This window comes from Pseudophryne corroboree, chromosome 3 (genome assembly GCF_028390025.1).
Source record: "Pseudophryne corroboree isolate aPseCor3 chromosome 3, aPseCor3.hap2, whole genome shotgun sequence".
NCBI classification, from domain to species: Eukaryota; Metazoa; Chordata; class Amphibia; order Anura; family Myobatrachidae; genus Pseudophryne; species Pseudophryne corroboree.
The window spans coordinates 371,838,389-371,910,325 of NC_086446.1; the positions used below are offsets into that span (position 1 = coordinate 371,838,389).

General features: G+C 46.5%; 1 protein-coding gene across 1 annotated transcript; it reads left to right on the forward strand.

Moving 5' to 3' along the window:
- The first annotated feature begins 36,585 nt into the window (after positions 1–36,585).
- LOC135057801 (peptide YY-like) lies at positions 36,586–59,700 on the forward strand. The gene is made up of 4 exons (XM_063963558.1): positions 36,586–36,739; positions 42,204–42,391; positions 56,488–56,571; positions 59,393–59,700. Exons 2-4 carry the CDS (start codon positions 42,204–42,206, stop codon positions 59,412–59,414), a joined length of 294 nt encoding a protein of 97 aa, XP_063819628.1. The 5' UTR covers positions 36,586–36,739; the 3' UTR covers positions 59,415–59,700.
- The last annotated feature ends 12,237 nt before the right edge of the window (positions 59,701–71,937 follow it).

The following is a 71,937-nucleotide window of genomic DNA, read 5'->3' on the forward strand; positions in this document are numbered from 1 at the left end:
ACCGCGTTTTGGCAAAACCTCACCGAATTTTTTTTGTCGGATTCGGGTGTGTTTTGGATTCGGGTGTTTTTTTCCAAAAAACCTAAAAAACAGCTTAAATCATAGAATTTGGCGGTCATTTTGATCCCAAAGTATTATTAACCTCAAAAACCATAATTTCCACTCATTTTCAGTCTATTCTGAATACCTCACACCTCACAAGGGCCCTCATTCCGAGTTGATCGGTCGGTATTTTTCATCGCATCGCAGTGAAAATCCGCTTAGTACGCATGCGCAATGTTCGCACTGCGACTGCGCCAAGTAACTTTACTATGAAGAAAGTAATTTTACTCACGGCTTTTTCTTCGCTCCGGCGATCGTAATGTGATTGACAGGAAATGGGTGTTACTGGGCGGAAACACGGCGTTTCAGGGGCGTGTGGCTGAAAACGCTACCGTTTCCGGAAAAAACGCAGGAGTGGCCGGGGAAACGGTGGGAGTGCCTGGGCGAACGCTGGGTGTGTTTGTGACGTCAACCAGGAACGACAAGCACTGAACTGATCGCACAGGCAGAGTAAGTCTGGAGCTACTCTGAAACTGCTAAGTAGTTAGTAATCGCAATATTGCGAATACATCGGTCGCAATTTTAAGAAGCTAAGATTCACTCCCAGTAGGCGGCGGCTTAGCGTGTGTAACTCTGCTAAATTCGCCTTGCGACCGATCAACTCGGAATGAGGGCCAATATTATTTTTAGTCCTAAAATTTGCACCGAGGTCGCTGTGTGAGTAAGATAAGCGACCCTAGTGGCCGACACAAACACCGGGCCCATCTAGGAGTGGCACTGCAGTGTCACGCAGGATGGCCCTTCCAAAAAACCCTCCCCAAACAGCACATGACGCAAAGAAAAAAAGAGGCGCAATGAGGTAGCTGTGTGAGTAAGATTAGCGACCCTAGTGGCCGACACAAACACCGGGCCCATCTAGGAGTGGCACTGCAGTGTCACGCAGGATGTCCCTTCCAAAAAACCCTCCCCAAACAGCACATGACGCAAAGAAAAAAAGAGGCGCAATGAGGTAGCTGTGTGAGTAAGATAAGCGACCCTAGTGGCCGACACAAACACCGGGCCCATCTAGGAGTGTCACTGCAGTGTCACGCAGGATGTCCCTTCCAAAAAACCCTCCCCAAACAGCACATGACGCAAAGAAAAAAAGAGGCGCAATGAGGTAGCTGTGTGAGTAAGATAAGCGACCCTAGTGGCCGACACAAACACCGGGCCCATCTAGGAGTGGCACTGCAGTGTCACGCAGGATGTCCCTTCCAAAAAACCCTCCCCAAACAGCACATGACGCAAAGAAAAAGAAAAGAAAAAAGAGGTGCAAGATGGAATTGTCCTTGGGCCCTCCCACCCACCCTTATGTTGTATAAACAAAACAGGACATGCACACTTTAACCAACCCATCATTTCAGTGACAGGGTCTGCCACACGACTGTGACTGATATGACGGGTTGGTTTGGACCCCCCCCAAAAAAGAAGCAATTAATCTCTCCTTGCACAAACTGGCTCTACAGAGGCAAGATGTCCACCTCATCATCACCCTCCGATATATCACCGTGTACATCCCCCTCCTCACAGATTATCAATTCGTCCCCACTGGAATCCACCATCTCAGCTCCCTGTGTACTTTGTGGAGGCAATTGCTGCTGGTCAATGTCTCCGCGGAGGAATTGATTATAATTCATTTTAATGAACATCATCTTCTCCACATTTTCTGGATGTAACCTCGTACGCCGATTGCTGACAAGGTGAGCGGCGGCACTAAACACTCTTTCGGAGTACACACTTGTGGGAGGGCAACTTAGGTAGAATAAAGCCAGTTTGTGCAAGGGCCTCCAAATTGCCTCTTTTTCCTGCCAGTATAAGTACGGACTGTGTGACGTGCCTACTTGGATGCGGTCACTCATATAATCCTCCACCATTCTATCAATGTTGAGAGAATCATATGCAGTGACAGTAGACGACATGTCCGTAATCGTTGTCAGGTCCTTCAGTCCGGACCAGATGTCAGCATCAGCAGTCGCTCCAGACTGCCCTGCATCACCGCCAGCGGGTGGGCTCGGAATTCTGAGCCTTTTCCTCGCACCCCCAGTTGCGGGAGAATGTGAAGGAGGAGATGTTGACAGGTCGCGTTCCGCTTGACTTGACAATTTTGTCACCAGCAGGTCTTTCAACCCCAGCAGACTTGTGTCTGCCGGAAAGAGAGATCCAAGGTAGGCTTTAAATCTAGGATCGAGCACGGTGGCCAAAATGTAGTGCTCTGATTTCAACAGATTGACCACCCGTGAATCCTTGTTAAGCGAATTAAGGGCTCCATCCACAAGTCCCACATGCCTAGGGGAATCGCTCCGTGTTAGCTCCTCCTTCAATGTCTCCAGCTTCTTCTGCAAAAGCCTGATGAGGGGAATGACCTGACTCAGGCTGGCAGTGTCTGAACTGACTTCACGTGTGGCAAGTTCAAAGGGCATCAGAACCTTGCACAACGTTGAAATCATTCTCCACTGCGCTTGAGACAGGTGCATTCCACCTACTATATCGTGCTCAATTGTATAGGCTTGAATGGCCTTTTGCTGCTCCTCCAACCTCTGAAGCATATAGAGGGTTGAATTCCACCTCGTTACCACTTCTTGCTTCAGATGATGGCAGGGCAGGTTCAGTAGTTTTTGGTGGTGCTCCAGTCTTCTGTACGTGGTGCCTGTACGCCGAAAGTGTCCCGCAATTCTTCTGGCCACCGACAGCATCTCTTGCACGCCCCTGTCGTTTTTTTAAAAATTCTGCACCACCAAATTCAAGGTATGTGCAAAACATGGGACGTGCTGGAATTTGCCCATATTTAATGCACACACAATATTGCTGGCGTTGTCCGATGCCACAAATCCACAGGAGAGTCCAATTGGGGTAAGCCATTCCGCGATGATCTTCCTCAGTTGCCGTAAGAGGTTTTCAGCTGTGTGCGTATTCTGGAAAGCGGTGATACAAAGCGTAGCCTGCCTAGGAAAGAGTTGGCGTTTGCGAGATGCTGCTACTGGTGCCGCCGCTGCTGTTCTTGCGGCGGGAGTCCATACATCTACCCAGTGGGCTGTCACAGTCATATAGTCCTGACCCTGCCCTGCTCCACTTGTCCACATGTCCGTGGTTAAGTGGACATTGGGTACAACTGCATTTTTTAGGACACTGGTGAGTCTTTTTCTGACGTCCGTGTACATTCTCGGTATCGCCTGCCTAGAGAAGTGGAACCTAGATGGTATTTGGTAACGGGGGCACACTGCCTCAATAAATTGTCTAGTTCCCTGTGAACTAACGGCGGATACCGGACGCACGTCTAACACCAACATAGTTGTCAAGGCCTCAGTTATCCGCTTTGCAGCAGGATGACTGCTGTGATATTTCATCTTCCTCGCAAAGGACTGTTGAACAGTCAATTGCTTACTGGAAGTAGTACAAGTGGGCTTACGACTTCCCCTCTGGGATGACCATCGACTCCCAGCAGCAACAACAGCAGCGCCAGCAGCAGTAGGCGTTACACGCAAGGATGCATCGGAGGAATCCCAGGCAGGAGAGGACTCGTCAGAATTGCCAGTGACATTGCCTGCAGGACTATTGGCATTCCTGGGGAAGGAGGAAATTGACACTGAGGGAGTTGGTGGGGTGGTTTGCGTGAGCTTGGTTACAAGAGGAAGGGATTTACTGGTCAGTGGACTGCTTCCGCTGTCACCCAAAGTTTTTGAACTTGTCACTGACTTATTATGAATGCGCTGCAGGTGACGTATAAGGGAGGATGTTCCGAGGTGGTTAACGTCCTTACCCCTACTTATTACAGCTTGACAAAGGGAACACACGGCTTGACACCTGTTGTCCGCATTTCTGGTGAAATACTTCCACACCGAAGAGCTGATTTTTTTGGTATTTTCACCAGGCATGTCAACGGCCATATTCCTACCACGGACAACAGGTGTCTCCCCGGGTGCCTGACTTAAACAAACCACCTCACCATCAGAATCCTCCTGGTCAATTTCCTCCCCAGCGCCAGCAACACCCATATCCTCCTCATCCTGGTGTACTTCAACACTGACATCTTCAATCTGACTATCAGGAACTGGACTGCGGGTGCTCCTTCCATCACTTGCAGGGGGCGTGCAAATGGTGGAAGGCGCATGCTCTTCACGTCCAGTGTTGGGAAGGTCAGGCATCGCAACCGACACAATTGGAGTCGGACTCTCCTTGTGGATTTGGGATTTCGAAGAACGCACAGTTCTTTGCGGTGCTACTGCTTTTGCCAGCTTTAGTCTTTTCATTTTTCTAGCGAGAGGCTGAGTGCTTCCATCCTCATGTGAAGCTGAACCACTAGCCATGAACATAGGCCAGGGCCTCAGCCGTTCCTTGCCACTCCGTGTGGTAAATGGCATATTGGCAAGTTTACGCTTCTCCTCCGACAATTTTATTTTAGGTTTTGGAGTCCTTTTTTTACTGATATTTGGTGTTTTGGATTTGACATGCTCTGTACTATGACATTGGGCATCGGCCTTGGCAGACGACGTTGCTGGCATTTCATCGTCTCGGCCATGACTAGTGGCAGCAGCTTCAGCACGAGGTGGAAGTGGATCTTGATCTTTCCCTAATTTTGGAACCTCAACATTTTTGTTCTCCATATTTTAATAGGCACAACTAAAAGGCACCTCAGGTAAACAATGGAGATGGATGGATTGGATACTAGTATACAATTATGGACGGGCTGCCGAGTGCCGACACAGAGGTAGCCACAGCCGTGAACTACCGCACTGTACTGTGTCTGCTGCTAATATATAGACTGGTTGATAAAGAGATAGTATACTCGTAACTAGTATGTATGTATAAAGAAAGAAAAAAAACCACGGTTAGGTGGTATATACAATTATGGACGGGCTGCCGAGTGCCGACACAGAGGTAGCCACAGCCGTGAACTACCGCACTGTACTGTGTCTGCTGCTAATATATAGACTGGTTGATAAAGAGATAGTATACTCGTAACTAGTATGTATGTATAAAGAAAGAAAAAAAAAACACGGTTAGGTGGTATATACAATTATGGACGGGCTGCCGAGTGCCGACACAGAGGTAGCCACAGCCGTGAACTACCGCACTGTACTGTGTCTGCTGCTAATATAAAGACTGGTTGATAAAGAGATAGTATACTCGTAACTAGTATGTATGTATAAAGAAAGAAAAAAAAACCACGGTTAGGTGGTATATACAATTATGGACGGGCTGCCGAGTGCCGACACAGAGGTAGCCACAGCCGTGACCTACCGCACTGTACTGTGTCTGCTGCTAATATAGACTGGTTGATAAAGAGATAGTATACTCGTAACTAGTATGACTATAAAGAAAGAAAAAAAAACCACGGTTAGGTGGTATATACAATTATGGACGGGCTGCCGAGTGCCGACACAGAGGTAGCCACAGCCGTGAACTACCGCACTGTACTGTGTCTGCTGCTAATATATAGACTGGTTGATAAAGAGATAGTATACTCGTAACTAGTATGTATGTATAAAGAAAGAAAAAAAACCACGGTTAGGTGGTATATACAATTATGGACGGGCTGCCGAGTGCCGACACAGAGGTAGCCACAGCCGTGAACTACCGCACTGTACTGTGTCTGCTGCTAATATATAGACTGGTTGATAAAGAGATAGTATACTCGTAACTAGTATGTATGTATAAAGAAAGAAAAAAAACCACGGTTAGGTGGTATATACAATTATGGACGGGCTGCCGAGTGCCGACACAGAGGTAGCCACAGCCGTGAACTACCGCACTGTACTGTGTCTGCTGCTAATATATAGACTGGTTGATAAAGAGATAGTATACTCGTAACTAGTATGTATGTATAAAGAGAGAAAAAAAAACCACGGTTAGGTGGTATATACAATTATGGACGGGCTGCCGAGTGCCGACACAGAGGTAGCCACAGCCGTGAACTACCGCACTGTACTGTGTCTGCTGCTAATATAGACTGGTTGATAAAGAGATAGTATACTCGTAACTAGTATGTATGTATAAAGAAAGAAAAAAAAACCACGGTTAGGTGGTATATACAATTATGGACGGGCTGCCGAGTGCCGACACAGAGGTAGCCACAGCCGTGAACTACCGCACTGTACTGTGTCTGCTGCTAATATAGACTGGTTGATAAAGAGATAGTATACTCGTAACTAGTATGACTATAAAGAAAGAAAAAAAAACCACGGTTAGGTGGTATATACAATTATGGACGGGCTGCCGAGTGCCGACACAGAGGTAGCCACAGCCGTGAACTACCGCACTGTACTGTGTCTGCTGCTAATATATAGACTGGTTGATAAAGAGATAGTATACTCGTAACTAGTATGTATGTATAAAGAAAGAAAAAAAAACCACGGTTAGGTGGTATATACAATTATGGACGGGCTGCCGAGTGCCGACACAGAGGTAGCCACAGCCGTGACCTACCGCACTGTACTGTGTCTGCTGCTAATATAGACTGGTTGATAAAGAGATAGTATACTCGTAACTAGTATGACTATAAAGAAAGAAAAAAAAACCACGGTTAGGTGGTATATACAATTATGGACGGGCTGCCGAGTGCCGACACAGAGGTAGCCACAGCCGTGAACTACCGCACTGTACTGTGTCTGCTGCTAATATATAGACTGGTTGATAAAGAGATAGTATACTCGTAACTAGTATGTATGTATAAAGAAAGAAAAAAAACCACGGTTAGGTGGTATATACAATTATGGACGGGCTGCCGAGTGCCGACACAGAGGTAGCCACAGCCGTGAACTACCGCACTGTACTGTGTCTGCTGCTAATATATAGACTGGTTGATAAAGAGATAGTATACTCGTAACTAGTATGTATGTATAAAGAAAGAAAAAAAACCACGGTTAGGTGGTATATACAATTATGGACGGGCTGCCGAGTGCCGACACAGAGGTAGCCACAGCCGTGAACTACCGCACTGTACTGTGTCTGCTGCTAATATATAGACTGGTTGATAAAGAGATAGTATACTCGTAACTAGTATGTATGTATAAAGAGAGAGAAAAAAACCACGGTTAGGTGGTATATACAATTATGGACGGGCTGCCGAGTGCCGACACAGAGGTAGCCACAGCCGTGAACTACCGCACTGTACTGTGTCTGCTGCTAATATAGACTGGTTGATAAAGAGATAGTATACTCGTAACTAGTATGTATGTATAAAGAAAGAAAAAAAAACCACGGTTAGGTGGTATATACAATTATGGACGGGCTGCCGAGTGCCGACACAGAGGTAGCCACAGCCGTGAACTACCGCACTGTACTGTGTCTGCTGCTAATATAGACTGGTTGATAAAGAGATAGTATACTCGTAACTAGTATGACTATAAAGAAAGAAAAAAAAACCACGGTTAGGTGGTATATACAATTATGGACGGGCTGCCGAGTGCCGACACAGAGGTAGCCACAGCCGTGAACTACCGCACTGTACTGTGTCTGCTGCTAATATATAGACTGGTTGATAAAGAGATAGTATACTCGTAACTAGTATGTATGTATAAAGAAAGAAAAAAAACCACGGTTAGGTGGTATATACAATTATGGACGGGCTGCCGAGTGCCGACACAGAGGTAGCAACAGCCGTGAACTACCGCACTGTACTGTGTCTGCTGCTAATATAGACTGGTTGATAAAGAGATAGTATACTCGTAACTAGTATGACTATAAAGAAAGAAAAAAAAACCACGGTTAGGTGGTATATACAATTATGGACGGGCTGCCGAGTGCCGACACAGAGGTAGCCACAGCCGTGAACTACCGCACTGTACTGTGTCTGCTGCTAATATATAGACTGGTTGATAAAGAGATAGTATACTCGTAACTAGTATGTATGTATAAAGAAAGAAAAAAAAAACACTGTTAGGTGGTATATACAATTATGGACGGGCTGCCGAGTGCCGACACAGAGGTAGCCACAGCCGTGAACTACCGCACTGTACTGTGTCTGCTGCTAATATAGACTGGTTGATAAAGAGATAGTATACTCGTAACTAGTATGTATGTATAAAGAAAGAAAAAAAAAACACGGTTAGGTGGTATATACAATTATGGACGGGCTGCCGAGTGCCGACACAGAGGTAGCCACAGCCGTGAACTACCGCACTGTACTGTGTCTGCTGCTAATATATAGACTGGTTGATAAAGAGATAGTATACTCGTAACTAGTATGTATGTATAAAGAAAGGAAAAAAAACCACGGTTAGGTGGTATATACAATTATGGACGGGCTGCCGAGTGCCGACACAGAGGTAGCCACAGCCGTGAACTACCGCACTGTACTGTGTCTGCTGCTAATATATAGACTGGTTGATAAAGAGATAGTATACTCGTAACTAGTATGTATGTATAAAGAAAGAAAAAAAAACCACGGTTAGGTGGTATATACAATTATGGACGGGCTGCCGAGTGCCGACACAGAGGTAGCCACAGCCGTGAACTACCGCACTGTACTGTGTCTGCTGCTAATATAGACTGGTTGATAAAGAGATAGTATACTCGTAACTAGTATGTATGTATAAAGAAAGAAAAAAAAACCACGGTTAGGTGGTATATACAATTATGGACGGGCTGCCGAGTGCCGACACAGAGGTAGCCACAGCCGTGAACTACCGCACTGTACTGTGTCTGCTGCTAATATAGACTGGTTGATAAAGAGATAGTATACTCGTAACTAGTATGACTATAAAGAAAGAAAAAAAAACCACGGTTAGGTGGTATATACAATTATGGACGGGCTGCCGAGTGCCGACACAGAGGTAGCCACAGCCGTGAACTACCGCACTGTACTGTGTCTGCTGCTAATATAGACTGGTTGATAAAGAGATAGTATACTACTAATATTATATATACTGGTGGTCAGGTCACTGGTCACTAGTCACACTGGCAGTGGCACTCCTGCAGCAAAAGTGTGCACTGTTTAATTTTAATATAATATTATGTACTCCTGGCTCCTGCTATAACCTATAACTGGCACTGCAGTGCTCCCCAGTCTCCCCCACAATTATAAGCTGTGTGAGCTGAGCACAGTCAGATATATATATACATTGATGCAGCACACTGGGCTGAGCAGTGCACACAGATATGGTATGTGACTGAGTCACTGTGTGTATCGTTTTTTTCAGGCAGAGAACGGATATATTAAATAAAACAAACAACTGCACTGTCTGGTGGTCACTGTGGTCGTCAGTCACTAAACTCTGCACTCTCTTCTACAGTATCACAGCCTCAGGTCAATCTCTCTCTCTCAACCCTAATCTAAATGGAGAGGACGCCAGCCACGTCCTCTCCCTATCAATCTCAATGCACGTGTGAAAATGGCGGCGACGCGCGGCTCCTTATATAGAATCCGAGTCTCGCGAGAATCCGACAGCGTCATGATGACGTTCGGGCGCGCTCGGGTTAACCGAGCAAGGCGGGAGGATCCGAGTCTGCTCGGACCCGTGAAAAAAACATGAAGTTCGTGCGGGTTCGGATTCAGAGAAACCGAACCCGCTCATCTCTAGTGCACATAGGCCCTCATTCCGAGTTGTTCGCTCGCTAGCTACTTTTTGCAGAAATGCACACGCTAAGCCGCCGCCTACTGGGAGTGAATCTTAGCTTTGCAGAATTGCGAACGAAAGATTAGCAGAATTGCGAATAGATATTTCTTTGCAGTTTCTGAGTAGCTCAAGACTTACTCTGCCACTGCAATCAGTTCAGTCCTTTTCGTTCCTGGTTTGACGTCACAAACACACCCAGCGTTCGTCCAGACACTCCCCCGTTTCTTCAGACACTCCCGCGTTTATCCCTGCAACGCCTGCGTTTTTTCGCACACTCCCATAAAACGTCCAGTTTCCGCCCAGAAACACCCACTTCCTGTCAATCACACTACGATCAGCAGAACGATGAAAAAACTTTGTTAGGCCGTGAGTAAAATACCAAACTTTTGTGCAAATTTACTTGGCGCAGCCGCACTGCGAACATTGCGCATGCGCAGTTTGCGACTAATCGCTCCGATGCGAAGAAAAATAACGAGCGAACAACTCGGAATGAGGGCCATGGTTTTGCCCAACTGCTAACAAAATTCCTGCTACGATAAACTTGGAATTACCCCCAATATTGGAGGCGTTGTCAGATATCACAAATCCCCAGGAGAGTCTAAGTGGGGTAAGCCATTGTGCAATGATGTCCCTCAGTTTCCGTAAGAGATTGTCAGCGGTATGCCTCTTACAGAAACCGGTGATACACAGCGTAGCCTGCCTAGAAACAAGTTGGCGTTTGCGAGATGCTGCTACTGGTGCCGCCGCTGTTGTTGCTGCAGGAGGCAATACATCTACCTAGTGGGCTGTCACAGTCATGTAGTCCTTAGTTTGCCCTGCTCCACTTGTCCACATGTCCGTGGTTAAGTGGACACTGGGTACAACCGCATTTTTCATGACACTGAGGACACTTCTCTTAATGGGGTAAATTTACTAAGATTCGTAATTTCCGTAAAAAGGTCAAAGTTCAATCACGAATGACATCGACAGTGTAAAACTGCAACTTTTTGAATTGATTACGATGGATTTACTAAGCTGTCGTATTCGGGTTTTTCTTTTCTTCCGATGTCGATGTCATTCGTTTTTTTTTACCTATTTTTACGGCAGTGATTAGCAAAACACTGCCGTTTTTTTTTACAATCAATCTCGGCCGGATCTGTGTGATCCGTGCTGGTGTTCTTTTTTTTTTTTTTTTAATTAAACAATGTAAAATCCCCCAAAAAAATGCGTGGGGTCCCCCCTCCTAAGCATAACCAGCCTCGGGCTCTTTGAGCCGATCCTGGTTGCAGAAATATGGGGAAAAAATTGACAGGGGTTCCCCCATATTTAAGCAACCAGCATCGGGCTCTGCGCCTGGTCCTGGTTCCAAAAATACGGGGGACAAAAAGAGTAGGGGCCCCCCGTATTTTTAAAACCAGCACCGGGCTCCACTAGCTGGACAGATAATGCCACAGCCGGGGGTCACTTTTATACAGTGCCCTGCGGCCGTGGCATCAAAAATCCAACTAGTCACCCCTGGCCGGGGTACCCTGGGGGAGTGGGGACCCCTTCAATCAAGGGGTCCCCCCCCCCCAGCCACCCAAGGGCCAGGGGTGAAGCCCGAGGCTGTCCCCCCCCATCCAATGGGCTGCGGATGGGGAGGCTGATAGCCATTTGTGATAATGAAAAGATATTGTTTTTAGTAGCAGTACTACAAGTCCCAGCAAGCCTCCCCGCATGCTGGTACTTGGAGAACCACAAGTACCAGCATGCGGCGGAAAAACGGGCCCGCTGGTACCTGTAGTACTACCACTAAAAAAATACCCAAAAAAACACAAGACACACACACCGTGAAAGTATAATTTTATTACATACATACACACATACATACATACTTACCTTATGTTCTCACGCAGGTCGGTCCTCTTCTCCAGTAGAATCCAAGGGCTACCTGTTGAAGAAATTCTACTCACCAGATCCAGGGGTCCAGGCTCCTCGGCAAATCCAGGGTTAATCCACGTACTTGAATAAATAAAAAAAAACGGTGTCCCGACCACGAACTGAAAGGGGACCCATGTTTGCACATGGGTCACCTTCCCACGAATGCCAGAAACCCACTTTGACTTCTGTCTAAGTGGGTTTCTTCAGCCAATCAGGGAGCGCCACGTTGTAGCACTCTCCTGATCAGCTGTGTGCTGCTGTCCTCACTGACAGGCAGCACGCGGCAGTGTTACAATGTAGCGCCTATGCGCTACATTGTAACCAATGCTGGGAACTTTCTGCCCTGCGGTTGACCTAAAGTGACGTCACCGCTGAGCTGAAAGTTCCCATCATTGGTTACAATGTAGCGCATAGGCGCTACATTGTAACACTGCCGCGTGCTGCCTGTCAGTGAGGACAGGAGCACACAGCTGATCAGGAGAGTGCTACAACGTGGCACTCCCTGATTGGCTGAAGAAACCCACTTAGACAGAAGTCAAAGTGGGTTTCTGGCATTCGTGGGAAGGTGACCCATGTGCAAACATGGGTCCCCTTTCAGTTCGTGGTCGGGACACCGTTTTTTTGTATTTATTCAAGTACGTGGATTAACCCTGGATTTGCCGAGGAGCCTGGACCCATGGATCTGGTGAGTAGAATTTCTTCAACAGGTAGCCCTTGGATTCTACTGGAGAAGAGGACCGACCTGCGTGAGAACATAAGGTAAGTATGTATGTATGTGTGTATGTATGTAATAAAATTATACTTTCACGGTGTGTGTGTCTTGTGTTTTTTTGGGTATTTTTTTAGTGGTAGTACTACAGGTACCAGCGGGCCCGTTTTTCCGCCGCATGCTGGTACTTGTGGTTCTCCAAGTACCAGCATGCGGGGGAGGCTTGCAGGGACTTGTAGTACTGCTACTAAAAACAATATCTTTTCATTATCACAAATGGCTATCAGCCTCCCCATCCGCAGCCCATTGGATGGGGGGGGGACAGCCTCGGGCTTCACCCCTGGCCCTTGGGTGGCTGGGGGGGGGGACCCCTTGATTGAAGGGGTCCCCACTCCCCCAGGGTACCCCGGCCAGGGGTGACTAGTTGGATTTTTGATGCCACGGCCGCAGGGCACTGTATAAAAGTGACCCCCGGCTGTGGCATTATCTGTCCAGCTAGTGGAGCCCGGTGCTGGTTTTAAAAATACGGGGGACCCCTACTCTTTTTGTCCCCCGTATTTTTGGGACCAGGACCAGGCGCAGAGCCCGATGCTGGTTGCTTAAATATGGGGGAACCCCTGTCATTTTTTTCCCCATATTTCTGCAACCAGGATCGGCTCAAAGAGCCCGAGGCTGGTTATGCTTAGGAGGGGGGACCCCACGCAATTTTTTTGGCAAAAATAAGCACTTTCCCACCCCTTCCCACTGATATACATGCACGGATCTCATGGATCCCTGCATGCATCTCAAATCACGGAAAAAAAAAGCAGGTCTGTTTTTTTTAGGACTTTTTTACGAGTTGTAATTTTTCACGGCAGTGTTTTGTGTTTTTTTGCTTTGCACTTCTTAGTAAATGACCGAGATTCATATCTAAACAGGCGTAATTTGACCGATGGTGTATTCATTCGTAATTTTTTACCTGAACTAGCAAAAAATTACGAATGCCCTCATCACTGCCGTGATTAGTGTTTAGTAAATGACCGAGATTAACCGAGATGACACTTTGAAGAAAAAACGGCATCTCGGTCAAAATCGGGAGCTTAGTTAATATACCCCAATGTGTCCGTACAGTCTGGGAATCGCGTGAAGTGGAATCTAGACGGGATTTGGTACCGGGGACACAGTACGTCCATCAACTGTCTAAATCCCACTGCACTAATGGCGGATACCAGATGCACGTCTAACACCAGCATAGTTGTTATGGCCTCAGTAATCCGCTTTGCAAAAGGGTGACTGCTGTCATATTTCATCTTCTTCGCAAAAGACTGTCGGACAGTCAATTGCTTAGTTGAAGTAGTACAAGTGGTCTTCCGACTTCCTCTCTGGGATGACGATCGACTCCAGTGGTATGCGTACCACTCAAGGATCCACCGGAGGATTCCCGGTTAGGAGAGGACTCGTCAGTCATGCCAGTGACATGGCCTGCAGGATTACTTACGTTCCTGACTGAGGAGGAAAATTACATTGAGGGAGTTGGTGGTGTGGCTTGCATGAATCAGAATCAGAATCAGCTTTATTGGCCAGGTGTACTCACGTACACTAGGAATTCTTTGTGGTACAATCCATTGCCAAACAGCAACATGAAGGGGGAGTACATAGCATAAGAAGGGGGGAAAACGTAACATACATTACAAACATTACACGTAAGAGTTCATACTGCACATTGCAACTGTATGATAGACTCAATATAGACGGGTGTAGTATGGCTGACCGGCGGTCTCCTGACCGCCGGTCAGCATACCGACGCCGGGATCCCGGCAACATACCGACGCCGGGATCCCGGCGGGGAGGGGCGAGTGCAGCAAGCCCCTTGCGGGCTCGCTGCACTCGCCACGCTGCGGGCTCGGTGGCGACCTGCGGTCGACACGGGTTCTATTCCCACTCTATGGGTGTCGTGGACACCCACGAGTGGAAATAGTCCCTGTTGGTTGGCATGCCGACCATCGGGATAGTGAGGGGTCGGGATGCCGGAGGAGGTCATGTGACCGTCGGTCTCCCGACCGCCAGTCACATGAATACCACCCATATAGACATATTATACATGTAAGAGTTATAGGGATATTCAATTTGGCCCGAAGCTGGCGGGTGATAAGTCTCGCCGCTGGGGCTATTTAATTGGCACCGATAAGCCGGCGCGTGCCCCAGCTTATCGGGATTTTGCTTCACCTGCCTCCAGCAGGCGAACCAAATGGCTAACAGCCCCGTTTTCATCCAAAAACGGGGCTATTTCAGCCGAAAACACACAGGTTTCACTGAACCTGTGTGTTTACGGGTGTAAAAGGACTTGTTACCGGCTGAGCTAATTAAATAGCCCGACCGCAGCACCCGAAGAAACATTGGGGTTTTTACTCCCGATGTCTCTTCGGGCCAAATTGAATATCCCTCTAAAAATGAAGGCTGCTTGGCAGAGCAGCACCGAGGCAGCCATCCACGGCGCCAACTAGAACTCAAACAATGCACATAATACAGAACATTTAAGTTTAAGTATTACATCAAAAGATAAACCACACAGACAATTAAAAAAAAAGCGGAAAAAAAATGAGCTTGGGTACAACAGGAAGAAGGGTGTCAGTGGACTGCTTACGCTCTTACCTAAAGTTTCTGAACTTAACAATGATTTCTGATGAATGCGCTGCAGGTGACGTAGGTTAACGATCTTTACCCTACTTATTACGGATTGACAAAGGCAACAGATGACTTGACACCTGCTGTCCGGATTTGTGGAGAAATAATTCCACACCGAAGAGGTGGCTTTTTATGTATTTTGCCCAGGCATGACAATGGGCGTTTTCCTCTCATGGACAAGAACTGTCTCCACTGGTGCCTTATTCAAACAAACCACATCACCATCAGAATCCTCATTGCCAACTTCCTCCTCAGCGCCAGCTACACCAATGTCCTCCTCATCCTGGTGTACGTCTACAGTAACATCCTCAATCTCAATAACAGCAGCTGGACTGATGGTGCTCCTGCCAGCACTTGCAGGGGGCATGCAAATGGTGGTAGGAGCCTCCTATTTCCATACAGTCTTGGGAAGGTCAGGCCCTTGGGGATTTGTGATATCTCTGAATGCACAGTTGTTTTTTCCTGTGCTTTAACAAACTTAATTTCTCTTACGACCTAGAGGATGCTGGGGTCCACATTAGTACCATGGGGTATAGACGGGTCCACCAGGAGCCATTAGCACTTTAAGAGTTTGAGAATGTGGGCTGGCTCCTCCCTCTATGCCCCTCCTACCAGACTCAGTTTAGAAAATGTGCCCCGAGGAGCCGGTCACAGCTAGGGGAGCTCTACAGAGTTTATTATTATACAGGGAGGCTGCTGGCAACAGCCTCCCTGCTTCGGGGGACTAAGTGTGGGGGGGGGGGGTGGAGTAGTGTCCACCCTGCGGGGTCTGAGCCACTATCTCTGCTGACAGGACACTGAGCTCCTGAGGGGATAGATCGTTCCCCGCCACAGGGGATCGCTCACCCCAGCAGCATGCCGCCACCCCCTTACAGAGCTGAAGATCGGTGGCGAGTGAGTCACCGACCCCCCTAGCAAGCGGGGAGCCGGTGTGAAGATGGTGGCAACAGGGTAGGAGTGCAGTATTAACTGCGCTCTGGGAGGCTCAGCGGTACATAGTGCGGCGCTTTGAGAGGCGCCCTGAGCCAGCGCCTGAACCCTGCACTGGTCAGCAAGCCTGTCGGGGTCCGGGGATCTCAGCCAGCATTTTAACCTCAGGCCAGTATAATCCCTGTGACGGTTGGGAAGACAGCACCATTTTGGGGGCGGAGCTTCTCCTCAGAGTGGACCCAGCAGCGTTCAGAGCCATTTTCCTGCCTGCACAGCGCTGTTCAGGAAGAGCAAGTCCTTCCACAGCAACTCCAGCTATCTCTCACGGTACCAGGGGGTTGTAGAAGGGGGACAGGCTGCAAAACGACTGTGTAATTTATTAAGGTGCACAGTCAGCGCTGATAGGGGATCTCCCTTTATATTAAAAGTGCTGTGTGTGGGTTGGCTCCAATCTCTGTGTCTCCCTTGCTGTTCTTGGGGGAGAAACTCTGTCCTCCCGTGTGTGTGTGTGTGTGTGTGTGTGTGTGTGTGTGTGTGTGTGTGTGTGTGTGTGTGTGTGTGTGTGTGTGTGTGTGTGTGTGGAGTGTTTGTGGTCTCCATTAAGCAATGTCCAGGGACTCTGTGTCATATGCTGCAGAGGATATGTCCTCTCAGGATGATCCCATTCCATGTAATCAGGATTGCACTTGTTTAGCACAGATTCCAGCAAGGGAGCCTGAATGGTTATCCTCTATCAAATCTATGATTTCTCAGATTTCAAATAGGGTTGCACAAAATGAATCTGCAACTTAGGCTTTACAGAACTCTATGGCAGTCTGGCCCAGTTCTGGTACCTCAGGGCTCCCCGCTATATATTCAAATAAACGTGCTCTTGCACAGATCATGCAGGATGATACCGATTCTGATAATGCAGACGGTGATGGGGATGTGTTGCGGGAGGCAGCATCTCTTGCAAAAGGGGTGCAGTTGATTATAGAAGCTATTAGAGATGTGTTGAATATTGCTGATAGAACACCCGGGCAGGTTGAGGAGGCTTACTTCACTGAAAATAAGAAAGCCTTGCTAACCTTCCCTGCGTCAAAGGAATTAATTGTTATTTTTGAAAAGGCTTGGGAAAACCTGGATAAAAAATTCCAGATACCTAAAAGGGTTCTGGTGGCATTTCCTTTCCCGGTAAAGGATAGGAAAAAATGGGAAAACCCGCCTATTGTTGATTCGTCAGTATCCAGACTCTCAAAAAAGGTGGTTTTACCTGTTCCAGGATCTACCGCCTTGAAAGAGCCGGCTGATCGTAAAATTGATAATACGCTCAAATCCATGTACACAGCTTCTGGGGCAATACTACGTCCCACTATTGCCAGTGCTTGGATTGCATAAGCTATAGTAAAGTGGTCAGGCACGTTACTTGAAGACTTGGATACTATGGAGAAATGTGATGTTGAATTATTTTTACGTAACATTCAGTATTCTACAGGATTTCTGGTTGAATCCATGAAAGACCTGGGTTCCATGGCTGCGGGATTTTCTTCCATGTCTATATCAGCTCGTCGAGGACTGTGGTTGCATCAGTGGTCTGCCGACGCGAAATCCAGAAGAAGTGTGGAGACCCTACCCTACACAGGTCAGGCTCTCTTTGGGGAAACGTTAGATACGTGGATCTCCACGGCTACGGCTGGTCAGTCACCTTTTCTTCCCTCAGCTACACCTACTCCGAAGAAACCCTTTTCTTCAGCTACAGCAAAGCCCTTTCGGTCTACCAAGCCCAGAAAAGCCAAGCCGTCCAACACCTTCTTTCGGGGAGGTCGGCCCAAGTCCAAGAAACCTGCGGCTGCAGGTTCCCCTCAATAGAAACCTGCTTCAGGTACACCAAAGACCTCCTCATGACGGTGGACTGCAAGCCCCAGAGGTGGGGCCGGTGGGAGTGAGACTCAGGCATTTCAGTCACGTCTGGGTGTCATCCGGCTTGGACCCCTGGGTGCAAGATATTGTGTCTTAGGGGTACAAGCAGGAATTTCAGAGTCTCCCTCCTCATCGATTTTTCGAATCAGGCTTGCCAGCTCTGCTGGCAGACAGGACTGTCCTGCAAGAAGCCGTCCATAAGTTGGTGGAGGCCAGTACCACCTCATATGCAAAACAGAGGTTACTATTCGAACCTTTTCGTGGTACCGAAACCGGATGTTTCGGTCAGGCCCATTCTGAACTTAAAATCACTAAACCACTTTCCATGGGAGTTCAAGTTCAAAATGGAGTCTCTAAGGGCAGTGATATCAGGTCTGGAGGAGGGGGAATTCCTGGTATCCCTAGATATCAAGGATGCATACCTCCACATTCCGATTTGGCTGCCGCATCAAGCTTATCTTTGATTCGTACTGCTGGACTGTCATTTTCAGTTCCAGGCCCTACCATGCGGCCTCTCCACGGCACCGGGGATATTCACCAAAGTGATGGTGAAGATGATGGTTCTCCACACACAGGGGGTGAACATAATTCCATATCTGGACGATCTGCTGATAAAGGCATCGTCCAAGGAGAAGCTGTTACGGTCCATAGCTCTCATGACACAGCTTCTCAGGGAACATGGTTGGATCCGGAATCTTCCAAAATCACATTTGGAACCAACCAGGAGGTTGTCCTTTCTGGGAATGATCCTCGACACGGAAGTGCAGAGGGTGTTTCTTCCAGAGGAAAAAGCATTGGTGAAACAAACAATGGTCCGGGATGTCCTGAAGCCAACACGGGTGTCGATTCATCAGTGCATTCGCCTTCTGGGGAAGATGGTGGCCTCTTACGAGTCTCTATAGTATGGGAGGTTTCACGCTTGGTCATTCCAACTGGATCTCCTGGACAAGTGGTCGGGATCCCATCTACACATGCACCAGAGAATACGTCTGTCGCCAAGGGCCAGGATTTCACTCCTCTGGTGGCTGCAATTGTCTCACCTTCTGGAGGGCCGTAGGTTCGGGATTCAGGACTGGATCCTTCTAAACACGGATGCAAGTCTCCGGGGCTGGGGCGCAGTCACTCAAGGGGAAACGTTCCAAGGAAGGTGGTCAAGTCCAGAAGCCAGCCTGCCGATAAACATTCTGGAACTAAGAGCCATCTACAACGGTCTTCTCCAGGGTGCCCATCTTCTGAGAAATTGGGCCATTCAAGTGCAGTCGGACAATGTGACGACAGTGGCTTACATAAACCAACAGGGCGGAACGAAGAGCAGAGCTGCAATGTCAGAGGTAAGAAGAATCATCCTCTGGACAGAAAAACATGCGTTGGCGCTGTCAGCAATCTTCATTCCGGGAGTAGACAACTGGGAAGCGGACTTCCTCAGCAGACACGATCTCCATCCAGGGGAGTGGGGTCTCTATCCGGAGCTGTTCAAGGAGGTAACAGATCTTTGGGGCGTACCCCAAATCGACATGATGACCTCTCGTCTCAACAAGAAGCTTCATTGGTATTGTTCCAGCTCGAGCGACCCGCAAGCAGTGGCGGCGGACGCCCTAGTGACTCCATGGGTGTTCCAGTCGGTGTATGTGTTTCCTCCACTTCCACTCATTCCAAGAGTTTTCAAACTCATAAGGAGAACAAGAGTTCAGGCGATCCTCATTGCTCCGGACTGGCCAAGAAGGGCTTGGTACGCGGATCTTCTTGATCTACTGCTAAAAGAACCTAGGCCTCTTCCTCTTAGGGAGGACCTGCTGCAGCAGGGGCCATTCGCCTATCAAGACTTACCACGGCTACGTTTGACGGCATGGAGGTTGAACGCCAGATACTAGCTCGGAAGTGTATTCCGAACAAGGTTATTCCTACCCTGATACAGGCTAGGAAAGGAGTAACGTCAAAACATTACCATCGTATTTGGAATTAATATGTATCTTGGTGTGAGTCCAAGAAGTTTCCTGCGGTGGAGTTTCAACTAGGACTTTTTCTCCTCTTCCTGCAAACAGGTGTGGATATGGGCCTGAGGTTAGGTTCCATAAAAGCCCAAATTTCATCCCTATCCGTTTTCTTCCAGAAACAGTTGGCTGCCCTTCCTGAGGTTCAGACTATTTTGAAGGGAGTTCTGCACATCCAGCCCCCCTTTGTACCGCCTACGGCGCCATGGGATCTTTAACGTGGTGTTGCAGTATCTCCAATCCGACTGGTTTGAGCCTCTACAGGAGGTTGAGGTCAAATTTCTTACATGGAAGGCTGTCACTTTGTTGGCTTTAGCTTCTGCTAGCCGTGTGTCGGAGTTGGGTGCTTTGTCCTGTAAAAGCCCATACTTGATCTTCCATGAAGATTGAGCTGAGCTCCGGACACATCAGCAGTTTCTTCCGAAGGTTGTGTCGGCATTTCATATCAACCAACCAATTGTGGTGCCAGTGGCTACTGACTCCTCAATTTCTTCAAAGTCCTTGGATGTTGTCAGGGCTCTGAAAAGCTATGTGAAGAGGACTGCTCGTCACAGAAAATCGGACTCTGTTTGTCCTATATGATCCTAAGAAAATTGGGTGTCCTGCTTCTAGGCAGACTATCTCTCACTGGATCAGGTTCACTATCCATCATGCGTATTCTACGGCAGGATTGCCATGTCCTACGTCTGTTAAGGCCCACTCTACTTGTAAGGTGGGGTCTTCCTGGGTGGCTGCCCGGGGTGTCTCTGCGTTACAACTTTGCTGAGCAGCAACTTGGTCTGCGTCGAACATGTTTGCAAAGTTCTACAAGTTTGATACTTTGGCCTCTGAGGACCTTAAGTTTGGTCAATTGGTTCTGCAGGAGCCTCCGCGCTCTCCCTCCCATTCTGGGAGCTTTGGTACATCCCCATGGTACTAATGTGGACCTCAGCATCCTCTAGGACGTAAGAGAAAATAGGATTTTGGTTACCTACCGGTAAATCCTTTTCTCGTAGTCCGTAGAGGATGCTGGGCGCCCACCCAGCGCCTCTAGTTCAGTACAACTTTGATGGTTACGTACTGCATTGTTACTTGGTAAGTAATGCTTCAGTGGTTGCTGAGTTTTCAAGCTAAGTTAGCTTGATGTGCCTTGTATGTGTGAGCTGGTGTGAATCTCGCCACTATCTGTGTTAAATCCTTCTCTCGAAGATGTCCGACTCCTCGGGCACAGTTTATAGACTGAGTCTGGTAGGAGGGGCATAGAGGGAGGAGCCAGCCCACACTCTCAAACTGCCAATGGCTCCTGGTGGACCCGTCTATACCTCATGGTTCTAATGTGGACCCCAGCATCCTCTACGGACTACAAGAAAAGGATTTACCAGTAGGTAACCAAAAACCTATTTTTTTTGTTAATTTTTCGAGAGGGAGGAGGGCTTCTATCCTCATGAGAAGCTGAGCCACCATTCATGAACATAGGCCAAGTTCGTGTCGTGAATGGCATATTGGCAATTTTACGTTTCTCGTCAGATAATTTCTTTTTTTTCTGATTATTAATTTTTGCTTCTTGAATTTTACATGCCCTCTATGATATTGGGCATCGACCTTAGCAGACGACGTTGATGGAATTGCATCGCCAGTGTCATGACTGGTGGCGTGGCATCAGCAGCTTCAGCACTAGTATTAGGAACTGGAAGTGGTTCCTGATCTTCCACTATTTTTTCCTCCAAACTGTTCTCCATTTCACAGGACAGCACTCCTTTATTATTACTGGACCCAGCAGAGGTGTATCTACCCATTGGCCAGGATGGCACTCGCCATGGGCGCCGGCCGAAGGGGGGCGCCGGCCAGCAGTGTCACCCCGGCAGGGGGTAGATTCACATAGTAGTTCAGAGGGTATTTACCCTGCAAACAGATGCCATGCACACAGACCCCAGCAGCTGCCTCAGCCTGCAGCAGACTCCCAATTCCCCACTCCGGCACTGGGAGCCTCAGAGCATTGGACTGGACAGAGCTGCCAGACTCTGGCTCCCATTGGCCAGGTCGGGGGATTATGCAAATCACGGCAACTGTGGAAACAAGCTCCTCACCTTCCAGCACCTGCAACATTCCTCATTGTTTGCACGGGTCTCAGCGCATGAAATCACCCGCCTGAGACACTTTCAGTCCCCCAAGTACTCTTATGCTTGACAATGGTATGTTACTGTTATCAGTTTTCTCTTGTGTTTGAACTGTGGGGGTCATTCCGACCCGTTCGCCCGCTGCAGTTTGTTGCAGCGGTGCGAATAGGTCGGAACTGCGTATGCGCGGCGGACGCAATACGCACGCGCGTTGTTGCCCAGTGACTGCGGAAAAAGTGATTGCAGCGGTGATCGCAAGAAGACTGACAGGCGGGAGGCGTTCCGGGGTGTCAACTGACCGTTTTCCAGGAGTGGTGAGGCAAACGCAGGCGTGTCCAGGTGTTTGGAGGGCGGATGTCTGACTTCAATTCTGGGTCCTTCGTCGCTGGATCAGTCGCACAGGGTAAATAAGTCTGACCCTGGTCTTGTTTTGCAGGAAACTTTTTTAGTATAGCAGGGCTGCACAAGCGATCGCAGCCCTGCTATGCTAAAATACACTCCCCCATAGGCGACGTCAGGTTGATCACACGAGCAGGAAAAAGTTGCTACGTGTGATCAACTCGGAATGAGGGCCTGTGTTCGTTGCTGTGTTGCTTGTGTTATATATATATATATATATATATACATATATCAGACGTTAGGTCCACACTCACGTTTTTCGAGTTTCTTGCTGGGGTGCCTTCCAAAACTGGGGATCTTATACAGAGTCACCAGTGGATTGCATAAACGAAGAGAAATGGGAGCACTCACCAGTCTTCATTATAGCAGTAATTTATTTGGAATTCATGTCAGACAGAGCATCGACGTTTCGGTCCTCACTTGGACCTTTGTCAGGATAATTATACAGTGGAACGGACAGACATATATACCCAGTGTATGCCCACCCACTACTAAATAAAAACCAATCACAGTGAGATACATATTAACCATTTAAAAACACACATGAGTGGGTGGTCGGATTACAGCACTTGTCATATCACCATCGCACATGCATACACACCTTTAACCACGGATGTCCTCCCTGTGTCCAGCGCAACCTCATGCTGAATGGCGTGCGTTCCACCGCCGCCATCAGCTGCTCATTGGGACCCAGAGCGCCGGGGACTCAGTACACGGCTGCGTCTCCCTCCGGCAACGTCACTTCCTGTCTGTGGAACGCATATCCGCTCCCGATCCCGGAAGCGTGTGCGTTCCACTGCGCACCAATACATATGTGGGCACTGTATGTGTGCTGAATTAACAGCATCACAGTGAATTCCATATCAGCGCTAGTGAATGGATAAATAAGGATACTGAATATTAAATCAATATCCGTAATGGTTCTCAGAAGATTGTTTTTATGAGGGGACACAGGGAATACATATCTCCATAGTATCCGGGTGTATATACTCATGCCTAATACAAAAATAATAATAAATAGGAAACCTATTCCATAACATTAATGTGCATATAAATAAATTATGCATAGATCCATATTAAAAAAAACATGGATCCATGCATAGATACCATACATATATCTTAACCCAATAGTGGACAACAATCCCTAAGAGAAATAAGAGAAAATAGTCATTAAAAAAGGCTATAAACCCTCACGGAAGCGGACCTATTGCACAACCCCAAAGAAAAAGAAGGGGAAGGGAAAAACATAAAAAAAGAGCATATAAAGTATGAAAAATTAGTCCAGAGTAAAAAATAAAAAATATATCATATTAAGTTTAGCAGTTCCTTGTCAGTTCAAGAACACACTGTATTGAATGCCATCATTCAGGCCTTTTGGTCGTGTGGTGTCCAGTCGATAAATCCAACCCGCTTCACATTTTAGAAGCATTTTACCACGGTCACCGCCCCTCCTCGGCTGGTCCACTCGGTCAATAATCATGCTCCTCAATGATGCTAATGAGTGACGAGCTTCCACAAAGTGTCTAGCAACTGGCTTATCAGAGCTTCCACTCTCCAGTGCAGACCTGATTGATAAGCGGTGATTCGCCATCCTTTCTCGGAATGGGCGTATTGTTTTTCCCACATACATTAAGGAACAGGGGCATATAAGAATATATATCACAAAGTCGGTGGTACATGTCACCCTGTGTCGTATATATATCTTCTTTCCGGTATGGGGATGGTGGAAGAATTCACCAGTCATCATGCTCCTGCATGTTGTGCAATTAATGCATCTATAGCAACCCATCTTTCTAGGTTGTAGCCACATCACTGGAGGTTTTGGAGATGCTCTGTCTGGTTGCATGAGAATGTCTTTCAAATTTTGTGCTCGTCTAAAACTCATCAATGGCTTATCTGGTAGTTTCTTAGTCAGCATCGGATCAGTCTTGACTACGGGCCAGACCTCCCTAAGGGCCTTCCGTATACTTGGACCAGCTGTGTCAAATGTGGCGGTGACCACAAAAGGATTTATGACCTTACGTTTATTATTATTTCCTGTACGGAAAATTCTTTTTGCTTTGTTAAGACACCTGTTAATAATTTGTAGACTGTAGCCACGAACCAAAAACCGATTCTTCATTTCCATAAGTTGAATTTCAGCCATCTCTTCATCAGAGTTGTTGCGTAAAACTCTCAAAAATTGAGAGATCGGTAAGTTTTGTTTTAAAGGGCCAGGGTGATGGCTCCCAAAGTGCAATAAGGTATTTCGGTCCGTAGTCTTCCTGAATAGTTTATAGCCATAACCCAGTTCAGTGGCATAGACACTTACGTCTAAAAAGTCAATAGTCTCCCTATGGTACTGCATAGTAAAGCGAATAGGAGAATCTAGATGATTCAGATGCTGTACCATAGCTAATAGGGACTCTTCTGAAGAAGTCCAAATCAAAAATATATCGTCGATAAAACGACGATAAAAGGCGATACTATCCCCAAACGGCGGGATGATGTTTTCATTTTCATAAGCATCCATGAATAAATTTGCGTAAGAAGGTGCTATATTGCTACCCATCGCGGTACCAGCCGTCTGGAGATAGTATCGCCCTTGAAAAGAAAAATAATTGTTAACCAGAGTCAATCTGAGTAACTCAATGAGGAAGTCAATGGGGGGCATCCCTCTATGTTTATCCATCAAAGCTCGTTTGATTGTCTCTATACCCGCTCCATGTGGGATTACGGTATAGAGAGAGGTGACGTCCATGGTGACCAGGATATTCTGTGACTCATGAGGCATTAATTTCAATAATCTTAAAAAATCATCCGTGTCTCGCACGAGACACGGATGATTTTTTAAGATTATTGAAATTAATGCCTCATGAGTCACAGAATATCCTGGTCACCATGGACGTCACCTCTCTCTATACCGTAATCCCACATGGAGCGGGTATAGAGACAATCAAACGAGCTTTGATGGATAAACATAGAGGGATGCCCCCCATTGACTTCCTCATTGAGTTACTCAGATTGACTCTGGTTAACAATTATTTTTCTTTTCAAGGGCGATACTATCTCCAGACGGCTGGTACCGCGATGGGTAGTAATATAGCACCTTCTTACGCAAATTTATTCATGGATGCTTATGAAAATGAAAACATCATCCCGCCGTTTGGGGATAGTATCGCCTTTTATCGTCGTTTTATCGACGATATATTTTTGATTTGGACTTCTTCAGAAGAGTCCCTATTAGCTATGGTACAGCATCTGAATCATCTAGATTCTCCTATTCGCTTTACTATGCAGTACCATAGGGAGACTATTGACTTTTTAGACGTAAGTGTCTATGCCACTGAACTGGGTTATGGCTATAAACTATTCAGGAAGACTACGGACCGAAATACCTTATTGCACTTTGGGAGCCATCACCCTGGCCCTTTAAAACAAAACTTACCGATCTCTCAATTTTTGAGAGTTTTACGCAACAACTCTGATGAAGAGATGGCTGAAATTCAACTTATGGAAATGAAGAATCGGTTTTTGGTTCGTGGCTACAGTCTACAAATTATTAACAGGTGTCTTAACAAAGCAAAAAGAATTTTCCGTACAGGAAATAATAATAAACGTAAGGTCATAAATCCTTTTGTGGTCACCGCCACATTTGACACAGCTGGTCCAAGTATACGGAAGGCCCTTAGGGAGGTCTGGCCCGTAGTCAAGACTGATCCGATGCTGACTAAGAAACTACCAGATAAGCCATTGATGAGTTTTAGACGAGCACAAAATTTGAAAGACATTCTCATGCAACCAGACAGAGCATCTCCAAAACCTCCAGTGATGTGGCTACAACCTAGAAAGATGGGTTGCTATAGATGCATTAATTGCACAACATGCAGGAGCATGATGACTGGTGAATTCTTCCACCATCCCCATACCGGAAAGAAGATATATATACGACACAGGGTGACATGTACCACCGACTTTGTGATATATATTCTTATATGCCCCTGTTCCTTAATGTATGTGGGAAAAACAATACGCCCATTCCGAGAAAGGATGGCGAATCACCGCTTATCAATCAGGTCTGCACTGGAGAGTGGAAGCTCTGATAAGCCAGTTGCTAGACACTTTGTGGAAGCTCGTCACTCATTAGCATCATTGAGGAGCATGATTATTGACCGAGTGGACCAGCCGAGGAGGGGCGGTGACCGTGGTAAAATGCTTCTAAAATGTGAAGCGGGTTGGATTTATCGACTGGACACCACACGACCAAAAGGCCTGAATGATGGCATTCAATACAGTGTGTTCTTGAACTGACAAGGAACTGCTAAACTTAATATGATATATTTTTTATTTTTTACTCTGGACTCATTTTTCATACTTTATATGCTCTTTTTTGATGTTTTTCCCTTCCCCTTCTTTTTCTTTGGGGTTGTGCAATAGGTCCGCTTCCGTGAGGGTTTATAGCCTTTTTTAATGACTATTTTCTCTTATTTCTCTTAGGGATTGTTGTCCACTATTGGGTCAAGATATATGTATGGTATCTATGCATGGATCCATGTTTTTTTTTAATATGGATCTATGCATAATTTATTTATATGCACATTAATGTTATGGAATAGGTTTCCTATTTATTATTATTTTTGTATTAGGCATGAGTATATACACCCGGATACTATGGAGATATGTATTCCCTGTGTCCCCTCATAAAAACAATCTTCTGAGAACCATTACGGATATTGATTTAATATTCAGTATCCTTATTTATCCATTCACTAGCGCTGATATGGAATTCACTGTGATGCTGTTAATTCAGCACACATACAGTGCCCACATATGTATTGGTGCGCAGTGGAACGCACACGCTTCCGGGATCGGGAGCGGATATGCGTTCCACAGACAGGAAGTGACGTTGCCGGAGGGAGACGCAGCCGTGTACTGAGTCCCCGGCGCTCTGGGTCCCAATGAGCAGCTGATGGCGGCGGTGGAACGCACGCCATTCAGCATGAGGTTGCGCTGGACACAGGGAGGACATCCGTGGTTAAAGGTGTGTATGCATGTGCGATGGTGATATGACAAGTGCTGTAATCCGACCACCCACTCATGTGTGTTTTTAAATGGTTAATATGTATCTCACTGTGATTGGTTTTTATTTAGTAGTGGGTGGGCATACACTGGGTATATATGTCTGTCCGTTCCACTGTATAATTATCCTGACAAAGGTCCAAGTGAGGACCGAAACGTCGATGCTCTGTCTGACATGAATTCCAAATAAATTACTGCTATAATGAAGACTGGTGAGTGCTCCCATTTCTCTTCGTTATATATATATATATATATATATATATATATATATATATATATACATGTACTGGTGGGGGAAGGGCAGCTGTCAGTAGATGCATATTGTTTGTGCAGCAAAATTACATCCTCCATGCTCCAAGATCTGGGTAGGTTTCCTTTTCTTTTCTTATTTTTTTTTTTATTAAGTGCTTCTGGAGGGAAAAATGCTGAGAATAGAGAGAGAGGGAGTAAGATAGAGATAAAAGAGGGCAGTGGAGCAGGACCATAACTAGGGTGGTGCCGCAGAGCGCACGATGCCCTGTGGTGGAACGGACTACCGCTGCAATCTCTATTTGACGGCCGTCAGTAGTGTAAGTAACCAGCTGTATCACCGTGGTGTGACTTGGGTTCGCTCTGTGTGAGATGGGGATAGGCAGACAGTGAGGATTGGGGTGGGCATCCCTGAACACCCCCTCCGCACAGTGACGACTCTGTAGTGCAAGTAGCCGTTACTTGAAACAGCGGGGAGGCTTCATGATTCTGCAGTCAGTGTGACTGTCATTCTGTTAGTATGTCTGGTACAAGATACAATCAGCCACCGCTATCATCAGCCACCTTCCCTTTGCCATCCCCGATTATCTGCCACCCTCCTTTTATTCCTGGTCACTTCCACTATCTGCAACCCCTTGCCAGTTACCACCATGATCTGTCACCCTCGGTCTGCTGCTTCCATTATTTGTCACCCTCCTTCTATGCCCTGTTACCTCCACTATATGCCACCCTTGCTAGTCACCCCACTATTGGGATGTAGTTGGCATCCTGACATACGGGATGCTGGTGGTCAAGAGACCAGTACCTGAATCCCGACACCTGTCTTAATGCTGATGCCAGAATCCCAAACCTAAGTATGCTGGGGAGGGTTAGGGTTAGGCTGTGGGAAAGGAAGGTTAGGCTACGGAGGGACGGGGTAAGGTTAATATAGTTGAGCACCCCTGTCAGGATTATGGTAGTCGGGATACCAGGGTCAGTATTCTGACCGCCAGCATCCTAACTGCTGGCATTCCATACCTTTCGCTATCTGCTATACCTTGCCAGTTACTGCCTTCCCTAGCCAGTCCCCATTATCTGCCACCCTTGGGAAGGGAGGATATGAAGGGGGGGTTGCCCATCCCTTACTTTGCTAGGGGAGCTCGGACCCCTAGATACACCACTGGGACTCAGAGAATAGTGCCCCTTTATTTTCACAGCACCCCTGTATTTTATCAGCATACAGGACCAGTGTGCTATTATTTTAACAACTGCACCCTTGAATGTTTACAGCATACAGGGCCAGTGCACTTTTATTTTAACAACAGAAGAACCCCTGAATTTTTACAGCACACAAGACTGTGCCAGCACCCCTGTATTTTCACATCATACAGGACCAGTGTGCTTTTATTTTAACAACTGCACCCCTGAATTTTTAACAGCATACAGGGCCAGTGTACTTTTATTTTAACAACAGCACCCCTGAATTTTTGCAGCAAATAGGGCCAGTGTACTTTTATTTTAACAACTGCACCCCTGAATTTTTACAGCATACAAGACAGGGCCAGTGCCCCTGTATTTTCACAGCATGCAGGACCAGTTTGCTTTTATTTTAACAACTGCACCCCTGAATTTTTATAGCATACAGGGCCAGTGTAATATTATTTTAACAACAGAAGCACCCCTGAATTTTTACAGCATACAAGATGGCTCCAGCACCCCCATATTTTCACAGCATACAGGACCAGTTTGCTTTTATTTTAACAACTGCACCTCTGAATTTTTACAGCATACAGGGCCAGTGAGCTTTTATTTTAACAACTGCACCCTCAATTTTTACAGCATACAGGACAAGTGTACTTTTATTAGAGCAGAAGCACCCCTGAATTTTTACAGCATACAAGACTGAGCCAGCACCCCTGTATTTTCACAGAATACAGGACCAGTGTGCTTTTATTTTAACAACATCACCCCTGAATTTTTACAGCATACAGGAGAACAGTGCCCCTGCCCCCTGTTCAACACAGTGACAGCCAGGACAGCAACACCCATATACAGCTGCAGCACCCCTAACAGCACATGATGAAACACCAGTGACAGCCAGGACAGCACCCCTAACAGCACAGGTACACCACAGTGACAGGAGCAGCACCCCTACAGAGCACACACTGACCCCCCCGATGCCACCACCCACAGAGAGACAGAGGTCTGTATCCCTTAATCTCCAAGTCTGGAGTGAAAATGGCGGCGACGTACGGCTGTTTATATGGAATCCAAAACCTGCGAGATTCTGACAGCTGGATGATGACGTTTTGCCTCGTTCTGGTTTCCGAGTCTGGCGGGAAGTCCCAAGCCGGTTTGTATCCGGGCTCGAAGTGTGATGCTCAGATGAGTTCGGTTCCCAGGGAACCGAACCCCCTCATCTCTAATATTTACAGTGTACTGTATATGTAATCAAAGGAGATGGAACACGCGCCTCATGGTGCAATAACTTCTCAATATGTTGAATATACAAAAAATATTCATATAGGTAATCTGCATACCAGATAGTAAATTCAGTTGCACATATCACATTTAGTAGTCTCGTCGCCTTGTACATGGCGGACTTCAATATCAGAAAGGATCTCTCTGGCGAATCACACTCTCGCTAAATCAGCTTACATTGATGCACAAATTTTCCCATCGGCACCTGCAGCTGTAGCAATACAGCTGAAAGCCTCTTAGTGCTGTAAATATGTAGATTCCGGGGGGGATGAGATGTTCTCGCAAAGCATACAGAGAGAGGAGGGGGGAGCAGTGCTGTCAGCAGGTCTATCCTGTGTTGTCAAGACCTGCTGACAGCACTGCTCCACCCTCTTTTCTCTGTCTGCTTTGCGAGAACATATCATCCCCCACGGAATCTACATATTTACAGTACTAAGAGCCTTTTAGCAGTATTGCTACAGCTGCAGGTTCCGATGGGAAAATTTGTGCATTACTGCAAGCCGATATAGGGTCTAATTCAGAGTCCTGATCGCTTCTGTGCGTTTACACAAAGCGGGTGATCAGGAATGATCTGCGCACTGTGGCGCCAGCGCATGCCAGAGACGAGATCGGCATCTCAGCCCAGCGATCGCCTCTGCCTGCGTTCACTGGACGGGAGGGGGGCGGGCCGGCGGAGTTGAACCGCCTTTTTGGGGGTGCGGTCCGGCCAATGCAGGCAAGCCTGGACCATGCAGGGGTCGGGCCGCAGCGGCTGCGTGACATCACACATAGCTGCTGCAACCCGGAGAGTGACGGGTAGCTCTCTGCCAGCGCACAGGAGCTGCGCTGGTAGGGAGCTACTCTTCAGGTATAAAAGCATTGCCGCCGTGCAATGCTTTTGTACCTGTTCGGGTGGGTGGGACAGGGCAGAGCCAGATTTGTGGGGCGGACTAGCCCTGTGCTGGGTGTCCCCCCGCATGTCTGTGATAGTGATCGTAGATGTACTAAATTTAGCACATCTATGATCAAGTCTGAATTACCTCCAAAGCGAGAGTGTGATTTGCCAGAGAAATCCTTTCTGATATTGAAGTCGGCTGTGTACAAGGCGACGAGACTACTAAATGTGATATGCGCAGTTGAATTTACTATCTGGTACACAGATTACCTATGGGCGGGATGTACTAAATGGAAAATGCTGTAAACTCCCGTTTACCGCATTTTAGGAATGTACTATGCCCCAGCCGCCGGGTCAGCGCCGTGGAGGGGTTCGCCAGCTTTTGCTGGCGATACCCCAGAGAAGCCTATGGGCTTCTCACCACAGCGTTGTGTGAGGGATCTGATTGGATCCCTCCCAGCATGTCTCGTGCCCGCCCCCTTCACCCTGCGCCTGCGTAAACTGACTTTTGGGGTTGAATCCCGGAAGTCAGGCAGCCGCTGCGCATCGCTGAGGACAGCTGTTATTGGAAGAGCTGTCCTCCACAATGCTGACCGCATCGTGGTGATGGGCGGCGATGTGCTTTAGTATACCCCGCCCCTATATGACTATTTTTTGTATATTTAACACATTGAGAAGTTATTGCCCCATGAGGCAATTGTTCCATCTCCTTTGATTACAGATTCTTTTGCTACTAACTCAGCAGCGTGTTGAGGAACTGAGCAGCCACTCACAGGGACACCTGTGAAGAAGAGTGCACTAAAGACTCACAGGAATACCCCTGAATCCTTCTGATTTGAACTACACTACTTTGGAAAAAAAGAGAAGTAGTGCACTGACTTACCATTACTATATATATATATATATATATATATATATATATAAAGTATACTGTATGTATATATACATATATATATATATATATAATAGATATTGCCCGGCACTCCAATGTTAATCTTAATCAGCGTGCTCAGGTGCCCTTCCGTTGAGAAACATTATATGTGCGATGAAGGATGCCACTCCGAGAGACTTAGAATAACTTACAAAAGACGCAATTCACATCTGTGTAATGATCAACGTTTCGGATACGTTATCTCCTTTATCAAGACATGTCTTGATAAAGGAGATAAAGTTTCCGAAACGTTGATCGTTGCACAGATGTGAATTGCGTCTTTTGTAAGTTATTCTAAGTCTCTTGGAGTACCATACATACATACATACATACATACATACATACACACACACTATAATGGACCCCATTTTTCTGCAAGTCCTACTCTATTACTAAGAATTGTAAACTTGGCAATTGCTTTCACTTTAGAATTAAATTTAAGGTATGCTAACAAGTTGGATTAAATAACAACACTGGGGAGCATGAGAAGATGTTATCACAGTAAGATTAATAAAAAAAATGTAATCAAATAAAGGAAAGCCATTGATTCACTGCACTCGCCACTCCTAGATCTGGGGTGCATGTGGTTCTGTATTTGACCATATTGTTTAAATAAAATCACAGAGGCTCTGCCCTCATCATATTAATCAATGGATTTTAGTTCATATTTTGCAGCCCCCATCAAGAGACCCCATTTTTCTGAACTTCCTACACTAGGCCTGGTTAACCTGTAGCTCTCCAGCTGATGTGAAACTACAAGTCCCAGCTTTTCCTGCCACAGTTTTGGTATTTGGGAATGCTAAATATGTGGCAGGGCATGCTGCATGTTACATCTGGTCACCCTGCAGTGCACATGGGGCCTAATTCAGAGTTGATCACAGCAGCAAATTTGTTAGCAGTTGGGCAAAACCATGGTGGTCATTCCGAGTTGTTCGCTCGCTAGCTGCTTTTAGCAGCATTGCACACGCTAGGCCGCCGCCCTCTGGGAGTGTATCTTAGCTTATCAGAATAGCGAACGAAAGATTATCAGAATTGCTACTAAATAATTCCTTGCAGTTTCTGAGTAGCTCCAGACCTACTCCTAGATTGCGATCACCTCAGTCCGTTTAGTTACTGGTTTGACGTCACAAACATGCCCTGCGTTCGGCCAGCCACTTCCCCGTTTCTCCAGGTACTCCTGCGTTTTTACCTGGCACGCCTGCGTTTTTTAGCACACTCCCTGAAAACGCAGAGTTGCCGCCCAGAAACACCCACTTCCTGTCAATCACACTACGATCACACGAGCGATGAAAAAACGTCGCTCGAGCTTGTGTAAATCTACCAAGTTTTGTGTTCATTTACTTAGCGCATGCGCGCTGCGTACCATGCGCATGCGCATTTTCCACCTAATCGCTGCGTTGCGAAGAACGGCAACGAGCGAACAACTCGGAATGACCACCCATGTGCACTGCAGGGGGGCAGATATAACATGTGCAGAGAGAGTTAGATTTGGGTGGGGTGTGTTCATACTAAAATCTAAATTGCAGTGTAAAAATAAAGCAGCCAGTATTTACTCTGCACATAAACAATATAACCCATCCACATCTAACTCTCTCTGCAAATGTTATATCTGCCCCCCTGCAGTGCACAATGGGGGTAATTCTGAGTTGATCGCAGCAGGAACTTTGTTAGCAGTTGGGCAAAACCATGTGCACTGCAGGGGAGGCAGATATAACATGTGCAGAGAGAGTTAGATTTGGGTGGGTTATTTTGTTTCGTGCAGGGTAAATACTGGCTACTTTATTTTTACACTGCAATTTAGATTGCAGATTGAACTCACCACACCCAAATCTATCTCTCTCTGCACATGTTATATCTGCCTCCCCTGCAGTGCACATGGGGGGTCATTCCGAGTTGTTCGCTCGCAAGCTGCTTTTAGCAACTTTGCACACGCTAAGCCGCCGCCTACTGGGAGTGAATCTTAGCTTATCAAAATTGCGAACGAAAGATTCGCAATATTGTGAAAAGACTTCTCTGTGCAGTTTCTGAGTAGCTCGAGACTTACTCTTCCAGTGCGATCAGTTCAGTGCTTGTCGTTCTTGGTTTGACGTCACAAACACTCCCAGCGTTCGCCCAGACACTCCTCCGTTTCTCCAGCCACTCCCGCGTTTTTCCCAGAAACGGCAGCATTTTTTCACACACTCCCATAAAACGGCCAGTTTCCGACCAGAAACACCCACTTCCTGTCAATCACATTACGATCACCAGAACGAAGAAAAAACCTCGTAATGCCGTGAGTAAAATTCCTAACTGCATAGCAAATTTACTTGGCGCAGTCGCACTGCGGAAATTGCGCATGCGCATTAGCGACTAATCGCTCCGTTGCGAGAAAAAAATAACGAGCGAACAACTCGGAATGACCCCCATGGTTTTGCCCAACTGCTAACAAAGTTCCTGCTGCGATCAACTCAGAATTACCCCCATTGTTTTGGCCATTAGCTAACAAATTTGCTTCTGTGATTAGATCTGAATTAGGCCCTTAATAATAAGACACTTTCCATAGCTTGGTAAATTTGCCATTTAAGCAGCCCCCATAGAAACATATGGTGGGTGCTTTTATGATCGAAAATGGGATCGTAGCAGATATCTCAGCAGCAGACGGGGTCTGCACATGTGCAATCATGCATGTGCAACCACAAAGTGCCAGGGATAGATCCATTTGAGGAGTGTAGCCCATAGACTACAATGGCTACCACTAGCTACCGGGGCCAAGCTTCAAATTCTGAAACTTGGTAAATCTGTCATTGAAGTGCCCCTGAGGGCGTAATTATCATAGATGCAGGGAGTGGCCCACATTCCCTGTCAAATTACAAGTGTTATATACATTTTTCAGGGGGGTACATATAAACTTTTGCCCTGGGGCCTACAATATATCTAATTATGCCCCTGGATCTGTTCATTGTAAAGTGGTATAAAATTAACTGAAGGGCATTATAATACATAATATGAACTGTGGCACTGCAATGTGGTACAATATGAAGTAGAGGTAATATAGTGTAGCATAATATGTACTGGGGACACTGTGGGCTAGATGTAAATACTGTATGCCCGAGATCCCCGGAGGAGCGAGATGACAGCCGATGGAACCGATAGAGGCAATCACTATCAAAGGAATGGTTCTGTCTTGTATCTGACTGCCCCTTTAACCACTTAGGGGTATATTCAATAAGTGTCTGATCCATTCCGACATGCATTTGTCAGAATGGATCCGACAAGGGCTATTCAATGAACGGTCAAGTCCAACTGTCGGATTTGGCCGATCCCGGTGTCCTGTCCTGCTGCTGTCAGCGGCTGCTGGGTGCGCTGCCCCTTATAGAAATGCCACCTTTAGTTTTGCCCCATCTAATAGTGCCGCTTACATACAAAAAAAAAAACCCACACAATATACTCACCTTAAGCCCCGCTCCTGCGTCTGACCTCTGCCGTCCACTCCTTCCTTGCCGCCCGCTCTTTGGAACTATGGGAGAGAGATCATGACTAAGGCACTATTATGAGGCATAACATTTACTAAGGTATTGCTATGGTTTAGAAAATGAACTAGGGCACTACTATGGGGCATAATGTATCTCTCTAGAAGCACTGGGACAGGGGCCCCTTCAGAATGTTTCTATGGGGCACACAAAGTTCTGGATACGCCCTTGCATATGCAGTAATAGGATGATGATTAGGGAGAGTTTATATGCTCATTTATAGGGAAAGCTTACACAGACAATTATTTTTATAATATAAAAACAGAAATGCAATCAGAAGAGTTCTATGACATTTGAGAAGTACTTGATGGTCAAAATCAAACCAAGTGCTCCTCTGTAGGTTATAGGTTATATGTAAAGAAGAAAGTCTGTACTGTTACAATCCTCAATGGTAGACAGCAATATTAGTATAAATGTGCGTGGAGCCGTGCTTTGGCTTTGGTACTAATTCCTCATCATTGTTTTGATTTTGACAAAACCCCCCTCAGGTGTTTTCGTTCGGATTCGGTGGTTTTTGATTCCTTTAAAATCAATAAACAATGCAAAAAAAAATCTATAAAAACAGCTAAAATCATGTAATTTGGACCTGTTGACATGCAATCCAAAAGCCCAAGTTCAGTTTTTAAATCTGAGTTCCGAACTGACAACATTTCCGAGCTGGGACTTGGTTCCACTCGGGAAGCCAAAGTGATTCCAAACTGAAACTCGATTCGACTCAGAAACTCTAAGTTTGGGTGTTCGGAAAACTGAACCGCATATCTCTAAATATTAGTTAAAAAACAATAAAATGACCAGTAATCCACCATTTACATAGTAATATTAGGTTCATCAGTATTAGAGAAAACTAAAAGAAGCAGCAACAGTATAAACAAACATAAGAATGACACATAGTGACTGGGGATTTTAATGTATAGAACAGTAAGCAGTGACTCAGAAGTAGTAAACTAATAGAAGCAAAGGGTCACTTATTTTTCCCTGGACAAACAAAGGCGAATGTCTGAACATTCATCCCAAACATGAAACCTCTGCATAACTAATTAACTACTATCTACAGTGATAAAAATACAAAAGCAATTGAGTCGTAAAAGCTGATTATGCCCCAAACCAGAAGGTTAATAGATGGTGTAAACTGCGCCCACACACCTCTACCACCACATCTCCCTCAAGTTTTTAACCCCTCCTCCCAAATACACAAGACACTATAATAGCCAACTGATTGATCAATTAGAGATGAGTGAGTGTTTTGTCATCGGTGATTGAGCAGCGAAGTTTGAAGGGGAGGAGGAGCTGCCATTCTCCTGCTATCACAAGAGATAAAAACCCACAGAGGAATCAGCAGACAAAGCAGATTGTCCTGAGCTGCCTGAAAAGAAACGCGATAGAGGAGCCTTAGAGCATCTTTACCTGCCTGCACCATTCCTTCCTTCCATCACACAGTAAGTACCATAATCTTACAGGGGACCAGGAATCCAGGCACTGGCATCTATCTCATCCACATATGTCATAGTCTCATCAGTTGTAGCACATCCCAATGTATTTAAATTGCTCCAATTGTGATATTTTTATTGTATACAACTTCTTTTAATTTGTAATACAAACAAATCTTATATACAGACAAGAATATATGCATTAAAAGTGAGGAGTAATTTATAGGAGTAATAATTTCACTTGAAACATTCGTCCTTAACTGAGAATTCCAAGAGGCGTTTTAGTTTTTTAAGCACACAGCCTTTGACCACTGTTTCTGTGATAGAGCAACCTGCGTTCTTCACGAGTAATTTAGTATCTATCTATCTATCTATCTATCTATCTATCTATCTATCTATCTATCTATCTATCTATCTTCAGTGAAGATAGAGAACCTCACCAACTCCTCTCTTATGGCCAAAATCCAGCACTGGTACGATAGGAAGAAGTCAAGAAAGGGATGTCTTAAATTCATTGAAAATAACTCAGTGGTCAGTAATATTGATGCAGAATTTATAGCACTTCTTATAACAAACAGTCCAGGTGGGGAACCCTCCAAGTTAAGTGCTAGCAGTGAAAATCTTTCATGGCCAATTATCATTCTCAGCATTCCGACCACATATTCAATTGTTTATCTGCCAGAGAGAGAGAGGTTCTATTAAGCAGTTAACTTAAATTCAGGATGCCTGACTTGGTACTCTGTGGCAAGTAGCTCTGCTGCAGTGCTGCTCGGAGCATCCAAAGGATGCTTCAGACACACACGCTACAGGGTGTAGAGCTCCCTGGAGCATCTGTGAAGTTCTACACTTTCCTGCCCCCAAGGTCACACTCCTAGAACAAGTAGAGTTGAGTCCTCTTTTTAACAGCAAATATACAGTGTGCTTAAATGTGTTTTCAGACCACTACATCACTGTAGTTTTCTTTTTGGGGCCCGACAAAGCACTGGTCGACCCCTGATAGGAGGAGTTAAAGGGAAAGGTTATATGAAGCAATAGGAGGATTAAACGGTAGAGGTTTATGTAGCAATTGGAAAGGTCCCCCACACTGCCTCTACACAGCCCCCCTTTTCCCCTCAGATCCAACTGCCTCCGCATAACCCCCTCCTCACAGAGCACACAGCCCCTCCTCACAGATCACATAGCTCCTACCTCACAGAACTGCCTCCACACAGCCCTGCCTCCCCCTTCTTAGTTCACACTGCTTCCACGCGTCTCCCTTTTAGATCACAGTGCTTCCACACAGTCCCCCCTTAGATCACACTGAGAAAAGGGGTATAGTGTCAGAGGTGGAACTAGCGTCTGCGCAAGGGGGCACCAGCCAAAATCTTGCCTAGGGCATCATATTGGTTAGGGCTGGCTCTGCTCACAGATCACACTGCCTTCATCTCAAACCACTAGCTCTGCAGTGTACCAGACTTAGGGGGACATGTACTAAGCAGTGATAAGAGTGCAGAAGTGAACCAGTGGAGAAGTTGCCCATGGCAACCAATCAGCTGCTGTGTATACTTTTATATAATGCAAATGATAAATGTTAAGTCAATGTTGATTGGTTGCCATGGGCAACTTCTCCACTGGCTCACTTCTCCACTTTTATCACTGCTTAGTACATATACCCCTTACTTGCTTTCAGTCCTCAATTTTCACAACTCTAAAGGGTCTATGTACTAAGCCTTGGAAAGAGATAAAGTGGATGGAGATAAAGTATCAGCCAACCAGCTCATAACAGTCATTTTTCAAACACAGCCTGTAACATGGCAGTTAGGAGCTGATTGGTTGGTATATCTATCCACTTTATTTCTCTCCAAGGCTTAGTACATTGACCCCCAACTCACCTGCCTGAGACCCCCTCCCCCCAATTCTGCCCAGCACCTGAAGACAAGGTTTTTCAGCTAGCGTCGGGGGGCCAAGGCCTGTGCCCTCAAGACTGCGGCTCTCTGGGCTATTGCCATGTCAGCCCATGTCTTCAGACGCTCCTGGTTCTGTCCAACATGACATTCATGTCTCTATAACTGCTTTTATTACTTTTAGATTTTGGGCAGTTCAGATCTATGCAAAATTGTCTCACCCGTATTTTTATAGCAATAGAATACACAATTATAATAGTGACCTAATGCTAGCTGATATGGCCCTCTCAGTTACTGGTACTGTAATATCGTATACTGTTGTACTATAGATCGCAAACCTACAGGGACTTCCCCTTGTTTGTTAATGCGGGTCCAGTATGATATACCGGCAGATGGGATGCCGGCTGTTAGTATACTGACAGCAGCATCACGTCTGCCGTAATACCGTGCCACGCTGCAGGCCCGGTGGCGATCTTTGCTCAACACAGATTCTATTCCCACTCAGTTGGTAGCGTGGACACACCAGCCGAGTGGGGATTAGGGGAGGGTATCGGTATGCCACCCGTCAGCAAAATGCCGGCTGTCGGGATTCTGGCTGCTGACATTATGACTGCATCCCATTGATACCTTGGTGCCTATTTATCAAAAAATATTTGTGAGATGTAAGATGGCAATATGAATTATAACTATGGGGTCTAAAACCACATCATTAATAAATTAGTTCCCTAATCTTGTTTTCTCATTGTGTTTGTTCAACAACCCTCACCAAATTTCCAGCAGTATATACAGCTGCAGCTGTGTATAAAGCCCACATGCACCCTTTGACTTATATAGGGCGGGATGTATTAAGCTCTCCCGCCGCGGAATCTCCCCTCTCTGCGATTCCGTTACCTGCTGTACAGTAACTGCTCTCCTCCCTCTGGCCAGTGCTGCCCTTCGCTCCCCGTAGGTCTCTCATCTCCCCCTCCGCCACTGAATCCTCATCGCCGCGGCCACTCTGCTCTTCGCGTTGACTCAGCTGCCCTCCCCCTTTCCTATTCTCTTGCGCACGCGCATTTAGCGCAGCATCCTGTCATGCGCACACTGGAATTACAGGCTGCTGCTAGGTGCGGGTCAGGTGTACCGTTTAGGAGGAAGTGGAGGATAATGGATCTGTATGTTGGTTCATACGGGGCCAGCAAATGGACACTGAGCCGCCTATGTACCGCGACGGATAAGATCATGTGACGCAGAAACTACGGAGAGCGAAGGGCAGCGCTGGCCAGAGGAAGGAGAACAGTTACCGTTCAGCAGGTAACGGAATCGCAGAGAGGGTAGATTCCGCGGCGGGAGAGCTTAGTACATCACGCCCATATTGTGTGTAAATCTGGCTCTGGTACTAGCCAGAGCCTCCTGAGCCATTTACCTGGCCGCACGTCCCTGCTGTATATCATTAAACAGCTCTATACATATTAAGCAAACGTCATTTTCTTTTAAATGATTTTGTTTCATCGTTTTCAGTGATCTTAGTAAATGTTCCTAAACATATTTACTCATATTGTAGCTGATGCAAAGCAGAAGTTTATTTGTAGAGCCTATCATCTGTATTTTTGTTCTACACATACTCTAGAACCAATTGGGCATAACTATTGGTCGACACAGAGTGAGTGTATCTTCACATGTGACTGAAGAGGCATAACTGTGTTGCAATGGAGTGCTCTCTCATAGGTAGAGGTTTATCAAAGCCTGGAGACAAAATGGAGAGAGATAAAATACCAACCAATCAGCTCCTAAATGTCATTTTCTGTGGGGCAGATGTATGAAACGGTATCCAGTCTCTCGGTCGACCACACTTAGGTCGACGATGTCTAGGTCGACCACTATTGGTCGACACTAACTAGGTCGACAGGGTTTCTAGGTCAACAGGGTCTCTTGGTCGACTTGTTCTAGGTCGATAGGTCAAAAGATCGACATGAGTTTTTCACAATTTTTTAAAAACATGTTCATACTTAATGATCCATGTGGACAACGATTGGGAATAGCAACCTGTGCCGAGCGCAGCAGTAGCCGAGCGAGGCACCTTGCCGGAAGCATGGCGAGCAAATCAAACCATGCGAGGGGACACAGTGCACTATTTGGGGTTCCCGGTCACTGTATGGAGAAAATGACCCCCAAAAAATGGGGAAAAAAAACCCAAAACCCCTCGTGTCGACTTTTTAACCCGTCGACCTAGAACATGTCGACCTAGAAACCCTTTCAACCAAGTTACTGTCAACCAATAGTGGTCGACCTAGATACTGTCGACCTAAGTGTGGTCGACCCTTCATACCACACCCGTATGAGTGGAGAAGTCTGCCAGTGGAGAAGTGTGCCATGGCAACCAATCAGGTGCTATGTGTAATGTTATAGAATGCACTTGATACATGGTTACTTCAAAGACGATTGGTTGCCATGGCACACTTCTCCACTGGCACACTTGTCCACTCACATTGCTTCATACATCAACTCCACATCATGTAAAGTGACAGCTAGGAACTGATTGGCTGGTACTTTATTTTCTCTCCACTTTATCTCTCCAAGCTTTGATAAATCTCCCCCTATATCCTCTAAGATCAGTGGAGGGCATATTGATGGAAATATAGGCTACAGAGTTGTGTAGACAGGTTCGGTATGTATTACCGTTGGACAGTATGCCGGCTGTCCATATGCCGATAGCAGCCTCCCAGCCGCCAGAATACTGGCAGCAGGGCGAGCGCTAAGAGTCCCCTTGCGGGCTTGCTGCGCTCGCCACACTGCCCTTGCCACAGGATCTATTCCCACTCTATGGGTGTCATGGACACCCACGAGTGGGAATAGTCCTGGTGTGCCGGGATTCCGGCGCCAGCATTGTTGGCTGGCGGGATTTCGGCATCGGTATCCTGAACGCCGAGATACTGGCCTCCGCCAAATTGACTGCATCCCGTCAGACAGGTAATTATTACACTGGGCCGATACTTATCACATATGTACTAACATATGCTATTAGTATCGCAAAGGGCAGCTCTCCCAATAACGAACTGTCCTTTGCAATGGCTGTGGATTTATGACCTGGGAGTCTACCTGCACATACGCAGAAGGCAGTGGTGGCCATGGGGGATTCTGGCAGGGATTTTATCAGATCCCTCTGACAGCACCAATGCGGAAAGAAGCCCAGGTGTCTGGGGCTTAGCACACAGGAGAAATGCTGTTAAACCCCGAAAACTGGGCTTTAAGCGCATTTTTTCCATTGGTACATCCCCTGTGTCTTTTACTGTCACCTCCCTCCATATCTCTCCATAGCTTTTTCATTGCCCCTTTTATAGCTCTCTCCAGTTCCCGCCATATTTCACCGCCCTCCACAGCTCACACTGCTCTCCTCACAACTCATTGCTCCCCACAGATCACAGTACATAAGCACTAGATTTGAATATATAAAAATTATGCTAAATAAGCACAATTATCATTGTTAGAATTAGAAATATTAAACAAAAGAAGATTGTTGAGGTTATGAGGTTGTCTTTGTCATGGGCTACAGTATACAATTCAGAATTGTATAATAAAGTCTGATTCAGTCTCTTTCACGGTTTCTCCAGATGGTGACCTCTTTGAAGCTGTGGCCAATGATGATAGCTGTTTCAGTCTGCATCTTAATATGTCTAGGGACAATAGTGGAGGGCTATCCACCTAAACCAGAGAATCCCGGAGAAGGTGCTTCCCCAGAGGAAATGAGTAAATATCTGACTGCTCTGCGACATTACATTAACCTGGTGACACGGCAAAGGTGAGTTTTTTTTTATAAGATTGTATAGTATCTTAAAGGAGTGACCTTGTTAAGATATTGGTGTGCATATTGCCACTAACCCTTTAAATGATTTAATAAAATGTATTTTAGACTGTGTACACCTGGAAAATAGGTCTTTTTATAATGAACTTAGCAATCGTAAATCATAAACTTTGTTCTAGATGGCTGAGTTTACAAAGAAAACAATTGCTAATCTATTTAGATCACATTGAGATGTACTGTATGGAATGTTACATACAACTTGTTAGTTAGCGTCTGCTTTTTATCTGATGTATTATTTATTTTAAGTAATTAAATTGAAAAGGCAAATCATTTATAAATATGCAACATCCTTCAATGACAAAAAGGTAAGAAAATAATTTAATGTGTTTTACATACTGTATAATAAAATATTGGAAAATAATCCATTGGCGGGATGTAATGGAGTCCGAGATCGCTGGAGGTGAGGGTTCCCAGCCAATCTAAGACTTTTTTAAAGAGGCAGTCACTTAGAAGGTATAGTTTTGCCTTGTAAGAGATTGTTCCTTTTAAAAAAAAAGTCAGAGAACGGACAGCAACCTACACCTCCAGTGATCTCGGATTCATTACATCCCACTGCAGATTCTATTTACAATTTGGAACATTTACAGTAATTAAATAAGACTATTTATTAACAAGTGGTATGAGCCATTAGCCATACTTGACTTACCTTATAACTGCAGTACTGTATTTTGCTGTAAATGTCTAAGAATTCTGGCAGATTTTAAACTGCTTTACTAAAGGTGCATACACACGGTGCGATGTGTACTTACGATTTTGACTATATAGTTAAAATCGTAAGAAAATTTAGCACAAATTACACCGTGTGTATACAGCTTGCAATACCGATGCGTGCCACAGTGGGGTCGGTATCACAAGAAAAAATAAGGCAATTTTGTACAATCTAATTTCTAGTACATAGTATAGTCAAAATAGTATATAGTCAAAATCGCACATAGTAAAAATCGCAAGTAAATATAGTCAAAATTGGTGGTTCTGGGCTCCAGGGAGTTCAAGTATAGTTAAAATTGACATTTAGTCACAATCTCACTGTGTGTATGCACCTTAAGACAGTAGATTCAAGTATTACTATATATATATATATATATATATATACATATATCTATATATATATATATATATATATATATATATATATATAAAAAGCAAAGTAGTTAGGCACTCAGTGTGTCTGTATAAGCTGCAACTTGCTTCGGTACCCCTCCTCCTCAAGCATAAATATCACTCCAAATAGGGATGGCACTTGTGATGGCTAACGTCCACATAGAAATAATCACGCTAACAGCGTTTTATAATCGACGTTTCTGGCACTGGGCACCAAAAAGTCTAGTTACGGCAATGCTGAGAACCCCCCTAAATAAAGTGGTGATAATTAATATATATATATATAATAAGAATTTACTTACCGATAATTCTATTTCTCGTAGTCCGTAGTGGATGCTGGGGACTCCGTCAGGACCATGGGGATTAGCGGCTCCGCAGGAGACAGGGCACAAAAGTAAAAGCTTTAGGATCAGGTAGTGTGCACTGGCTCCTCCCCCTATGACCCTCCTCCAAGCCTCAGTTAGGATACTGTGCCCGGACGAGCGTACACAATAAGGAAGGATTTTGAATCCCGGGTAAGACTCTTACCAGCCACACCAATCACACTGTACAACCTGTGATCTGAACCCAGTTAACAGCATGATAACAGCGGAGCCTCTGTAAAGATGGCTCACAACAACAATAACCCGATTTTTGAACAATAACTATGTACAAGTATTGCAGACAATCCGCACTTGGGATGGGCGCCCAGCATCCACTACGGACTACGAGAAATAGAATTATCGGTAAGTAAATTCTTATTTTCTCTGACGTCCTAAGTGGATGCTGGGGACTCCGTCAGGACCATGGGGATTATACCAAAGCTCCCAAACGGGCGGGAGAGTGCGGATGACTCTGCAGCACCGAGTGAGAGAACTCCAGGTCCTCCTCAGCCAGGGTGTGCCCCTGACCAAGTAGCAGCTCGGCAAAGTTGTAAAGCCGAGACCCCTCGGGCAGCCGCCCAAGATGAGCCCACCTTCCTTGTGGAATGGGCAGTTACATATTTTGGCTGTGGCAGGCCTGCCACAGAATGTGCAAGCTGAATTGTACTACACATCCAACTAGCAATCGTCTGCTTAGAAGCAAGAGCACCCAGTTTGTTGGGTGCATACAGGATAACAGCAAGTCAGTTCTCCTGACTCCAGCCGTCCTGGAAACCTATATTTTCAGGGCCCTGACAACATCTAGCAACTTGGAGTCCTCCAAGTCCCTAGTAGCTGCAGGTACCACAATAAGCTGGTTCAGGTGAAACGCTGACACCACCTTAGGGAGAAACTGGGGACGAGTCCGCAGCTCTGCCCTGTCCGAATGGACAATCAGATATGGGCTTTTGTGAGACAAAGCCGCCAATTCTGACACTCGCCTGTCCGAGGCCAGGGCCAACATCATGGTCACTTTCCATGTGAGATATTTCAAATCCACAGATTTGAGCGGTTTAAAGCAATGTGATTTGAGGAATCCCAGAACTACGTTGAGATCCCACAGTGCCACTGGAGGCACAAAAGGGGGTTGTATATGCAGTACTCCCTTGACATACTTCTGGACTTCAGGAACTGAAGCCAATTCTTTCTGGAAGAAAATCGACAGGGCCGAAATTTGAACCTTAATGGACCCCAATTTGAGGCCCATAGACACTCCTGTTTGCAGGAAATGCAGGAATCGACCGAGTTGAAATTTCTTCGTGGGGCCTTCCTGGCCTCCCACCACGCAACAAATTTTCGCCACATGTGGTGATAATGTTGTGCGGTCACCTCCTTCCTGGCTTTGACCAGGGTAGGAATGACCTCTTCCGGAATGCCTTTTTCCCTTAGGATCCGGCGTTCAACCGCCATGCCGTCAAACGCAGCCGCGGTAAGTCTTGGAACAGACATGGTACTTGCTGAAGCAAGTCCCTTCTTAGCGGCAGAGGCCATGAGTCCTCTGTGAGCATCTCTTGAAGTTCCGGGTACCAAGTAGAGATGAGCGCCTGAAATTTTTCGGGTTTTGTGTTTTGGTTTTGGGTTCGGTTCCGCGGCCGTGTTTTGGGTTCGAACGCGTTTTGGCAAAACCTCACCGAATTTTTTTTATCGGATTCGGGTGTGTTTTGGATTCGGGTGTTTTTTTCCAAAAACACTAAAAAACAGCTTAAATCATAGAATTTGGGGGTCATTTTGATCCCAAAGTATTATTAACCTCAAAAACCATAATTTACACTCATTTTCAGTCTATTCTGAATACCTCACACCTCACAATATTATTTTTAGTCCTAAAATTTGCACCGAGGTCGCTGTGTGAGTAAGATAAGCGACCCTAGTGGCCGACACAAACACCGGGCCCATCTAGGAGTGGCACTGCAGTGTCACGCAGGATGTCCCTTCCAAAAAACCCTCCCCAAACAGCACATGACGCAAAGAAAAAAAGAGGCGCAATGAGGTAGCTGTGTGAGTAAGATTAGCGACCCTAGTGGCCGACACAAACACCGGGCCCATCTAGGAGTGGCACTGCAGTGTCACGCAGGATGGCCCTTCCAAAAAACCCTCCCCAAACAGCACATGACGCAAAGAAAAAAAGAGGCGCAATGAGGTAGCTGTGTGAGTAAGATTAGCGACCCTAGTGGCCGACACAAACACCGGGCCCATCTAGGAGTGGCACTGCAGTGTCACGCAGGATGGCCCTTCCAAAAAACCCTCCCCAAACAGCACATGACGCAAAGAAAAAAAGAGGCGCAATGAGGTAGCTGTGTGAGTAAGATTAGCGACCCTAGTGGCCGACACAAACACCGGGCCCATCTAGGAGTGGCACTGCAGTGTCACGCAGGATGGCCCTTCCAAAAAACCCTCCCCAAACAGCACATGACGCAAAGAAAAAAAGAGGCGCAATGAGGTAGCTGACTGTGTGAGTAAGATTAGCGACCCTAGTGGCCGACACAAACACCGGGCCCATCTAGGAGTGGCACTGCAGTGTCACGCAGGATGTCCCTTCCAAAAAACCCTCCCCAAACAGCACATGACGCAAAGAAAAAAAGAGGCGCAATGAGGTAGCTGACTGTGTGAGTAAGATTAGCGACCCTAGTGGCCGACACAAACACCGGGCCCATCTAGGAGTGGCACTGCAGTGTCACGCAGGATGTCCCTTCCAAAAAACCCTCCCCAAACAGCACATGACGCAAAGAAAAAAAGAGGCGCAATGAGGTAGCTGACTGTGTGAGTAAGATTAGCGACCCTAGTGGCCGACACAAACACCGGGCCCATCTAGGAGTGGCACTGCAGTGTCACGCAGGATGTCCCTTCCAAAAAACCCTCCCCAATCAGCACATGATGCAAAGAAAAAGAAAAGAAAAAAGAGGTGCAAGATGGAATTGTCCTTGGGCCCTCCCACCCACCCTTATGTTGTATAAACAAAACAGGACATGCACACTTTAACCAACCCATCATTTCAGTGACAGGGTCTGCCACACGACTGTGACTGATATGACGGGTTGGTTTGGACCCCCCCCAAAAAAGAAGCAATTAATCTCTCCTTGCACAAACTGGCTCTACAGAGGCAAGATGTCCACCTCATCTTCACCCTCCGATATATCACCGTGTACATCCCCCTCCTCACAGATTATCAATTCGTCCCCACTGGAATCCACCATCTCAGCTCCCTGTGTACTTTGTGGAGGCAATTGCTGCTGGTCAATGTCTCCGCGGAGGAATTGATTATAATTCATTTTAATGAACATCATCTTCTCCACATTTTCTGGATGTAACCTCGTACGCCGATTGCTGACAATTCTCCATATTCTCTATATTTTAATAGGCACAACTAAAAGGCACCTCAGGTAAACAATGGAGATGGATGGATTGGATACTAGTATACAATTATGGACGGGCTGCCGAGTGCCGACACAGAGGTAGCCACAGCCGTGAACTACCGCACTGTACTGTGTCTGCTGCTAATATATAGACTGGTTGATAAAGAGATAGTATACTCGTAACTAGTATGTATGTATAAAGAAAGAAAAAAAAACCACGGTTAGGTGGTATAACAATTATGGACGGGCTGCCGAGTGCCGACACAGAGGTAGCCACAGCCGTGAACTACCGCACTGTACTGTGTCTGCTGCTAATATATAGACTGGTTGATAAAGAGATAGTATACTCGTAACTAGTATGTATGTATAAAGAAAGAAAAAAAAACCACGGTTAGGTGGTATATACAATTATGGACGGGCTGCCGAGTGCCGACACAGAGGTAGCCACAGCCGTGAACTACCGCACTGTACTGTGTCTGCTGCTAATATATAGACTGGTTGATAAAGAGATAGTATACTCGTAACTAGTATGTATGTATAAAGAAAGAAAAAAAAACCACGGTTAGGTGGTATATACAATTATGGACGGGCTGCCGAGTGCCGACACAGAGGTAGCCACAGCCGTGAACTACCGCACTGTACTGTGTCTGCTGCTAATATATAGACTGGTTGATAAAGAGATAGTATACTCGTAACTAGTATGTATGTATAAAGAAAGAAAAAAAAACCACGGTTAGGTGGTATATACAATTATGGACGGGCTGCCGAGTGCCGACACAGAGGTAGCCACAGCCGTGAACTACCGCACTGTACTGTGTCTGCTGCTAATATATAGACTGGTTGATAAAGAGATAGTATACTCGTAACTAGTATGTATGTATAAAGAAAGAAAAAAAAACCACGGTTAGGTGGTATATACAATTATGGACGGGCTGCCGAGTGCCGACACAGAGGTAGCCACAGCCGTGAACTACCGCACTGTACTGTGTCTGCTGCTAATATATAGACTGGTTGATAAAGAGATAGTATACTCGTAACTAGTATGTATGTATAAAGAAAGAAAAAAAAACCACGGTTAGGTGGTATATACAATTATGGACGGGCTGCCGAGTGCCGACACAGAGGTAGCCACAGCCGTGAACTACCGCACTGTACTGTGTCTGCTGCTAATATATAGACTGGTTGATAAAGAGATAGTATACTCGTAACTAGTATGTATGTATAAAGAAAGAAAAAAAAACCACGGTTAGGTGGTATATACAATTATGGACGGGCTGCCGAGTGCCGACACAGAGGTAGCCACAGCCGTGAACTACCGCACTGTACTGTGTCTGCTGCTAATATATAGACTGGTTGATAAAGAGATAGTATACTCGTAACTAGTATGTATGTATAAAGAAAGAAAAAAAAACCACGGTTAGGTGGTATATACAATTATGGACGGGCTGCCGAGTGCCGACACAGAGGTAGCCACAGCCGTGAACTACCGCACTGTACTGTGTCTGCTGCTAATATATAGACTGGTTGATAAAGAGATAGTATACTCGTAACTAGTATGTATGTATAAAGAAAGAAAAAAAAACCACGGTTAGGTGGTATATACAATTATGGACGGGCTGCCGAGTGCCGACACAGAGGTAGCCACAGCCGTGAACTACCGCACTGTACTGTGTCTGCTGCTAATATATAGACTGGTTGATAAAGAGATAGTATACTCGTAACTAGTATGTATGTATAAAGAAAGAAAAAAAAACCACGGTTAGGTCACTGGTATATACAATTATGGACGGGCTGCCGAGTGCCGACACAGAGGTAGCCACAGCCGTGAACTACCGCACTGTACTGTGTCTGCTGCTAATATAGACTGGTTGATAAAGAGATAGTATACTACTAATATTATATACTGGTGGTCAGGTCACTGGTCACTAGTCACACTGGCAGTGGCACTCCTGCAGCAAAAGTGTGCACTGTTTAATTTTAATATAATATTATGTACTCCTGGCTCCTGCTATAACCTATAACTGGCACTGCAGTAGTGCTCCCCAGTCTCCCCCACAATTATAAGCTGTGTGAGCTGAGCAGTCAGACAGATATATAATATATATAGATGATGCAGCACACTGGCCTGAGCCTGAGCAGTGCACACAGATATGATATGTGACTGAGTCACTGTGTGCTGTGTATCGCTTTTTTCAGGCAGAGAACGGATTATAAATAAAAGTGGTGGTCACTGGTCACTATCAGCAAAACTCTGCACTGTACACACTACTGAGTACTCCTAATGCTCCCCAAAATTAGTAAATCAAGTGTCTCTCTAATCTATTCTAATTCTAAACGGAGAGGACGCCAGCCACGTCCTCTCCCTATCAATCTCAATGCACGTGTGAAAATGGCGGCGACGCGCGGCTCCTTATATAGAATCCGAGTCTCGCGATAGAATCCGAGCCTCGCGAGAATCCGACAGCGTCATGATGACGTTCGGGCGCGCTCGGGTTAACCGAGCAAGGCGGGAAGATCCGAGTCGCTCGGACCCGTGAAAAAAAACATGAAGTTCTGGCGGGTTCGGATTCAGAGAAACCGAACCCGCTCATCTCTAGTACCAAGTCCTTCTTGGCCAATCCGGAGCCACGAGTATAGTTCTTACTCCTCTACGTCTTATAATTCTCAGTACCTTAGGTATGAGAAGCAGAGGAGGGAACACATACACCGACTGGTACACCCACGGTGTTACCAGAACGTCCACAGCTATTGCCTGAGGGTCTCTTGACCTGGCGCAATACCTGTCCAGTTTTTTGTTCAGGCGGGACGCCATCATGTCCACCTTTGGTCTTTCCCAACGGTTCACAATCATGTGGAAGACTTCCCGATGAAGTCCCCACTCTCCCGGGTGGAGGTCGTGCTGAGGAAGTTTGCTTCCCAGTTTTCCACTCCCGGAATGAACACTGCTGACAGTGCTAACACATGATTTTCCGCCCAGCGAAGAATCCTTGCAGTTTCTGCCATTGCCCTCCTGCTTCTTGTGCCGCCCAGTCTGTTTACGTGGGCGACTGCCGTGATGTTGTCCCACTGGATCGATACCGGCTGACCTTGAAGCAGAGGTCTTGCTAAGCTTAGAGCATTGTAATTGCTCTTAGCTCCAGTATATTTATGTGGAGAGAAGTCTCCAGACTTGATCACACTCCCTGGAAATTTTTTCCTTGTGTGACTGCTCCCCAGCCTTTCAGGCTGGCATCCGTGGTCACCAGGACCCAGTCCTGAATGCCGAATCTGTGGCCCTTTAGTAGATGAGCACTCTGCAGCCACCACAGAAGAGACACCCTTGTCCTTGGAGACAGGGTTATCCGCTGATGCATCTGAAGATGCGATCCGGACCATTTTTCCAGCAGATCCCACTGAAAAGTTCTTGCGTGAAATCTGCCGAATGGAATCGCTTCGTAAGAAGCCACCATTTTTCCCAGGACCCTTGTGCAATGATGCACTGACACTTTTCCTGGTTTTAGGAGGTTCCTGACTAGCTCGGATAACTCCCTGGCTTTCTCCTCCGGGAGAAACACCCTTTTCTGGACTGTGTCCAGAATCATCCCTAGGAACAGCAGACGTGTCGTCGGAAACAGCTGCGATTTTGGAATATTTAGAATCCACCCGTGCTGTCGTAGAACTACTTGAGATAGTGCTACTCCGACCTCCAACTGTTCTCTGGACCTTGCCCTTATCAGGAGATCGTCCAAGTAAGGGATAATTAAGACGCCTTTTCTTTGAAGAAGAATCATCATTTCGGCCATTACCTTGGTAAAGACCCGGGGTGCCGTGGACAATCCAAACGGCAGCGTCTGAAACTGATAGTGACAGTTCTGTACCACGAACCTGAGGTACCCTTGGTGAGAAGGGCAAATTGGGACATGGAGGTAAGTATCCCTGATGTCCCGGGACACCCTATAGTCCCCTTCTTCCTGGTTCGCTATCACTGCTCTGAGTGACTCCATCTTGATTTGAACCTTTGTAAGTGTTCAAATATTTCAGATTTAGAATAGGTCTCACCGAGCCTTCTGGCTTCAGTACCACAACATAGTGTGGAATAATACCCCTTTCCTTGTTGTAGGAGGGGTACTTTGATTATCACCTGCTGGGAATACAGCTTGTGAATTGTTTCCAATACTGCCTCCCTGTCGGAGGGAGACGTTGGTAAAGCAGACTTCAGGAACCTGCGAGGGGGAAACGTCTCGACTTTCCAATCTGTACCCCTGGGATCCTACTTGTAGGATCCAGGGGTCCTGTACGGCCCCAGCGTCATGCTGAGAAACTTGGTAGAAGCGGTGGAGGCTTCTGTTCCTGGGAATGGGCTGCCTGCTGCAGTCTTCTTCCCTTTCCTCTATCCCTGGGCAGATATGACTCTTATGGGGACGAAAGGACTGAGGCTGAAAAGACGGTGTCTTTTTCTGCAGAGATGTGACTTAGGGTAAAAACGGTGGATTTTCCAGCAGTTGCCGTGGCCACCAGGTCCGATGGACCGACCCCAAATAACTCCTCCTTTTATACGGCAATACTTCTTTGTGCCGTTTGGAATCTGCATCACCTGACCACTGTCGTGTCCATAAACATCTTCTGGCAGATATGGACATCGCACTTGCTCTTGATGCCAGAGTGCAAATATCCCTCTGTGCATCTCGTATATATAGAAATGCATCCTTTAAATGCTCTATAGTCAATAAAATACTGTCCCTGTCAAGGGTATCAATATTTTTAGTCAGGGAATCCGACCAAGCCACCCCAGCTCTGCACATCCAGGCTGAGGCGATCGCTGGTCGCAGTATAACACCAGTATGTGTGTATATACTTCTTAGGATATTTTCCAGCCTCCTATCAGTTGGCTCCTTGAGGACGGCCCTATCTGGAGACGGTACCGCCACTTGTTTTGATAAGCGTGAGCGCCTTATCCACCCTAAGGGGTGTTTCCCAACGCGCCCTAACTTCTGGCGGGAAAGGGTATACCGCCAATAATTTTCTATCGGGGGAAACCCACGCATCATCACACACTTCATTTAATTTATCTGATTCAGGAAAAACTACAGGTAGTTTTTTCACACCCCACATAATACCCTTTTTTGTGGTACTTGTAGTATCAGAAATATGTAACACCTCCTTCATTGCCCTTAACAAGTAACGTGTGGCCCTAAAGGAAAATACGTTTGTTTCTTCACCGTCGACACTGAAATCAGTGTCCATGTCTGTGTCGACCGACTGAGGTAAATGGGCGTTTTAAAGCCCCTGACGGTGTTTGAGACGCCTGGACAGGTACTATTTTGTTTGCCGGCCGTCTCTGTTGACATTATCACGTAATTCCTTGAATAAGCCATCCATTCCGGTGTCGACTCCCTAGAGAGTGACATCACCATTACAGGCAATTGCTCCGCCTCCTCACCAACATCGTCCTCATACATGTCGACACACACGTACCGACACACAGCACACACACAGGGAATGCTCTGATAGAGGACAGGACCCCACTAGCCCTTTGGGGAGACAGAGGGAGAGTTTGCCAGCACACACCAAAAACGCTATAATTATACAGGGACAACCTTTATATAAGTGTTTTTCCCTTATAGCATTTTAATATATATAGTCATATCGCCAAATAAGTGCCCCCCCTCTCTGTTTTAACCCTGTTTCTGTAGTGCAGTGCAGGGGAGAGCCTGGGAGCCTTCCCACCAGCATTTCTGTGAGGGAAAATGGCGCTGTGTGCTGAGGAGAATAGGCCCCGCCCCCTTTTCGGCGAGCTTCTTCTCCCGTTTTTCTGAGACCTGGCAGGGGTTTAATACATCCATATAGCCCCCAGGGGCTATATGTGATGTATTTTTAGCCAGAATAAGGTACTATCATTGCTGCCCAGGGCGCCCCCCCCAGCGCCCTGCACCCTCAGTGACCGCTGCTATGAAGTGTGCTGACAACAATGGCGCACAGCTGCAGTGCTGTGCGCTACCTTATGAAGACTGAAAAGTCTTCTGCCGCCGGTTTCTGGACCTCTTCACTTTTCGGCATCTGCAAGGGGGTCGGCGGCGCGGCTCCGGGACGAACCCCAGGGTGAGACCTGTGTTCCGACTCCCTCTGGAGCTACTGGTGTCCAGTAGCCTAAGAAGCCAATCCATCCTGCACGCAGGTGAGTTCACTTCTCTCCCCTAAGGCCCTCGATGCAGTGAGCCTGTTGCCAGCAGGACTCACTGAAAATAAAAAACCTAACAAAACTTTTACTCTAAGCAGCTCTTTAGGAGAGCCACCTAGATTGCACCCTTCTCGGCCGGGCACAAAAATCTAACTGAGGCTTGGAGGAGGGTCATAGGGGGAGGAGCCAGTGCACACCACCTGATCCTAAAGCTTTTACTTTTGTGCCCTGTCTCCTGCGGAGCCGCTAATCCCCATGGTCCTGACGGAGTCCCCAGCATCCACTTAGGACGTCAGAGAAATATATATATATATATATATATATATATATACAGCAATACTTCGGCAGCACTCACGAGACTCCAACTCAGCAGTAAAACAATGGACACAACGGCCTCCCTTTAGATCAACGATTTGGTATGTTTAATACCTTATTCAGGATCCTGACGAAGGTATTAAACATACCGAAACGTTGCTCTAAAGGGAGGCCGTTGTGTCCATTGTTTTACTGCTGAGTTCGAGTCTTGTGAGTGCTGCCGAAGTATTGCTGTGTGTATATATATATATATATATATATATAGAGAGAGAGAGAGAGAGAGATTAGGAAACAGCGGCACTCAGCAGTCTGGAAATCATTCAAATGATCTTTAATTCGGTCCTACGCCGTTTCGGGGACGACACCCCGTCTGTGTATGTGTATGATTGTCCCTGAAGACGGGGTGTCGTCCCCGAAACGGCGTAGGACCGAATTAAAGATCATTTGAATGATTTCCAGACTGCTGAGTGCCGCTGTTTCCTAATCTCTCTACTATGGATCTTGCATTTTGATCACTGAGGGCACCGCAGCAAGTAAACGTCTCTTCCCCTCTTTTGAGTGCCGAACCTAACCGATACCTATATATATATATATATATATATATAAAAATTACCACCACTTTATTTAGGGGGGTTCTCAGCATTGCCGTACCTAGACTTTTTGGTGCCCAGTGCCAGAAACAGAATTGGCACCCCCTCCCCCCATTTTTCCAATAAGGGCATAAGGTGCATGCCTCGTGGGGAAGGGGCATGACAAGATTGATCCCACAAAAAGCCCATGCTATGATGTCCCTTCCCACATTTTATATATACACAAATCCTCTTTATACCAACATTCATGCACTTAACTTGACAGCTCGTTGCTATTCACTTACAGTACCCTTTATTAAATAACACATTTCAATATACTGCCATACCCAGGATTCAAACCTATAACCTGTTGAATTCTAATGAAACACCCTACTCATTGAGCTATTTGATCCTGCATAAAAACTATGAACACTATATGAAGCTACTGGTACTTTGTAAAAAAAAAAAAAAATCAGCGTTGCAATTGAGCAGATCTATGTAGTGTGCAGCCACACATTCAATCCCTTGCAGCCACACATTACATAGATCTGCTCAGCTGCAATGCTGATCATTTTTTCACAAAGTACAAGATAAGTTTCAAATAGTTAGAATTCTCTAGGTTAGAATTATCTACCTTTCTATGTAAGGGCACATAGCTCAATTAATAGATTGTCTGACTGCAATGCCACAGGCAATGGGTTAGAATCCCGGGTATGTCACTATCTTGAAATGTAATAAAGATCAGTGTGACTGGATAACAAAGAAATCTCAAATTGAGTTATGAATGTTTTATAGGTATTAGTGACAGAAGGGGTGGGAGTAGGAGACAGGGGTGGTCAGGAGATGCTGGGCTTCAAATAGGGGGGAAGCTGCAAGTGAAAGTAATTAAAACAGATAATTGACAAGTGCAACCAACAGCGCCCCCCATCCAGCAGCGCTATGTGCGGTGCCCCCTCTGTACACACCTAGTCACGGCTCTGGATAGAAGCTTTATTTTATATTAATATAAATTCTTGGAACTAGTTCCAGAAACAAAAGAGAAATCTATGAAATAATTTCAGAAATGAATAAAATATTTGTGCATATGAGTCACAAAAGGGTAACGGGCTGACCCAAAGTGATGAAACCAGGGAGACTTCCCTTGAGGCCATTCACCTATAATGACGCATATGGGCGTGTCCCATGAGGCTGCACCCTTTACCCTTTTCGGAGGCATGCGCAGGTAGACTATTGGCTGTACCGGGTGTCACCAACCTCTGTGCTATCACTGCACCTGAGGACTTGCCGACAATACGGAAGCTGCTGTAGATCTTGTATCAACTTTATGATGTAAACCTAAAACAGGGGTGCAGTATCCACCCTGTGTTACTCATCTGCTGTGGAACTAACATCCTAGCATGCCCAGCCACATTTGTGCTATAAGATGATGCCAAAACTGTAGCAGGGCATACTGGGTTGTGTAGTTCCACAGCAACTGGAGTGCCACACTTTGACCAATCAAAGTGTTCTGGGAATATAGGCCCTCATTCCGAGTTGATCGATCGCTAGCTGCTTTTAGCAGCAGTGTAAACGCTAAGCCGCCGCCCTCTGGGAGCTTAGCAGAAGTGCGAACAAAAGATTAGCAGAATTGCTCGAAAATCTTTTCCTGCAGTTTCTAAGTAGCTCCAGACCTACTCCTAGATTGCAATCACTCCAGACTGTTTAGTTCCTGGTTTGACGTCACAAACACGCCCTGCTTTCGGCCAGCCACTCCCCCGTTTCCCAAGACACGCCTGTGTTTTAGCCTGACACGCCTGCGTTTTTTAGCACACTCCCGGAAAACGGTCAGTTACCACCCAGAAACACCCACTTCCTGTCAATCATTCACTGAAAAGCGTTGCTCGCCCCTGTGTAAAATTGCTTAGTTTTGTGTGAAATTACTTGGCGCGTGCGTACTGCAGTCCGTACGCATGCGCAGAACAGCCGATTTTTAGCCTGATTGCTATGCTGCGAAAAACGGCAGCGAGCGATCAACTCGGAATGAGGGCCATAATTTCAGTGTTATAACTGTTATTACTCTTTATGACATTCTAACATGTATTTTGCTTTAAATGTCTGCATTTTGCAATTTAATGTTATTACAATATGTCCTCTGCAGGTATGGGAAGAGGGAGAGTTCTGCTGATGAACTGCTTTCAGAAATTCTGTATGGAGACAGCGGAAACCACAATATTAGATCACGGTGAGTGAACTAGATAGAGGAAAACAGGGAAGACAGTGACAGAAATAGAGAAAACATCTGAATGCAATAAGGATCTCAATGTAGTCACAAGGAAATAGCTATGAGATAGGTTACAAGTCTTCATTTTAATCTGCTCCTCAGGGGCCCATGTCTCATCTCCTAACCACTTAACTGACATTTTTTTTAATAAAATAAATGTTACTCAAAAATGATCTAATTTTTTTTAACTTTAATTAAGTTTAAAACATATTTTTTAGAAATTAATAAAAATATTTTCTTGAAAAAAAATAATAATACACCAATGGTCATAGATTCAGTTAACATTACCCCTACCCACTTAGTGCTAAAAGATTACCGTTGTATAGCCCCACCCCAGTGTCATATCGAATGCCCCTGTTCTTTTTTGCACCTTCCTCCTCTGTGACTGGTGTCTTTATTTCACTATTTTACCAGTGATGTGTGGACAAGGTAGGCAGGGGAGGCAGTGCCTCATCTGTTATACTCCAGTATACACCAGAGTTTTGTCTATCAAAAGTATCTGGATAATACAAAAAGATATTTATAATACCATCTTTGTAACTCTCTATATAATACAATCATCTCTGTATTATTCTAATCATTTTATGTGTGTAAATCTGGCTGTGAACAGACCTCCCATCATTACACTGCATTTTACCCCCTCCCGAAGCTTCAGAGTCAAATTACTGTAATGGGGCATTATTGCCCATCCCCCACTCCCAGTGCAAGTAGAGCCCCCCCCCCCAGCAGTATTTATCCTCATCCCCATGGGTTATTACATCTCCCCCTCCCTCACATGCAGAGCGCAGTGGAGCATATGTTTCATGGGGAACTGATGATCAGTGCTCCTGCTGCTGAGCTGAGGGCGTTGCTTCCCTGAACCATGTTCCATCCTATGGGAAGGAGGTTCATTCAGATTCTTCCCTCACGCCAGCGCATTCAGGGTCTGATTTGGAAGTGAAGCATACCTCCCAACATCGTAGTCATGTAAGGAGGGACTTGCGAGCAAAAAGGGTGTACAAAAGGGGGGGTGCCGCGATCGTGACTGAGAGGGCATGTCCAGCCCTCTGTGAGCTGCTGGCATGCCCCCAGCCCCTCTGTCTCCTGTAAATAGACGCTGTGCGCATGCGCACAGTGTTCATTCTTCGCTGCTCTGCTAAGCAGGGCAGCGAGTGACAGAAGTCCCAACTGCCCCCCCCCCCCCCCCCATCACCGCGGGTGCGGCAGCGGGACAGTCCAAAAAAATCGGGACTGTCCCATAAAAGTCAGGACAGTTTGGAGGTATGAGTAAAGGAGAAAAATAAGGAAAAAACTGCACCTTGTCAAAACCATGTAGCTCTGCAAGATGGGGCAGATGTAACATGCAAAGAGATTTAGATTTGAATGGGGTGTGTCCAAACTGAAATCTACATTGTAATGTAAAAATAAAGCTGCCTTACATCATGTGTGGGCTACATGCAAAAGCAGCCAGTTTTTACCCTGCACAGAAAAAAATATAAATGAATTTGCTCCCCTTGCATTGCAACATGGTTTTTTCCAGATCCAAAGAGGTTTTTGTTTTTTTGGGTGCTTTACTTCCAAATCAGAATCATGCCCTCTGTGTGCATGTATGACTTCAGGTCACGCATGTACACTATCACTGCCAAAATTGCACTGCTACTAATTAGCTACCAATTAGTAACTTCTATGAGCAGATGTGCCCATGGCTAAACAGTCTTGAATTGCTCTGGTAATATTGTATCCAATGCCACAATTCGCCGTGAGGGGACAGATTAGGCATATCAATAAATATGACCATCAGTATGAAATACAAGGCTGCAATTCATAATGCATGGTACTGTACCCCATCTCTTTACATAACGTTCTCCATATAGTGTTTTGTTCGAGGTACCCCTGCGATCCCATTATTTAACTGCAGCTGCTTATCTAAGTAAAAGGAACAGCAGTTTTCTGTGCAGCTAGTGAACATGGATGTGCAGTGTAAACCTACTCATACTGAAGGTTTAATTTAGTGTATGTGACACCTGATTCCATTAATTAATCAGTAGGTTAAGTAATTACACACCACCTGTCTTATAAAGCTGAGTAGTAGGATGCAGTGGTGCACGCAGCCAGGGTTTCTCTCTGCAGAGGTTCTCAAACGTGGTCCTATAGGCCTCCCAGCGGTCCAGGTTTTAGGTATATCCACGGCTCAGTACAGATGGTTAAATCAAATTGACTGAGGTGCTAATAAGTCACCTGTGACCAAGCATGGATAAACTTAAAACCTGGACTGCTGGGGTGCTTAGAGGGCTGTGTTTGAGAACCTCTGACTTAGGGGATTTCCTGTCGAAACCCTCCACGGGCTGTACAGGAGCTCTCCAATGTGTTCAGGCAGCCAGACAGTCACAGCAGTGACTGAATCTTTGAGATCCTTCTTGTCTTCTCTATTAATTGCTCCTTATGAAATCCTCTGCTACAAGGGTATTTTTTGAATGTGTCACTAGACCTGGTACTACTGATTTACTGATTGATCATATATTTAAATATCATGTGGAAGATTTTATTATATATTTTTAATGTGTGTATTTTTTGTATACTCTTTATGAGGGCTAGATAATAAGTGTGTGTATACACACACATCCTACATTTTGTTCATGGGTTGGGACCTTGCTTCAGTCCTCGAAGGTGGACCCCCTCCTGGGGTCAGATATTGCAACCATACAAGAAAAGGCATACATGGAATTATGTGCAAAATTCAGAATTCCAGTAGGTTTTATATAAAGTTCTAGTACATCCCTAATATGTGTTTTCATTTCCTTAGGTTTGATGACTCCTACAACTAGTGACCCTGGGACAATAACTCTTCCCCCTTCCCTGGGTGGCCGCTCTCCTGCCTTCCCTAATTTTTAACGTATCAATTACTTTTATGCCATTTTGCATTCTGACTATTTCCTGTATCTCATCTCCCCGTATAGTGGGGAGTCTGCAGACTATGTGGTGCCACCTTCATGAGCTATAGAGAACACGCGTGTGCGTGTTCTGTGGGTATGCCATCCTACCAGAGCTGCCTCCCCCATGACATGCAGTCTGTGATGTTTGACAAGAATTCCACTGTGTCCAGAAATAAAAGCAAGTTTAATGGAAGTGAAATTGAGTAATGAGTGTTCAATTGTTCATTTAATCTAAAAAAAAAAAAAAAAAAAGACGAATATAACGTGAAAATACAGGGGGTTTGGGTTCTAAGGATGCATCAATGATCTCTTTATTACAAGTATAACATCGCTACAGCATATTGGTCAACTCCCAGGGATTCCCCACTAACTTCTTGAAAAGTTAGAAGTTCTCCTGCATCCGACACACTTTCTAATGACATGGGCAGGCATGATGAGATGACGCTCTGTGAAACATATGCCCAGATTTGCACCTTTGTGCTATGAGGATAGGGCCAAATTATGTGATTCACCAGCCCCACCCCCCACAGTGCCCACCTCCAGACCTTGTAGAGGGTGATTTTTAATTGTATTGTATGCACTGCAGTTTCATTACTTTATTTATGCATAACAATGTAACTCTGATAAGAAAACACACCTACAGTAACTAATAATTAGGATCAGATCTTTGTTACTTCTAAGCTGATGCAAACTTCTGTCCATTTTCTGCAATGAAAATGTTTTGACGCCATCTGCTACAGTGGGAGGGATTTCAAAAATGTACTTTAACCCTTTTGAAGTTTACAATCATATCTGAGTCACAAAACCAAATAACTATTTTGCATTGAAGACCGAAAGATTGATGCAGAAAGTACTGTATGTGTATATTATAGCACTCCTTCATCATTAAAAATAGTATCACTGCACTGATTTGTATTATTTATAATATACATAATATTTAATACATACAAAATATAGTTGTGCATATAAATAAATAGAAAACTGAAGACTGAAGGGGTCTTACCTGAGGGGAAACCTTCCTCATGCAAACAATTCAACCTTTGAGTGGAGATCTTAATTTCAGCACACTTTTCTGGGACAGTCCTAACCAAGGCACTCGATCCCCAACTCAGCACACTTTATAATGGTTGTACTCAAGGAGAAGCCTACTCTCTGACAGAGCCGATTAGCTCTGCCATGTCTGTGTGTGTGAAACAGGAGCCCAGGAGATGGAACTTTACTGAGTGGGAAAGACAAAGTCAGCCACCTATATAAACGCTGATGAGTGCCCCTTTTCAATGCGGACCATGGGTCAGACCCAATTCCTTAACAGGCAATTATGTGAATTTGGTAGACAGCTATATGACCTGGGTCTGGTCCCCCTCATGCCTCTGGGATCCATAAAAATGGCATCCCTGCACCCACTATAGTTATGCCCATGACCATATTAATATATAGGGACACTGACCAGCTGTCTAGGGCACCACAATTCTAGGGCTATTCGAGCAGGGGCAGGCTGGCCCTGGGGGCATCTGCCTCCTCGGCTGGTGCCTCCAGGACATCTTGGGAGGCAGGTAGAGAATGCTGCTCAGCAGCTATTATTGTGAATTACATGCAATCAGAGCAGCCAGGCAGTATTCTCTACCTGCCTCCCAGCCTGTAGCCAGACAGTGAATAGCTGTCAGCATGCTGACTGGTGGATGGCTGGAGCTATCCACCAATCAAAGTGCTGACAGCCATTCATTATATGAAAGCATGTGGAGAGACAGCGCAGAGCCTCAGGAGGGGTAATTTATTTATTTATTTTTCATTTATTCCCGTCAATGGGTGGATAGGGGCCCCATAAATTTGCTTTTCCCTAGGGCCTACAATGCTGTTAAGATAGCCCTGGCTATGCCCTTGCATACAGGTATTGGAACAAAGTTCCAATTAGAAAGGGAATCTCCTCCAAAAGCAATAAAGACCCTGATTTAACTTTCATATATATATATATATATATATATATATATATATATATATAGTAGTGCAATGGCCACCACTGCAATGCACACATTAGGAGTGGGCTCACAGACAGGAGTGCTTGTCCATTCACTACCTCCTCATTTGACTCCTCCTCTCATATATGCAGCTGGACCCACTCCTTCTGTTCCTGGCTGTGGGAGGTGGTGGAGCTCACAGCAGCCCACATATATCCCTAAGCCCTATCCTGATCAGCAACAGTCAGTGGAAATGCTGGAGGGGACATACATAAAGGGGACACAGGGAATAAGTATAGTGCTAGAGAGAAGCAGGGTGGATGAGGCTGAAAAGACACTGGTAGATGGTGCTAAGGAGAAGCAAGATGGAATGGTATAGGAGTGACGCAGGGGGGATGACGCTGGAGAGAGATGCTTGGAGGTATGCCGCTGGGCAGATATAAGAGGGAGCTTGAGAGATGCGGGGAGGAAAGGTGCTAGACAGACACAGGGAGGGATGGCACTGGAGAGACACAGAAAGGGATGGCACTGGACAGACGCAAGGAGGGATAGGGCTTTAGCGACGAAGAGAGGTATGGCGATGGAGAGAAGCGGAGGGATGGCATTGAGGGGACATAAGGGGGAGCTGGAGAGATGCAGGGTGAGATGGCACTGAGGAGATACAGGGAGGGATGGTGCTGCAGACACAGAAAGGAATGGTGCTAGGGAGACATAAGGGGGAGCTGGAAACATAAAGGGTGGGACGACACTGGAGAGATAGATAGCACTGAGAGACACAGGGAGGGATGGCACTGGATAGACGCAGGGAGGGATGAAGCTGGATAGACGAAGGGAGGGATGGCACTATAGAGACCTATGGGGATGATTCTTGACATAGTAGAATGATGTCTCCAGGATGTTTGATCAGGGAAGTTCACATTTTACCCTGCCCCAAAGAGTGCTGGATTGACACAAGGGGAGGACACTGGTGAGACATAAGGGTAGGCTGGAGAGATGCAGGGAGGGATGGCATTGGGGAGATGCAGGGTGGGATGGTGCTGGAGAGATGCAGGGAGGGATGTCACTATAGAGACACAGGGAGATGATGCTTGAGCGAATAGTGTGCACAGGGAAGTTCACACTTAGCCTGCCCTGAAAGTGTTGGAGTGACACAAGGGGGAGGACACTAGTGAGACATAAAAGTGGGCTGGAAAGATGCAGGTAGGGATGTCACTGGAGAGACACAGGGAGGTAGAGTTGCAGGGAGGGATGTAACTGGAGAGTAGAAGAGAGGGATGGCACTGGAGAGACACAGGGAGGTAGAGTTGCAGGGAGGGATGTAACTGGAGAGTAGAAGAGAGGGATGGCACTGGAGAGACACAGGGAGGTAGAGATGCAGGGAGGGATGTAACTGGAGAGTAGAAGAGAGGGATGGCACTGGAGAGACACAGGGAGGTAGAGATGGAGGGAGGGAGGGATGTAACTGGAGAATAGAAGAGAGGGATGGCACTGGAGAGACACTGGGATGATGCTTGAGAGACGTAGGAGAATGGTGACACCAAGATGTTTGACCAGGGAAGTTTACATTATCCCATGGCCAGATTAAGTCTTGGGGGGGCCCAGGGCACATAAAACGGGGGGCTTGGGGGAAGGTGTATATTGGATTGTGCATACCTCCCAACATGACCCATTCCAGGAGAGACAAAATGCTCTGCTCCTAGATTTCTCTCTTAATATATGATTGTCTTCACCTGTGTTGAACTAATTAATAGATAAGAACGATGTTTCAACAAAAGTGATTGCAGTTATAAATTAAGAGGGAAGTCCAGGTAGAGCGCATTTTGTCTATCCTGGGATGGGTCATGTTGGGAGGTATGGATTGTGTATATTTAAACCAATGGTGTTTATTAGAGTTAAACTAATAATATAGTTTAATAATACCTGTATACTGTTTATAGCTCCACCTAATTGAGAGACAACTATTTTATAAAGTTTTCTTGCAGTGGAACAAAGACAATTTAAACAACCTTACACTACACATGAAAAAAAGTATCTTGTCACATGCAAGAATAGCAGCAGCCTATGTACTACTTACACATTGGGAAAGGACTCTCTGGGCCGGATGTTAGTTTGGAGGCTGTGCGGGATGTCAGCCGAACTCAGACATTTTTTTAAAGGGTCAATCATTTACAAGGCAAAACCATGCCTTGTAAGTGATTGCCTCTTTTAAAAAATGTCCAGGTTCGGCCGGCATCCCGCACAGCCGACGAACTCGGGCGGCATTACATTCGGCCCCCTGTGTGTGTTTCTCTATCTGAAACCTGATACTCCTGTGTCTCTAAATGCACTGTTTGCATTCTGGCAGCCAGGTTCTGCTCCTGCACAAGAGGGAGAGATAGAAATGCCAGAGTGCTCTGGCCGGGGGGGCCCACTGACAGAAGTCGGGGTACAGTATTACCTGCTCCCACTCTCCCCGTGATCTGACTATGCTTTAACACTGCCCCAAAACCTTCTATTACTATATACTATCTGGTTGAACCTTTGTTATATGAAGGTGACCTATTATTCCTACACCAACAGGTAGCTTCCATGACACATGAACTCCTATATGAATACTAAATACAGTCTCAAGACATTGTCTGCTTATGGAGGCCCAATTTCTTCAGAGGTCCCCGAATGCAGTGAAACTAGCATATAGGTAAGTAAAGACTCAAGTACGGGTGATATACATAGGGGTTGCAAAAACAAAATATGAGGCACCCAAGTGACAAAGACTGGCCACGCCTCCTCCCAGTAATGCATCCCTGAAGAGTGAAGAGCCAGCTAGGACAGGGCATGGGACAGCAGGGTGCGGCGCCGGCTGCAGCCTTTTTAAAGTAGGAATCTTCACTTGGATCCGGTGGTAATCGCTCCCCGCACAGGGGGAGGGGAGGGAGGGGAGGTGGAGCACCAAAATGTATTTTCTCTGACGTCCTAGTGGATGCTGGGAACTCCGAAAGGACCATGGGGGATAGCGGCTCCGCAGGAGACTGGGCACAACTAAAGAAAGCTTTTAGGTCACCTGGTGTGCACTGGCTCCTCCCACTATGACCCTCCTCCAAGCCTCAGTTAGATTTTGTGCCCGGCCGAGGTTGGATGCACACTAGGGGCTCTCCTGAGCTTCTAAAAAGAAAGTATATAATTAGGTTTTTTATTTTACAGTGAGACCTGCTGGCAACAGGCTCACTGCAGCGAGGGACAAAGGGGAGAAGAAGCGAACCTACCTGCTTGCAGCTAGCTTGGGCTTCTTAGGCTACTGGACACCATTAGCTCCAGAGGGATCGACCGCATGGAACTGGCCTTGGTGTTCGGTCCCGGAGCCACGCCGCCGTCCCCCTTACAGAGCCAGAAGCAAGAAGAGGTCCGGAAAATCGGCGGCAGAAGACATCAGTCTTCACCAAGGTAGCGCACAGCACTGCAGCTGTGCGCCATTGCTCCTCATACACACTTCACACTCCGGTCACTGAGGGTGCAGGGCGCTAGGGGGGGGGCGCCCTGAGCAGCAATAAAAACACCTTGGCTGGCAAAAATACCACAATATATAGCCCCAGAGGCTATATATGTGATAATTACCCCTGCCAGAATCCATAAAAAAGCGGGAGAATAGTCTGCAAAAAAGGGGCGGAGCTATCTCCTTCAGCACACTGGCGCCATTTCTCCCTCACAGCTCCGCTGGAAGGAAGCTCCCTGGCTCTCCCCTGCAGTCTACACTACAGAAAAGGGTAAAAAAGTGAGGGGGGGCACTAAATTTAGGCGCAGTATATATAACAGCAGCTATAGGGGACATAATTCAGTTAGTCCCTGCATGATATAGCGCTCTGGTGTGTGCTGGCATACTCTCACTCTGTCTCCCCAAAGGGCTTTTGTGGGTCCTGTCCTCTGTTAGAGCATTCCCTGTGTGTGTGCGGTGTGTTGGTACGGCTGTGTCGACATGTTTGATGAGGATAATGATGTGGAGGCGGAGCAGATGCCTATAGAAGGGATGTCACCCCCTGCGGGGCTGACACCTGAGTGGATGGACTTATGGAAGGAATTGCGTGCACGTGTCGACTCCTTACACAAAAAATTTGACGACATGCCAAATGCGGGACAGCCGGCTTCTCAGCTCGTGCCTGTCCAGGCGTCTCAAAGGCCATCGGGGGCTCTAAAACGCCCGCTACCTCAGATGGCAGACGCGGATGTCGACACGGATACTGACACCAGTGTCGACGACGATGAGTCTAGTCTAATGTCCACTAAGGCCATTCGTTGAATGATTGAAGCAATGAAAGAGGTGTTACAAATTTCTGATATAAACCCAGGTACCACTAAAAAGGGTATTATGTTTGGGGAGAAAAAACTACCCGTAGTTTTTCCCCCATCAGAAGAATTAAATGAAGTGTGTGAAGAAGCGTGGGCTTTCCCTGATAAAAGATTGGTAATCTCTAAGAAGTTACTAATGGCGTTCCCTTTCCCGCCAGAGGATAGGTCACGTTGGGAGACACCCCCTAGGGTGGATAAAGCGCTCACACGTTTGTCTAAAAAGGTGGCACTACCGTCTCCGGATACGGCCGCCCTCAAGGAACCTGCTGATAGAAAGCAGGAGGCGATCCTGAAGTCTGTATATACACACTCAGGCATTATACTTAGACCAGCTATTGCGTCAGCATGGATGTGCAGTGCTGCCGCTGCGTGGTCAGATTCCCTGTCAGAAAATATTGACACCCTAGACAGGGACACTATTCTGCTGACCATAGAGCATATAAAAGACTCAGTCTTATACATGAGAGATGCACAGAGGGAGATCTGCCGGCTGGCATCTAAAATAAGTGCATTGTCCATTTCTGCTAGGAGAGGCTTATGGACTCGCCAGTGGACAGGGGATGCAGATTCAAAAAGGCACATGGAAGTTTTGCCTTATAAGGGTGAGGAGTTATTTGGGGATGGTCTCTCGGACCTAGTTTCCACAGCAACTGCTGGGAAGTCAGCATTTTTACCCCATGTTCCCTCACAGCCTAAAAAGGCGCCGTTTTATCAGGTACAGTCCTTTCGGACTCAGAAAAACAGGCGTGGAAAAGGCGGGTCCTTTCTGTCCAGAGGCAGAGGTAGGGGAAAAAGGCTGCAGCAAACAGCAGGTTCCCAGGAGCAAAAGTCCTCCCCCGCTTCTTCCAAGTCCGCCGCATGACGGTGGGGCTCCACAGGCGGAGCCAGGGACGGTGGGGGGCCGCCTCAAAAATTTCAGCGATCAGTGGGCTCGCTCACAGGTGGATCCCTGGATCCTGCAAATAGTATCTCAAGGGACAAACTGGAATTCGAGGCGTCTCCACCCCACCGGTTCCTAAAATCTGCCTTGCCGATTACTCCTTCAGACAGGGAGGCTGTGCTAGCGGCAATTCACAAGCTGTATTCCCAGCAGGTGATAATCAAGGTGCCCCTACTTCAACAAGGACGGGGTTACTATTCCACACTGTTTGTGGTACCGAAACCGGACGGTTCGGTGAGACCCATTTGAAATTTGAAATCCTTGAACACATACATAAAAAAATCCAAGTTCAAGATGGAATCGCTCAGGGCGGTTATTGCAAGCCTGGACGAGGGGGATTACATGGTGTCCCTGGACATCAAGGATGCTTACCTGCATGTCCCCATTTACTATCCTCACCAGGAGTACCTCAGATTTGTGGTACAGGATTGCCATTACCAATTCCAGACGCTGCCGTTTGGACTCTCCACGGCACCGAGGGTGTTTACCAAGGTAATGGCGGAAATGATGATACTCCTTCGAAGAAAGGGAGTTTTAATTATCCCGTACTTGGACGATCTCCTAATAAAGGCGAGGTCCAAGGAGCAGTTGTTGGTGGGAGTAGCACTATCTCAGGAGGTGCTACACCAGCACGGTTGGATTCTGAATATTCCAAAATCACAGCTGGTTCCGACGACACGTCTACTGTTCCTGGGTATGATTCTGGATACAGTCCAGAAAAAAGTGTTTCTCCCAGAGGAGAAAGCCAAGGAGCTGTCATCTCTAGTCAGAGACCTCCTTAAACCAAAACAGGTATCGGTGCATCACTGCACGCGGGTCCTGGGAAAGATGGTGGCTTCTTACGAAGCAATTCCTTTCGGCAGGTTCCATGCCAGAATCTTTCAGTGGGACCTGTTGGACCAATGGTCCGGATCGCATCTTCAGATGCATCGCCTAATAACCCTGTCTCCAAGAATCAGGGTGTCTCTGCTGTGGTGGCTGCAGAGTGCTCATCTTCTAGAGGGCCGCAGATTCGGCATACAGGACTGGGTCCTGGTGACCACGGATGCCAGCCTTCGAGGCTGGGGGGCAGTCACACAGGGAAGAAACTTCCAAGGACTATGGTCGAGTCAGGAGACTTCCCTACACATAAATATTCTGGAACTAAGGGCCATTTACAATGCCCTAAGTCAGGCAAAATCCCTGCTTCTACACCAGCCGGTACTGATCCAGTCAGACAACATCACGGCAGTCGCCCATGTAAATCGACAGGGCGGCACAAGAAGCAGGATGGCAATGGCAGAAGCCACAAGGATTTTCCGATGGGCGGAAAATCACGTACTAGCACTGTCAGCAGTGTTTATTCCGGGAGTGGACAACTGGGAAGCAGACTTTCTCAGCAGGCACGACCTCCACCCGGTAGAGTGGGGACTTCATCCAGAAGTCTTCACGCTGATTGTAAATCGATGGGTACGGCCACAGGTGGACATGATGGCGTCCTGCCTAAACAAAAAAAACTAGAGAGATATTGCGCCAGGTCAAGGGACCCTCAGGCGATAGCTGTGGACGCTCTAGTGACACCGTGGGTGTACCAGTCAGTTTATGTGTTCCCTCCTCTGCCTCTCATACCAAGGGTACTGAGAATAATAAGAAAACGAGGAGTAAGAACAATACTCGTGGTTCCGGATTGGCCAAGACGAGAAAAGGGCATTCCGGAGGAAGTCATTCCTACGCTGATTAAAGCCAGGAAAGATGTAACTGCAAAGCATTATCACCGCATATGGCGGAAGTATGTTGCTTGGTGTGAGGCCAAAAAGGCCCCAACAGAGGAATTTCAACTAGGTCGATTTCTGCATTTCCTACAAGCAGGAGTGTCTATGGGCCTGAAATTAGGCTCCATTAAGGTACAGATCTCGGCTCTGTCGATTTTCTTCCAGAAAGAACTAGCTTCACTACCTGAAGTTCAGACGTTTGTGAAAGGAGTGCTGCATATTCAGCCCCCGTTTGTGCCTCCAGTGGCACCTTGGGATCTCAACGTGGTGTTGAGTTTCTTAAAATCACATTGGTTTGAGCCACTTAAAACCGTGGATCTAAAATATCTCACGTGGAAAGTGGTCATGTTATTGGCCTTGGCTTCAGCCAGGCGTGTGTCAGAATTGGCAGCTTTGTCATGTAAAAGCCCTTATCTGATTTTCCATATGGATAGGGCGGAATTGAGGACTCGTCCCCAGTTTCTCCCTAAGGTGGTATCAGCTTTTCACTTGAACCAACCTATTGTGGTGCCTGCGGCTACTAGGGACTTGGAGGATTCCAAGTTACTGGACGTAGTCAGGGCCTTGAAAATTTATGTTTCCAGGACGGCTAGAGTCAGGAAAACTGACTCGCTATTTATCCTGTATGCACCCAACAAACTGGGTGCTCCAGCTTCTAAGCAGACTATTGCTCGCTGGATTTGTAGCACAATTCAGCTGGCGCATTCTGCGGCTGGACTGCCGCATCCTAAATCAGTAAAAGCCCATTCCACAAGGAAGGTGGGCTCATCTTGGGCGGCTGCCCGAGGGGTCTCGGCTTTACAACTTTGCCGAGCTGCTACTTGGTCAGGGGCAAACACGTTTGCAAAATTCTACAAATTTGATACCCTGGCTGAGGAGGACCTTGAGTTCTCTCATTCGGTGCTGCAGAGTCATCCACACTCTCCCGCCCGTTTGGGAGCTTTGGTATAATCCCCATGGTCCTTTCGGAGTTCCCAGCATCCACTAGGACGTCAGAGAAAATAAGATTTTACTCACCGGTAAATCTATTTCTCGTAGTCCGTAGTGGATGCTGGGCGCCCATCCCAAGTGCGGATTGTCTGCAATACTTGTACATAGTTATTGTTAACTAAAGGGTTATTGTTGAGCCATCTGTTGAGAGGCTCAGTTGTTTTCATACTGTTAAACTGGGTATAGTATCACGAGTTATACGGTGTGATTGGTGTGGCTGGTAGGAGTCTTACCCGGGATTCAAAATCCTTCCTTATTATGTCAGCTCGTCCGGGCACAGTGTCCTAACTGAGGCTTGGAGGAGGGTCATAGTGGGAGGAGCCAGTGCACACCAGGTGACCTAAAAGCTTTCTTTAGTTGTGCCCAGTCTCCTGCGGAGCCGCTATCCCCCATGATCCTTTCGGAGTTCCCAGCATCCACTACGGACTACGAGAAATAGATTTACCGGTGAGTAAAATCTTATTTTTTACTATGCACCCCCCAACCACAAAACATTCTGGTCCCCCTGATAGCCCCCAAAGTCAATTTTCCTATACACAACATTGGCCCTCATTCCGAGTTGTTCGCTCGCAAGCTGCTTTTAGCAGCTTTGCACACGCTAAGCCACCGCCTACTGAGAGTGAATCTTAGCTTATCAAAATTGCGAACGAAAGATTAGCAAAATTGCGAATAGACACTTCTTAGCAGTTTCTGAGTAGCTCCACACTTACTCGGCAACTGCGATCAGTTCAGTCAGTTTCGTTCCTGGTTTGACGTCACAAACACACCCAGCGTTCGGCCAGACACTCCTCCGTTTCTCCAGCCACTTCCGCGTTTTTCTCAGAAACGGTAGCGTTTTTTCGCACACTCCCATAAAACGGCCAGTTTCCGCTCAGAAACACCCACTTCCTGTCAATCACATTACGATCACCAGAACGAAGAAAAAACCTCGTAATGCCGTGAGTAAAATACCTAACTGCATAGCAAATTTACTTGGCGCAGTCGCACTGCGGACATTGCGCATGCGCATTAGCGATTAATCGCTCCGTTGCGAGAAAAATATAACGAACGAACAACTCGGAATGACCCCCTTTGTGTTTACGTGTGCACATGGTATTAATTTAGCCCACTTATATTGATGTCTTACTCCTTGATATTTGATATTTGTGTTGCTAATGTGTGTTTAATAATCTATATAACTATACACTATACAGCCAGAATTTGAACTTTTTTAAGAGCAACATTTTTTTTATTTGTTCGGAACATCATCAACCCCCTTTGCACCTCTGGCAGTGGCAAGGCACATCTCAGAGTAGCTCCACTTAACAATAGGGGGGGGGGGGGGGGAGTTTGAGGTGGCAACAACAAGGGGTGAGTTCCACCACCTCTCCAGCACTATATTAAGCTTTCGTAGGCCGCTATAAGTACTATTCCTCTGCAAACAAACTGGAAAGTCACCGTGGCAGTGTGCACACCAGCCGAGAGGAGGCGCGAGAGGCACTCTCAGGTCAGAGTAGTTCCTCAGGCTTCAGGACATCAGTCCCAAAGCGGGTAAATATGCACCCTCTCCTCCCCCCACATGCTGCTTAACCTGCCTCACCCCCCCCCCCCCCCCCCCCAGCCGGCACCTATTAGCTGGCTGCAGTAAACCCCGGATACGGCACGCGCCACCCCCCCCCCCCCCCTTTACCCATGCAGGCCCGCTCACCATCCCAGCTGGTCAGTAATCCCTGGACCTATTGTCCACACCTGAGTTGACCCTTCCCCCCCACCCACACACAGCCCACTGGCTTCCGGGACATCAGTCCTGGAGCAGGTAAATACTGACCACCAACCTCTCCCCTCCGCCACTCACATTTTGCGTGCAGGGGGCAGCAAGCGCAGCACTTCCCACCACGCCCGCCTCCTTAATAATGGCATACATGGTTGCCATGGCCGGCTGTGATCTAGGCTACATCAGCCCCTACCGCCTGCAGCCAGCCCTCTCCCAGTGACGGCCACAGTCTTTCCCCTCAGCTAGCAGTTCCCAAACAGTGGGTACGCCGTGCTCCGGCCCCACCAGCCCCCTTCGCCAGCTGCATTAGGTGTCCCTGGGCTGCAGGAAGACAGAGGGCTCCTTTCCCTTCTATGCAGCTAGCAGAGCCCGACCAGGTCGGATAGCCCACGCTCCTGAACACCAGCCACACGCAGGCCTCTCACGGCACTTTGCAGTTGCCATACCAGTTCCCCACATGGACCCCAACTCCCCACCAGGGCCGGCCCAAGCTTAATTTTTTTGGTAAGTGAATTTAGAATTTAGCGCCCCTTGATGGGATGAAATTTTAAAAGAGGTGTGGTCTCACAAGGAAGGGGCGTGGCCACACAATAGTACCCCCAGGGGTACAGGGAGATTGTCAGTGACAGGGAGAAAGTGCGTGACTGGGTGGCAGAGGTGATGGAGATAGTGGGTGACTGAGGAGGCTGGGGTGACAGGGAGATAG

Excerpts from the sequence above, each read along its gene's own strand:
- LOC135057801 (XM_063963558.1), top strand. The coding sequence starts at position 42,204 with ATGGTGACCTCTTTGAAGCTGTGGCCAATGATGATAGCTGTTTCAGTC. Across the intron at positions 42,392-56,487 it reads AACCTGGTGACACGGCAAAG|GTATGGGAAGAGGGAGAGTT; the intron begins GTGAGTTTTTTT and ends TGTCCTCTGCAG. Across the intron at positions 56,572-59,392 it reads AACCACAATATTAGATCACG|GTTTGATGACTCCTACAACT; the intron begins GTGAGTGAACTA and ends TCATTTCCTTAG.